Genomic DNA, 72,089 nt, shown 5'->3' with positions numbered 1-72,089 from the left:
TTTGCCGTCCTTTGCCATGAGGCACTTGTGGTCGACGTTGGGGAAGAGGAGTCCCTTGGTGACGGCGATGTTGGCGGCGTCCTCGTCGTCGGAGGAGTCGGTGGAGCTCTCGTCGGAGTCCCATTCGCGGCATACGTGAGCATCGCCGCCCCTCTTTTTGTGGTACCTCTTCTTTTCTCTTCTCTTGCCCTTCTTGTCGTTATCCCTGTCACTGTCACTTGGTAATGGACATTTAGCAATAAAGTGACCGAGCTTACCACACTTGTAGCAAACCTTCTTGGAACGGGATTTGTAATCCTTCCCCTTCCGTTGCTTGAGGATTTGGCGAAAGCTTTTGATGATAAAAGCCATCTCCTCGTTGTCGAGCTTTGAAGCGTCGATTGGTTGTCTACTTGGTGTAGACTCCTCCTTCTTCTCCTCCGTCGCCTTAAAAGCCACCGGTTGTGCTTCGGACGTGGAGGGATCATCAAGCTCGTTGATCTTCTTTGAGCCCTTGATCATACATTCAAAGCTCACAAAATTCCCGATAACTTCCTCGGGGGTCATTAGTGTATATCTAGGATTACCACGAATTAATTGAACTTGAGTGGGGTTAAGGAAGATGAGTGATCTAAGAATAACCTTAACCACCTCGTGGTCATCCCATTTCTTGCTCCCGAGGTTGCGCACTTGGTTCACCAAGGTTTTGAGCCGGTTGTACATATCTTGTGGCTCCTCTCCTTGGCGAAGATGAAAGCGACCGAGCTCCCCCTCGATCGTTTCCCGCTTGGTGATCTTGGTGAGTTCATCACCCTCGTGCGCGGTCTTGAGTAGATCCCAAATCTCCTTCGCATTCTTCAACCCTTGCACCTTGTTATATTCCTCTCTACTTAGAGAGGCGAGGAGTATGGTTGTGGCTTAGGAGTTGAAGTGCTCGATTTGGGCTACTTCATCCTCATCATAGTTTTCATCCCCTACGGATGGTACCTGTGCACCAAACTCAACAACATCCCATATACTTTTGTGGAGTGAGGTTAGATGAAATCGCATTAAATCACTCCACCTAGCATAATCTTCACCATCAAATGTTGGTGGTTTGCCTAATGGGACGGAAAGTAAAGGTGTATGTTTAGAAATGCGAGGGTAGCGTAGGGGAATCTTACTATACTTCTTGCGCTCTTGGCGCTTAGAAGTGACGGACGCCGCGTCGGAGCCGGAGGTGGATGTTGATGACGAATCGGTCTCGTAGTAGACCACTTTCCTCATCCTCTTTTTCTTGTCCCTACTCCGATGCGGCTTGTGAGAAGAGGATTTCTCCTTCTTCTCTTTGTGGTGTGAAGAAGATTTCTTCTCCTTCCCTTTGGAGGAGTCCTTCTTCTTCTCTTTCCTCTTGGTGCGGGACTCTTCCGGTGAAGTGCTCCCGTGGCTTGTAGTGGGCTTTTCGCCGGTCTCCATCTCCTTCTTGGCGTGATCTCCCGACATCACATCGAGCGGTTAGGCTCTAATGAAGCACCGGGCTCTGATACCAATTGATTGTCGCCTAGAGGGGGGGTGAATAGGGCGAAACTGAAATTTACAAATATAAACACAACTACAAGCCGGGTTAGCGTTAGAAATAAAAACGAGTCCGAGAGGGAGGGTGCAAAACAAATCTCAAGCAAATAAGGAGTGTGACACAAGGATTTGTTTTACCGAGGTTCGGTTCTCGCAAACCTACTCCCCGTTGAGGTGGTCACAAAGACCGGGTCTCTTTCAACCCTTTCCCTCTCTCAAACGGTCCCTCGGACCGAGTGAGCTTCTCTTCTCAAATCACATGGGAATCAAACTTCCCGCGAGGACCACCACACAATTGGTGTCTCTTGCCTCAATTACAAGTGAGTGTTTGATCACAAGAAAGAATGCCAAAGAAAAGAAGCGATCCAAGCGCAAGAGCTCAAATGAACACTACAAATCACTCTCTCTAGTAACTAAAGCTTTGTGTGGAATTGGAGAGGATTTGATCTCTTTGGTGTGTCTAGAATTGAATGCCTAGCTCTTGTAGGTGGTTGAGAAGTGGAAAACTTGGATTCAATGAATGGTGGGGTGGTTGGGGTATTTATAGCCCCACCCACCAAACATGACCGTTGGTGGAGGTTGTCTGTCGTATGGTGCACCGAACAGTCCGGTGTACACCGGACATGTTGAAAGGGAATTAGGCTTACACCTAGTCCCTAATTAATTTTGGTGGTTGAATTGCCCAACACAAATTTATTGGACTAACTAGTTTGCCCAAGTGTATAGATTATACAGGTATAAAAGGTTCACTCTCAGCCAATAAAAAGACCAAGTTTTGGATTCAACAAAGGAGCAAAGTGGCAACCGAAGGCCCTCTGGTCTGGGAGCACCGGACTGTCCGGTGTACACCGGACAGTGTCCGGTGCACCAGAGGACTCCAACGCAAACTTGCCACCTTCGGGAATTTCCAGAGGCGACTCCGCTATAATTCACCGGACTGTCCGGTGTACACCGGACAGTGTCCGGTGCGCCAAGGAAGGACAGCCTCAGGAACTCGCCATCTTCGGGAAAACTCCAACGGCTAGTCCGCTAAAATTCACCGGACTGTCCGGTGCGACTCCGGAGCAACGGCTATCTCCGCTCCAACGGCTCTCTGCCTCGCATTTAATGCGCGCTCTGCGCGCGCAGAGGTCAGGCGCGCCCATACTGGTGCACCGGACAAGGAACAGTGCATGTCCGGTGTGCACCGGACACCTAGGCGGGCCCACAAGTCAGAAGCTCCAACGGTCAGAATCCAACGGCAGTGATGACGTGGCAGGGGCACCGGACTGTCCGGTGTGCACCGGACTGTCCGGTGCGCCATCGAACAGACAGCCTCCCAACGGCCACTTTTGGTGGTTGGGGCTATAAATACCTCAACCACCCCACCATTCATTGTATCCAAGTTTTCCACTTCCCAACTACTACAAGAGCTCTAGCATTCAATTCTAGACACACCAAATAGATCAAATCCTCTCCAAATTCCGCTCAACGCCATAGTGACTAGAGAGAGTGATTTGCTTGTGTTCTTTCGAGCTCTTGCGCTTGGATTGCTTCTTTTCTTTCTCACTTGTTCTTGTGATCAAAGTTCCATTGTAATCAAGGCAAGAGGCACCAATTGTGTGGTGGCCCTTGCGGGGAAGTTTTGTTCCCGGCTTTGATTTGAGAAGAGAAGCTCACTCGGTCCGAGGGACCGTTTGAGAGAGGGAAGGGTTGAAAGAGACCCGGCCTTTGTGGCCTCCTCAACGGGGAGTAGGTTTGCAAGAACCGAACCTCGGTAAAACAAATCCGCGTGTCACACTCTTCATTTGCTTGCGATTTGTTTTGCACCCTCTCTCGCGGACTCATTTATATTTCTAACGCTAACCCGGCTTGTAGTTGTGTTTATATTTGTAAATTTCAGTTTCGCCCTATTCACCCCCCCTCTAGGCGACTATCAATTGGTATCAGAGCCCGGTGCTTCATTAGAGCCTAACCGCTCGAAGTGATGTCGGGAGATCACGCCAAGAAGGAGATGGAGACCGGCGAAAAGCCCACTACAAGCAACGGGAGCACTTCATCGGAAGAGTCCCGCACCAAGCGGAGGGAGAAGAAGAAGAGCTCCTCCAACAAAGGGAAGGAGAAGAAATCTTCTTCTCACCACAAAGAGAAGAAGGAAAAATCTTCTTCCCACAAGCCGCATCGAAGCGGAGACAAGCAAAAAAGGATGAGGAAAGTGGTCTACTACGAGACCGACACCTCATCAACATCGACCTCCGGCTCCGATGCGCCCTCCGTAACTTCTAAACGCCAAGAGCGTAAGAAGTTTAGTAAGATCCCCCTACACTACCCTCGCATTTCTAAACATGCACCTTTACTTTCCGTCCCATTAGGCAAACCACCAACTTTTGATGGTGAAGATTATGCTAGGTGGAGTGATTTAATGCGATTTCATCTAACCTCACTCCACAAAAGTATATGGGATGTTGTTGAGTTTGGTGCACAGGTACCATCGGTAGGGGATAAGGACTATGATGAGGATGAGGTGGCCCAAATCGAGCACTTCAACTCTCAAGCGACAACAATACTCCTCGCCTCTTTAAGTAGAGAGGAGTATAACAAAGTGCAAGGGTTGAAGAGCGCCAAGGAGGTTTGGGGTGTGCTCAAAACCGCGCACGAGGGAGATGAGCTTACCAAGATCACCAAGCGGGAAACGATCGAGGGGGAGCTCGGTCGGTTCCGGCTCCGCAAAGGGGAGGAGCCACAACACATGTACAACCGGCTCAAGACCTTGGTGAACCAAGTGCACAACCTCGGGAGCATAAAGTGGGACGACCATGAGGTGGTTAAGGTTATTCTAAGATCACTTATTTTCCTTAACCCTACTCAAGTTCAATTAATTCGTGGTAATCCTAGATATACTAAAATGACCCCCGAGGAAGTTATCGGGCATTTTGTAAGTTTTGAGTGCATGATCGAAGGCTCAAGAAAGATCAACGAGCTTGACGAACCCACCACATCCGAAGCTCAACCCGTCGCATTCAAGGCGACGGAAGAAAAGAAGGAGGAGGCTACACCAAGTCGACAACCAATAGACGCCTCCAAGCTCGACAATGAGGAAATGGCGCTCGTCATCAAGAGCTTCCGCCAAATCCTCAAGCAAAGGAGGGGGAAAGATTACAAGTCCCGCTCCAAGAAGGTTTGCTACAAATGTGGTAAGCCCGGTCATTTTATTGCTAAATGTCCCATATCTAGTGACAGTGACCGAGGCGACGACAAGAAGGAGAGAAGGAAGGAGAAGAAGAAGTACTACAAGAAGAAGGGCGGCGATGCCCATGTTTGTCGAGAGTGGGACTCCGACGAAAGCTCAAGCGACTCCTCCGACGACGAGGACGCCGCCAACATCGCCGTCACCAAAGGGCTTCTCTTCCCCAACGTCGGCCACAAGTGCCTCATGGCAAAGGACGGCAAACGGAAGAAGGTTAAATCTAACTCCTCCACTAAATATGAGTCTTCTAGTGATGATAATGCTAGTGATGAGGAGGATAATTTACGTACGCTTTTTGCCAACCTCAACATGCAACAAAAGGAAAAACTTAATGAATTAATTAGTGCCATCCATGAAAAGGATGATCTCTTGGACACCCAAGAGGACTTCCTTATTAAAGAAAATAAGAAGCATGTTAAGGTTAAAAATGCTTACGCTCTAGAAGTAGAAAAATGTCAAAAACTATCTAGTGAGCTAAGCACTTGCCATGAGATGATTGACAACCTTAAACATGAAAATGCTAGTTTAAATGCTAAGGTTGATTCACATGTTTGTAGTGTTTCAATTCCCAATCCTAGAGATAATAATGATGATTTGCTTGCTAGGATTGAAGAATTGAACATTTCTCTTGCTAGCCTTAGAGTAGAAAATGAAAACTTAATTGCTAAGGCTAAAGAACTAGATGTTTGCAATGCTACCATTTCCGATCTTAGAGATAAAAATGATATTCTTCATGCTAAGATTGTTGAACTTAATTCTTGCAAACCATCTACATCTACCATTGAGCATGTCACTATTTGTACTAGATGTAGAGATATTGATGTTAGTGCTATTCATGATCATATGGCTTTAATTAAACAACAAAATGATCATATAGCAAAACTAGATGCTAAAATTGTCGAGCACAACTTAGAAAATGAGAAATTTAAATTTGCTCGTAGCATGCTTTATAATGGGAGACGCCCGGGCATCAAGGATGGCATTGGCTTCCAAAGGGAAGACAATGTCAAAATTAGTGCCCCTCCTAAAAGATTGTCCAACTTTGTTAAGGGCAAGGCTCCCATGCCTCAGGATAACGAGGGTTACATTTTATACCCTGTCGGTTATCCCGAGAGCAAAATTAGGAGAATTCATTCTAGGAAGTCTCACTCTGGCCCTAATCATGCTTTTATGTATAAGGGTGAGACATCTAGCTCTAGGCAACCAACCCATGCTAAGTTGCCTAGAAAGAAAACTCCTAATGCATCAAATGATCATAACATTTCATTCAAAACTTTTGATGCATCTTATGTTTTGACTAACAAATCCGGCAAGGTAGTTGCCAAATATGTTGGGGGCAAGCACAAGGGGTCAAAAGCTTGTGTTTGGGTACCCAAAGTTCTTGTGTCTAATGCCAAAGGACCCAAAACCATTTGGGTACCTAAAATCAAGAACTAAACTTGTTTTGTAGGTTTATGCATCCGGGGGCTCAAGTTGGATACTCGACAGCGGGTGCACAAACCACATGACAGGGGAGAAGAAGATGTTCTCCTCATATGAGAAAAACCAAGATCCCCAAAGAGCGATCACATTCGGGGATGGAAATCAAGGTTTGGTCAAAGGTTTGGGTAAAATAGCTATATCTCCTGACCATTCTATTTCCAATGTTTTTCTTGTTGATTCCTTAGATTACAATTTGCTTTCCGTATCTCAATTATGTCAAATGGGCTACAACTGTCTATTCACTGATGTAGGTGTCACTGTCTTTAGAAGAAGTGATGATTCAATAGCATTTAAGGGAGTGTTAGAGGGTCAGCTATACTTGGTAGATTTTGATAGAACTGAACTCGACACTTGCTTAATTGCTAAGACTAACATGGGTTGGCTCTGGCACCGCCGACTAGCCCATGTTGGGATGAAGAATCTTCACAAGCTTCTAAAGGGAGAACACATTTTAGGATTAACAAATGTTCATTTTGAGAAAGACAGGACTTGTAGCGCATGCCAAGCTGGGAAGCAAGTTGGCACTCATCATCCGCATAAGAACATAATGACGACCGACAGGCCACTGGAGCTCCTACACATGGATCTATTCGGCCCGATCGCTTACATAAGCATCGGCAGGAGTAAGTACTGTCTAGTTATTGTGGATGATCATTCTCGCTTCACTTGGGTATTCTTTTTGCAGGAAAAATCTCAAACCCAAGAAACCTTGAAGGGATTCTTAAAGACGAGCTCAAAATGAGTTCGGATTAAGGATCAAGAAAATTAGAAGCGACAACGGGACAGAGTTCAAGAATTCTCAAATTGAAGGCTTCCTTGAGGAGGAGGGCATCAAGCATGAGTTCTCTTCTCCCTACACGCCTCAACAAAATGGTGTAGTGGAAATGAAGAATCGAACTCTTTTGGACATGGCAAGGACCATGCTTGATGAGTACAAGACTTCGGATCGGTTTTGGGCGGAGGCGGTCAACACCGCTTGCTACGCCATCAACCGGTTATATCTACACCGAATCCTCAAGAAAACATCATATGAACTCCTAACTGGTAAAAAGCCCAACATTTCATATTTTAGAGTCTTTGGTAGCAAATGTTTTATTCTTGTTAAAAGAGGTAGAAAATCTAAATTTGCTCCTAAGACTGTAGAAGGCTTTTTACTTGGTTATGACTCAAACACAAGGGCATATAGGGTCTTTAACAAGTCCACTGGACTAGTTGAAGTCTCATGTGACGTTGTGTTTGATGAAACTAACGGCTCTCAAGTAGAGCAAGTTGATCTTGATGAGGTAGGTGATGAAGAGGCTCCATGCATCGCGCTAAGGAACATGTCCATTGGGGATGTGTGTCCTAAGGAATCCGAAGAGCCTCCAAATGCACAAGATCAACCATCCTCCTCCATGCAAGCATCCCCACCAACTCAAAATGAAGATGAGGCTCAAGTTGATGAAGTAGAAGATCAAGCAAATGAGCCACCTCAAGATAATGGCATTGATCAAGGGGGAGATGCAAATGAGAAAGACAATGAGGATGAAGAGCAAAGACCGCCACACCCAAGAGTCCACCAAGCAATTCAACGAGATCACCCCGTCGACACCATCCTCGGCGACATTCATAAGGGGGTAACCACTAGATCTCGTATTGCACATTTTTGTGAACATTACTCGTTTGTTTCCTCTATTGAGCCACATAGGGTAGAGGAAGCACTTCAAGATTCGGATTGGGTGGTGGCGATGCAAGAGGAGCTCAACAACTTCACTAGGAATGAGGTATGGCATTTAGTTCCACGTCCTAACCAAAATGTTGTAGGAACCAAATGGGTCTTCCGCAACAAGCAAGACGAGCATGGTGTGGTGACAAGGAACAAAGCTCGACTTGTGGCCAAGGGATACTCCCAAGTCGAAGGTTTGGATTTCGGTGAAACCTATGCACCCGTAGCTAGGCTTGAGTCAATTCGCATATTATTAGCCTATGCTACTTACCATGGCTTTAAGCTTTATCAAATGGACGTGAAAAGTGCCTTCCTCAATGAACCAATCAAGGAAGAGGTCTATGTTGAGCAACCTCCCGGCTTTGAAGACAGTGAGTACCCTAACCATGTCTATAAGCTCTCTAAGGCGCTTTATGGGCTCAAGCAAGCACCTAGAGCATGGTATGAATGCCTTAGAGATTTCCTTATTGCTAATGGCTTCAAAGTCGGAAAGGCCGATCCTACACTCTTTACTAAAACTCTTGAAAATGACTTGTTTGTATGCCAAATTTGTGTTGATGATATTATATTTGGGTCTACTAACGAGTCTACATGTGAAGAGTTTAGTAGGATTATGACACAAAAATTCGAGATGTCTATGATGGGGGAGTTGAAGTATTTTCTAGGATTTCAAGTAAAACAACTCCAAGAAGGCACCTTCCTAAGCCAAGCGAAGTACACTCAAGATATTCTAAGCAAGTTTGGAATGAAGGATGCCAAACCCATCAAGACACCCATGGGAACCAATGGGCATCTCGACCTCGACACGGGAGGTAAGTCCGTGGATCAAAAGGTATACCGGTCGATAATAGGTTCTTTACTCTATTTATGTGCATCTCGACCGGACATTATGCTTTCCGTATGCATCTGTGCAAGATTCCAATCCGACCCTAAGGAATCCCACCTTACGGCCGTAAAACGAATCTTGAGATATTTGGCTTATACTCCTAAGTTTGGGCTTTGGTATCCTAGGGGATCCACATTTGATTTGATTGGTTATTCGGATGCCGATTGGGCGGGGTGCAAAATCAATAGAAAGAGCACATCGGGGACTTGCCAGTTCTTGGGAAGATCCTTGGTGTCTTGGGCTTCTAAGAAGCAAAATTCGGTCGCTCTTTCTACCGCCGAAGCCGAGTACATTGCCGCAGGCCATTGTTGCGCACAATTACTTTGGATGAGGCAAACCCTGCGGGACTACGGTTACAAATTAACCAAAGTCCCTTTGCTATGTGATAATGAGAGTGCAATCAAAATGGCTGACAATCCCGTCGAGCATAGCCGCACTAAGCACATAGCCATTTGGTATCATTTTCTTAGGGATCACCAACAAAAGGGGGATATCGAGATTGCATACATTAATACTAAAGATCAATTAGCCGATATCTTCACCAAGCCTCTTGACGAACAAACTTTTACCAAACTTAGGCATGAGCTCAATATTCTTGATTCGCGCAATTTCTTTTGCTAGATTGCACACATAGCTCATTTATATACCTTTGATCATATCTCTTTTATATGCTATGACTAATGTGTTTTCAAGTCTATCTCAAACCAAGTCATAGGTATATGTCTTTGGGAGAAATGAGCTCATTGAAAGGGAATTGGAGTCTTCGGCAAAGACAAAGGCTTCCACTCCGTAACTCATGCTTTGCCAACGCTCCAAGCCACTCTCTATTCTTTGGGGAGCAATGAGCATCAAAGAAAAGGACTTCGTCTTTGGGAGAGAGTAGGAGCCCAAAGCTAAAAGACCGGACTTCGTCTTTGGTATAATCTTAACTCATTTATTTATGACCAAAGGTGAAGATAGCACTTCGAGGGCTCTAATGATTCCGTTTTTGGCGATTCATGCCAAAAAGGGGGAGAAATGAGCCCAAAGCAAAAGGACCGCACCACCACCTATTTCAATTTTCAAAAACTCGGTGTTGAATATTTTTTAAATGAGCCCAAAGCAAAAGGACCGCACCACCACCTATTTCAATTTTCAAAAACTCGGTGTTGAATATTTTTCAATTGGTATCCTATCGTATTCAAAAGGGGGAGAAAGTAGTATTTCAAAATGATACATCAAAACCCTCTTGAGCACTAAGAGGTGGATCTCTTTTAGGGGGAGTTTTGTTTAGTCAAAGGAGAAGCATTTGAAACAGGGGGAGAAAATTTCAAATCTTGAAAATGCTTTGCAAAATCTTATTCATTCACCTTTGACTATTTGCAAAAGAACCTTGAAAAGGATTTACAAAAGAGTTTGCAAAAACAAAACTCGTGGTGCAAGCGTGGTCCAAAATGTTATATAAGAAAGAAACAATTCATGCATATCTTGTAAGTATTTATATTGGCTCAATTCCAAGCAACCTTTACACTTACATTATGCAAACTAGTTCAATTATGCACTTCTATATTTGCTTTGGTTTGTGTTGGCATCAATCACCAAAAAGGGGGAGATTGAAAGGGAATTAGGCTTACACCTAGTCCCTAATTAATTTTGGTGGTTGAATTGCCCAACACAAATTTATTGGACTAACTAGTTTGCCCAAGTGTATAGATTATACAGGTATAAAAGGTTCACTCTCAGCCAATAAAAAGACCAAGTTTTGGATTCAACAAAGGAGCAAAGTGGCAACCGAAGGCCCTCTGGTCTGGGAGCACCGGACTCTCCGGTGTACACCGGACAGTGTCCGGTGCACCACCGGACAGTGTCCGGTGCACCAGAGGACTCCAACACAAACTTGCCACCTTCGGGAATTTCCAGAGGCGACTCCGCTATAATTCACCGGACTGTCCGGTGTACACCGGACAGTGTCCGATGCGCCAAGGAAGGACAGCCTCAGGAACTCGCCAGCTTCGGGAAAACTCCAACGGCTAGTCCGCTAAAATTCACCGGACTGTCCGGTGTGCACCGGACTGTCCGGTGCGACTCCGGAGCAACGGCTATCTCCGCTCCAACGGCTCTCTGCCTCGCATTTAATGCGCGCTCTGCGTGCGCAGAGGTCAGACGCGCCCATACTGGTGCACCGGACAAGGAACAGTGCATGTCCGGTGTGCACCGGACACCTAGGCGGGCCCACAAGTCAGAAGCTCCAACGGTCAGAATCCAACGGCAGTGATGACGTGGCAGGGGCACCGGACTGTCCGGTGCGCCATCGAACAGACAGCCTCCCAACGGCCACTTTTGGTGGTTGGGGCTATAAATACCCCAACCACCCCACCATTCATTGTATCCAAGTTTTCCACTTCCCAACTACTACAAGAGCTCTAGCATTCAATTCTAGACACACCAAATAGATCAAATCCTCTCCAAATTCCACTCAACGCCATAGTGACTAGAGAGAGTGATTTGCTTGTGTTCTTTCGAGCTCTTGCGCTTGGATTGCTTCTTTTCTTTCTCACTTGTTCTTGTGATCAAAGTTCCATTGTAATCAAGGCAAGAGGCACCAATTGTGTGGTGGCCCTTGCGGGGAAGTTTTGTTCCCGGCTTTGATTTGAGAAGAGAAGCTCACTCGGTCCGAGGGACCGTTTGAGAGAGGGAAGGGTTGAAAGAGACCCGGCCTTTGTGGCCTCCTCAACGGGGAGTAGGTTTGCAAGAACCGAACCTTGGTAAAACAAATCCGCGTGTCACACTCTTCATTTGCTTGCGATTTGTTTTGCACCCTCTCTCGCGGACTCATTTATATTTCTAACGCTAACCCGGCTTGTAGTTGTGTTTATATTTGTAAATTTCAGTTTCGCCCTATTCACCCCCCCTCTAGGCGACTATCACATGTCCGGTGCGCCAGCCACATCACCAAAGCCGTTGGATTCCGACCGTTGGAGTTCTGACTTCTGGGCCCGCCTGGATGTCCGGTGGTGCACCGGACATGTATTGTAGAGTGTCCGGTGCGCCAGCATGGGCGTGCCTGACGCCTGCGCGCTCTGGCGCGCATTAATTGCTGTTGCAGGCGACCGTTGGCGCGATGTAGCCGTTGCCCCGCAGTTACACCGGACAGTCCGGTGTACATCGGACATGTCCGGTGAATTATAGCGGAGCAGCCGCTACGGATTCCCGAGGCTGCCAAGTTCCAGAGTCGCGTCCTCTTGGAGCACCGGACACTGTCCGGTGTACACCGAACAGTCCGGTGAATTATAGCGCGCCGGCTTCTGAAAATTCCCGAGGCTGAGAAGTTGTGCGCCAGACCAGGGAGCCTTTCGGGATGCCTTTAGCTTTCTAGTTTGAACCCAACATTGGTCTCTTTAATTGGCTTGTTGTGAACCTTTGACACCTGTATAACTTATACACTAGAGCAAACTAGTTAGTCCAATTATTTGTGTTGGGCAATTCAACCACTAAAACTAATTAGGGACTAGGTGTAAGCCTAATTCCCTTTCACTCTCCGACATTTGGCGTGCCAGGTAGGGGGCTAGGCATTAAGTTTTTGCTTGTTTACTTGCCCAAGCATGATGGTGCAGATCATTGAGCACCGCACCGAGACTTCGGCAGATTTTGCGGTGGAGGGAGAAGCTGCTTCCTCCACACTGTAGGTTCCCAATCGCCCAGTGCCAGACACTGCTGCCGTACACGCCGCACGGCAGCACATGGCTGCGCAAGCATCCCAGACTCCATTGAGGGCATCTCTAGGGGCGTTGTCGGCAGCCAGGGAGTTGTTGCGACACCCTCCAAGCTCCACGGCCTCACCAGGGGCCATGAAGCAATGGCGGGACGACGTCGACCGACTGCTCGGTATGACACATTCTACCTCGACCAGGTCGAGGACGCGGTCATCCCGACGCCAACACGAGGCGTCAGCGTCTGTGCGCTCGCCTTCAGTAAGGGGTGCACAGACCAACGACCTCCGGGCAGAACTCAATCGCAGGCGTGCGGGAGAGGATGCCCGGGTCTCATTGGAAAGGGCGCGTGAGCGCCGCCAAAACATCGATGGTCGCAGCGGTTGCACCGCAGACACCAATGGGCACCTGGTCCCAAACGAAAGTCCCCTTGGCCGGTGTGGGCTGCGCCGCTCTTGCGGATCATCTCCTCGTGGCGTCATGGCCACCCAAGTTCCAGCCGCACCTGTCGGAAAAGTACGACGGAACATCGAACCCGTCGGAGTTCCTGCAGGTGTACGTCACCGCCATCACGGCAGCAGGTGGAAACACCGCTGTGATGGCGACATATTTCCATGTAGCCTTGTCTGGACCTACCCGGACCTGGCTCATGAACCTCACCCCGGGGTCAGTCTACTCCTGGGAGGAGCTCTGCGCGCGGTTCGTTGCGAACTTCGCCAGTGCTTACCAGCAGCACGGTGTGGAGGCTCACCTCCATGCGGTGAGGCAGGAGCCCGGGGAGACTCTCCGGAAGTTCATCTCCCGCTTCACCAAGGTGCGAGGTACTATACCTCGTATTTCTAACGCTTCCATCATCACGGTCTTCCAACAGGGAGTACGTGATGAAAAAATGTTGGATAAGTTGGCCACACATGACGTGGAAACTGTCCCCACACTCTTCGCTCTGGCCGATAAATGCGCCAAAGCTGCTGAGGGCTGTGCATGGCACTCGGTCCCGCAAACCGGAGCTGCCCAGTCGGGTGGCTCGGGTGCTGTCCCCTGGGACAGAAAGAAGAAAAAGAAGAAGGACCGCGACTACCAGAAGCCACGGTCCACCGCTCTGGTGGTCGCAGCCACGACCGGAGGCCAGGGCGACCGCAACAAACGCCCACGGCCGCAGAGGGGTAACAGCGGCTCATGCCCTGTGCACCCCAACGTTCGCCACAGCGCTGCGGAGTGTCGCGAGATCATTGACCTTGCGAAACGTGTCAGTGAGAGGCACGAGCAGTCTTCCAAAGATGGCTCTCCACCTCGCCGCCGACCTTGCAAAGAAAAGGTGGACGATGGTGAGGTGGCCGCGGCTGAGCGAGATCTCGGGTATCAGTCGCCTGAGGGGGACCTGAAGGATGTCTTCGCCGGAGGCTCCTACTCCGGTGAAGACAACTAGACGAACCCCAAGGGGACCCCGTGCTCCCCAGCCTACGGAGCTGAAGCATGCCTTCCTCCGGAAACCCTTCTGGATTCCCCCACGGATCCAGGCAGCCAACAGGTACACGCGAAAGTGACCACAACCAAAGACAAGGGCTCCCGTGTCAAATGCAGATGGAGACCCGGGGGCGGGACCTAGCCCTACGGCAAGTACCAAACCAAGAAGGGCTTCGCAACTCTCCCCCTGCTGGGAAGGACCCTTCAAGGTAACGGGAATACACCGACCTAGGGCAACCATCTAGCTATGACTAGAGGAGTACCTTACCCCGATGCCGAAACATCTCTGTAAGTTCTATTCATAGAGCAAGTCTGAGGGGTCAAATCTGTTTCCTTTTTGTAACTAGGTAACGCAACGTGTACAACAACCCAGCGGGGTCTGTCCCCATAAACCCGGCCTATTAGTCTGCACACATGCATGACGAGTTATAAAGAAAAACTACACCCTCATTGTGCCCCTATGATAGATCCACCTCGCTGCTCCATGGTCTTACCTTGCAGTCTTTCAGATAGTACTTTTTATCTAACCCACCCGTATGGTTCCCATCTGTCTGACATAACGACATCTGAATTGAGCAGCCAGGCTTGCAGTTTAGGACCCCTGATATGAAAGTTGGGAGGTCCGACAACCTGGGGGCTGGCTCTAGAGAATGGGACCCCATTCCATGGGGTGGTTCGGAGCCCGTGAAGCCGCTCAGCCTGGTCCTGTACCGTGGGCCTGCATGCTCCACCACTCCATGATGGGTACTTAGTATCTGGGGCTATAAGTCCTGTGGGTCCGACAACCTCAGGACCGGAGCTAGAGAATGGACATTAGTCTCCTAGGGCGGTCCGGAGCCCGTGCAGCCGCTCAGCCTGGTCCCGTACCGTGGGCCTGTACGCTCCATCGTCATGCGACAAGTGTCCTAGTACCTAGAACCACGACCCAAGGGGGTCCAGACATGCAACTTGGCCACCCGGACTGAAACCTGCGAGTCCCGAGCATGTATCAACGGATGGCAAATGTCAGACAAGGAACCCTATGGGTGTACTACTAACGCTCCTTAGCTGAAGTTGTGTACAGATCCAGTTCCCGGCGAGATTGCCTCCCGAGAGTTGTTGACAACCTTTTCAGATACGCTGGTATCCAGCCTCCACACAACAAGCCTGCATCCCAGGCGGGGGGCAGGTACCAGGGAGGAGTCAACAAAATCGCACACAACAGAAGCAAGTTGAAAATAGATAAGTGCTAATACTTCTTAATAAATAGCACTCTTGAGTACCTTACAAAAAGCGAAAGTATTACATCTGTTTTCAAGTGGAGCCCTAGTTCCATCTCTACTCTGCAGGTATGAACTACCTCCACACCAGTAAGGGCCGCTGGATAGCCAGCTCCGAGTGGCTCGCCAGCGGAGGCGACCACACCAGCACCGACGGCGACGACTGCCTCTGCACCGACAACTCACCAGCAGTGGCGACCACCTCAGCACGAACGCCACTGCGAAAAGGTCCTCGCCCCCATCTCCCTACGGGGGGCGACAACGAGGCCATTAAAGCCAAAGAGCCAGGGGTCCGGCGGTAGGTGGCACTATCGGTCTCGCTAGAGGAGGCAACCACCTCTGCAGTGGGCAGCCTCACCAGCGGCGGCGACCACATCAGCCCATGCGGAGGGCAGGACCCCAGCTCGGCTCGCCCTCCTCCCCAGCGCGGATGATCGACCCCTTGAAGTTGAGGGCAGGGGGGAGGCCGCAGCCCGGCTCACCCTCCTTGAAGCTGAGGGCAGGGGGAGGCCGCAGCCCGGCTCGCTTCTCTCCACCACAAGGCTGGTAGTCATCCTTGTGGATGACCACCGGCCGGAGGTTGCGACCGGGCTGCGTGATAAAAATCCTTGAAGCCGAATGATGGTGGAAGAACGCCAACCCCCACGGGGTTGCGCTCCTCCAACAGCAGCAAGAAGAAGACAAGATCGACGACACCACCACGAGCGCGAGCTCTCCAGCGGTGAGGTCGCCGGAAGGGACGACCTTGACGCAGATCCCTCCAGAGAACACCGGCGTACCCCATCTGGAGGCCCGGAAGGCAGAAGGGCGCGATGGTCGCAAGAGGAGCGAGGCATGTCTACTGCCCGGGAGATCGACCCATTTTTAAAAGCAGATCTCCCCACTCGCGCCCCCGAAGCGTCACGGGCGAAGTCTCCCCCGACGTGCACCAAGGTTCCCACCTTATGACACGGGGGCCAGGCCCCACACGTCATACAGACTGACCCGAAGAAGGAGCGTGCAACTACCCCGCGGTTATGCGCCCCTCCATTCTCGGGGTAACCAGCGGTCAGGAAGGCGAACCGCCGCACAAGGGCATGCAACCGCCCCACGGTTAAGCGCCCCTTCATCTTCGTCGTAACCAGCGGTCAAAAAGGCGAACCGCCACGCAAGAAGCGTACAACCGCCCCGCGCTTATGCGCCCCCTTAGCTTCGCTGCAATCGACGGTCCAACACGGGGGCCCAGGCCCACATGTCATGCAACCGGCGCGCCGGTTACCGGGTGCGGAAAAATCGCACTGCCGCTTGTGCCAATGCCACGTCTTCTCGGGGCCGTCACAGAAGTCTGAAAAGATAAGTTTTTCAGAACCAGTGCAGCGACTCGAGGCACCCCGCGTATGGCCCAACAGTGACATTAAGTACGAAGGTCACGGGCCAGTCAACCGTGGGAATAGGCGTAGCAGTCGGCATGATCATAGGCGGGCCAACAATAATTACATCAACAGGCGCGCAGGAGCAGCAGGCCAACCACCAATCAGACTCTGGCCCCACCTGCAGACTCGCATCCTCCTCTGAGGCGGGCCCGGGGGCCACTATCGGTACCCTGAATCAGGGGTATCCTCTTCTATAGTATGAAGGCACTGCACCCGTACGACACCTCCAGGCCACACGGAGAGCAGCACCCGACCCCACCACATGGGCAGGTCTAGGGCCACCACGTGGCAAGGAAAGATAATACTTCCCAGGGTGCATCGATGGGTCCGGACCTCCACAGAGGGACACCGGACCCCTGTACGTACGAGTCCAGAGCTCCCAAGAGGGCTTGTCGGGTCCCTCGGGTAAGCCCTAGGTCCCTCCGAGTAAGGTCCGGGCCTTAGCAAGGTCCCGGGACGAGGAGGACTCCGGCATGAGTAGGGGTCCGGTGCCGGCACGTGTCCAGGCCTTGCCCTACGCTTCCCGCTCAGGAGGAGACCCGTTGCTGCTGCGTAGCTTGTGGCTCGTGACATAAGCCAACGGGACGAGCCTGACGTAAGGCCCATACAACCATGCAGTCTCTACATTTATTGCGGAGAGGACGCGTCGCCTACCACCACGCTAGCAGGCGACGTGCCCTCTCAGCATTTAATGCCCCCTGTCCAATCCACTGGCAGACGACGTTAGGGTCGTCCAGCAGACGACGCGCTTAACCAGTCTGTTGGCGAACAGCACGCCCGTGCTGAGCGGCGCACTGTACTCATCATCCCTTCTGCAAGAAGCTTCCCCTACACGCCGAGGATACGCAGATCTTGGGTGTCAGTGCACAAGAAGATTGCCCCAACAGCAACATTTGCAGCTCCAAGAGCTATATTCTTTATGTCCCTGGGCCCACATGTCGGGGCCCACTACCTTTGTGCATGCCTGTAACGCCCCGAATTTTGCAGTTGAATTTTTTCTTTTCTTTACTCGCCAAATTCGGGCGTTACCTTTTCCTTTTCTTTTTGCCCTCGCTAGACCTTGATTTTTTTCCAAAGTTCTAGCGGGATTCGGTTTGGATTTCCCGTGTAAGAAAAACCCTAAATACTTTATGTTGTTTGATGCACCATGCCGAACCTTGCATTTCTTTTGATTGCTTTGAAAGTGCAAATGCATTCATGTAGAAAGATCGGATTTCGAAAATGAGGAGAAGATCTTTTCTTTCTTTTTCTCTCTCTTTCTCTCTCCTCTTTTTCTCTCTCTCCCGCGCCGTGGGCCGACCCCGGCCGGCCCAGCCGCCCCTGGCGCCCCCTCTTGGGCCTGAATCGGCCCAGCCGCCCCCCTCTGTTTTTTTATTTATTTTTGTTTATTTTTATTTTATTTTATTTACTTTCTGTGATCCTAGTTACTTTATTTTAGGTAGGTTAATCATTGTTCATGTTATTGAAATAGGAAGTTTAATTTAAAATTCCGTTATGCTAGTTGATTCATGTAGTTAATTGTTTATCTCGTGCAATGTTGATCAACTTAAAATGAGTAGGTTTCCATTAGTGTATATGTAACAGAATTCTTTTGTTAAGAACCAATTGTAATTGATCGTTAGTGCATAAGATTTAACCCCCTGCGAGACCCTTTTCCCGTTTCTTTCTAACCATAACAAATGCAATATCAAATGTCATACTTGATGCATATTCGCTTTATTTGTTCCCTTGTATGGTGTACTGTTCTTTTGTATTAAATATGTGGATGGATGTATGTATGTTTGCGCTCGCATAGAGAACGATCCGGTCGAAGAGCCCGAGGAATTCGCAGGAGAAGCCCCTGAGCAGCAATCGGTTGGTGGAGGCAAGTGTCCTTTGACCTATCTCTGTCCTAATCATTCTTTAATTCACCTCCCGCATCACACATTTATACCTAAGGATTGACTAGCTTTTTGTTATCCATGTCCTTGTTTACCTATTTGGGTCGGATTATTACTGCTTAGTTTGATGCTATTGCTCAACTTTAATCAATGAACATGATGTGGTTATCTATGATACGCTGTTTTCCCGTTCTTATTTATGATTATACTTGTGGCATTTAAGGGGACTCGAGCGGTTTCTCGAGTGCCTCTCCGTAAGGACCTGTTCAATGGATGACCGCCCGGGAAAACAGTGCAACCATGAGGGTGGAATGGGGTGCCCTTAGCTGAATAATTAGAGGATCCGGGGTGTAGTTCGCTTCGCCGTCGTGCCGTCAATGGGGCTCGGTGTATGCGGCTCGCTCTGCCAAGGTTGATTTGTCCCTTGGGGAGGAGTGCGGTACATTTAGGAAACCTAACGGGTGGCTACAGCCCCGGGGAATCTTTGTAAAGGCTTCGTAGTGAATCCTTGGCCATTCACCTCGGGAGTGAATAAGGGTCTTGCAAGCCCGGGCCAGAGAGGGAATCACGGCTTGTGGGTAAAGTGCACAACCTCTGCAGAGTGTTATGAAACTGATATATCAGCCGTGCTCGCGGTTATGAGCGGCCAAGGGAGCTCCAGAGATTAGTGATACTTGATCAGAGATACTTTGGTACAGGTGACAATGAGATTGATGGTTCTGATTACGATTATGGTATTGGTAAGTGGTATTCTTTCCGTTTGGAAAGGATACATTGGGCTAATAACTTGGGTTAATGTTAAAACCTGGCTTTCTACTAGTAAGTAATAACCTGACCAACTAAAAGCAACTGCTTGACTTATCCTCACATAAAGCTAGTCCACTACAGCCAAACAGGATACTTGCTGAGTATGTTGATGTGTACTCACCCTTGCCCTACACACCAAACCCCCCCCCCAGGTTGTCAGCATTGCAACCACTGCTCAGGCGAAGATGAAGCTGTGGAAGGAGACTTCCAGGAGTTCCAAGACTACGACGAGTTCTAGGTGTGGGTTAGCGGCAACCCCCCCAGTCGGCTGCCTGTGAAGGTCGCGTTATCTACGTTTCTTTTCCGCACTTTGATTTATTGTAAGAACTATATGGACGTCTCAGACGTATGATGTAATCGACTATTTCCCTTATTAATACTATTTTGAGCACTGTGTGATGATGTCCATATTATGTAACTGCTGTGTACGTGAATAACTGATCCTAGCACGTACATGGTTCGGATTCGGTTTGCCTTCTAAAACCGGGTGTGACAATGCCCCCCTTCAACTATAAAAGGGGAGGCATGCGACGTTACACACAAGCTCGATCTTTAGACCCAATCTTAGGCTGACAAACTCATACAAGCTCACGAGCAATACATCACACAGTGGAGTAGGGTGTTACGCTCCGGCGGCTCGAACCACTCTAAATCCTTGTGTATTCTTGTGTTTTTCCGGTTTTCCCAACTAATAAGCAAAACGCCTAGGCCCCTCCTCATCTTAGGATTTAGGGCGGGTGCACTCCGCCACCCGGCCGGAGATTTGCTCTCCGACACCAGTGGACTTGTTAAAGACTCTATATGCCCTTGTGTTTGAATCATAACCAAATAAAAAGCCTTCTACAACCTTAGGAGAAAATTTAGATTTTCTACCTCTTTTAACAAGAATAAAGCATTTGCTACCAAAGACTCTAAAATATGAAACATTGGGCTTTTTACCGGTGAGGAGTTCATATGATGTCTTCTTGAGGATTCGATGAAGGTAGAGACGGTTGATGGCGTAGCAAGCGGTGTTGATTGCTTCCGCCCAAAGCCGGTTCGATGTCTTGTACTCATCAAGCATGGTCCTCGCCATGTCAAGTAGAGTTCTATTCCTCTCCAGTACACCATTTTGTTGTGGCGTGTAGGGAGAAGAGAACTCATGCTTGATGCCCTCATCCTCAAGAAAGCCTTCTATTTGTGAGTTCTTGAACTTTTTCTCGTTGTCGCTTCTAATCTTTTTTATCCTTAAGCCGAACTCATTTTGAGCCCGTCTCAAGAATTCCTTTAAGGTCTCTTGGGTTTGAGATTTATCCTGCAAAAAGAATACCCAAGTGAAGCGAGAATAATCATCCACAATAACTAGACAATACTTACTCCCGCCGATGCTTATGTAAGCAATCAGGCTGAATAGATCCATGTGAAGTAGCTCAAGTGGCCTGTCAGTCGTCATGATGTTCTTATGTGGATGATGAACACCAACTTGCTTCCCTGCTTGACATGCGCTACAAATCCTGTCTTTCTCAAAATGAACATTTGTTAGTCCCAAAAAGTGCTCTCCCTTTAGAAGCTTATGAAGATTCTTCATCCTAATGTGGGCTAGTCGGCGATGCCAGAGCCAACCCATGTTAGTCTTAGCAATTAAGCAAGTGTTGAGTTCAGCTCTATTAAAATCAACTAAGTATAGCTGACCCTCTAACACTCCCTTAAATGCTACTGAATCATCACTTCTTCTAAAGACAGTAACACATATATTCGTAAAAAGACAATTGTAGCCCATTTTGCATAATTGAGAAACTAAAAGCAAGTTGTAATCTAAAGAATTTACAAGAAAAACATTGGAAATAGAGTGGTCAGGTGATATAGCAATTTTACCAAGTCCTTTGACCAAACCTTGATTTCCATCCCCGAATGTGATAGCTCTTTGGGGATCATGGTTTTTCTCGTAGGAGGAGAACATCTTTTTCTCCCCAGTCATGTGGTTTGTGCACCCGCTATCAATTATCCAACTTGAGCCCCCAAATGCATAAACCTACAAAACAGATTTAGGCCTTGTTCTTAGGTACCCAAACGGTCTTGGGTCCTTTGACATTAGAAACAAGCACCTTGGGTACCCAAACACAAGTCTTTAACCCCTTGTGTTTGCCTCCAACATATTTGGCAACTACTTTGCCTGATTTGTTAGTTAAAACATATGATGCATCAAAAGTCTTAAATGAAACATTAGGTTCATTTGATGCAATAGGAGATTTCTTTTTAGGCAATTTGACATGAGTGGATTGCCTAGAACTAGATGCCTCACTCTTATACATAAAAGCATGATGAGAGACAGAGTGAGACTTCCTAGAATAAATTCTCCTAATTTTGTGTTCGGGATAACCAACAGGATATAAAATATAGCCCTCGTTATCCTGAACCATGGGAGCTTTGCCCTTAACAAAGTTAGACAATTTCTTAGGGACATTAAGCTTGACATTGTCTCCCTGTTGGAAGCCAATGCCATCCTTAATGCCTGGGCGTCTCCCACTATAGAGCATGCTTCTAGCAAATTTAAAATTTTCATTTTCTAAGCCATGCTCATTAATTTTAGCACTAAGTTGAGCTATGTGATCATTTTGTTGTTTAATTAAATCAAGGTGATCATGAATAGCATCAACATTAATGTCTCTACATCTAGTACAAATAGTAACATGCTCAATGGTAGATGTAGAGGGTTTGCAAACATTTAATTCATCAATCTTATCATGTAACATGATATTTTCATTTCTAAGATTGGAAACAATATCATTGCAAACATTTAAATTTTTAGCCCTAGTAATCAATTTATCATTTTCTATCTTAAGGCTAGCAATTGATTCATTCAACTTGTCAATCTTGGTAATCAAATTAGCATTATCATTTTTAAGTTTGACAAGAGACATCACAAACATTTAAATTCTCAACCTTAGCAATTAATTTAGCATTCTCATTTCTAAGGTTGGAGATAGTATCATAGCAAGTGCTTAGCTCACTAGTTAATTTTTCGCATTTTTCTACTTCCTGAGCATAAACATTTTTAACCTTAACATGCTTCTTGTTTTCTTTAATAAGGAAGTCCTCTTGGCTATCCAAAAGTTCATCCTTCTCATGAATAGCACCTATCAGTTCAGTTAATTTTTCCTTTTGTTGCATGTTTAGGTTGGCAAAAAGGGCAAGCAAATTGTCTTCATCATCACTAGAGTTTTTCTCATCACTAGATGTTGCATATTTAGTGGAGGCTCTAGATTTTACCTTCTTTTTATTGTCCTTTGCCATGAGGCACTTGTGGCCGACGTTGGGGAAGAGAAGACCCTTGTTAACGGCGATGTTGGCGGCGTCCTCGTCGGAGGAGGAGTCGGTGGAGCTCTCGTCGGAGTCCCACTCCCGACAAACATGGGCATCGCCGCCCTTCTTCTTGTAGTATCTCTTCTTTTCTCTTCTCTTTCCCTTCTTGTCGTCGCCCCTGTCACTATCACTAGATAATGAATATTTAGCAATAAAATGACCGGCCTTACCACACTTGTAGCAAACTTTCTTGGAGCGGGGCTTGTAGTCCTTCCCCCTCCTTTGCTTGAGGATTTGGCAGAAACCCTTGATGATGAGCACCATCTCCTCATTGTCGAGCTTGGAGGCGTCGATGGGGAGCCTACTTGGCGTAGACTCATCTTTCTTCTCCTCCATCGATTTGAATGCGACGGGTTGCACCTCGGGTGTGGAGGTGGCACCTCGCTCGATAATTTGTTTGGAGCCTTTGATCATCAACTCAAAGCTCACAAACTTCCCTATAACCTCATCGGGAGACATTAACTTGTATCTAGGATCACCACGAATTAATTAAACTTGTGTAGGGTTAAGAAAAACGAGTGATCTAAGAATAACCTTGACCATTTCATGGTCATCCCATTTTGTGCTCCCGAGGTTGCGCACTTGGTTGACCAAGATGTTGAGCCGGTTGTACATTGCTTGTGGCTCCTCTCCTTGATTGAGCATGAACCGACCGAGCTCCCCCTCGATCGTTTCCCTCTTGGTGATTTTGGTCACCTCGTCTCCTTCGTGCGCGGTCTTTAGTACGTCCCAAATTTCTTTGGCACTCTTCAACCCTTGCACCTTATTATACTCCTCTCGACTTAGAGAGGTGAGGAGTATAGTAGTTGCTTGGGAATTGAAATGCCGGATTTGGGCGACTTCGTCCTCATCATAATCTTCATCCCCTACGGATGGTACGATTGGTACCTGTGCTCCAAATTCAACAACGTCCCATATGATTGTGTGGAGTGAGGTTAGGTGACACCTCATCATATCACTCCACCTACTATAATCTTCACCATCAAAAACTGGTGGTTTGCCTAATGGAACGGAAAGTAAAGGAGTGTGTTTAGGAATGCGAGGGTAGCGTAGGGGGATCTTACTAAACTTCTTGTGCTCATGGGGCTTAGAAGTGATGGACGGCGCGTCGGAGCCGGAGGTGGATAGCCACGAAGAGTCGGTCTCGTAGTAGACCACTTTCTTCATCTTCTTTTTCTTCTCGCCGCTCCGATGCGTCTTGTTGTGTGAAGGGGATCCCTCCATCTTGTTGTCGGACTCTCCCGATGGAGCCTTCCTGTGGCTTGTGGCGGGCTTCTCGCCGGTCACCATCTCCTTCTTGGCGTGATCTCCATACATCACTTTGAGCGGTTAGGCTCTAATGAAGTATCGGGCTCTGATACCAATTGAAAGTCGCCTAGAGGGGGGGTGAATAGGCAAATCTGAAATTTATAAACTTTAAGCACAACTACAAGTCGGGGTTAGCGTTAGAGATAAAGTCGAGTCCAAAAGAGAGGGCGAAAACAAATCACAAGCAAATGAAGAGTGTGACACGGTGATTTGTTTTACTGAGGTTCGGTTCTTGCAAACCTACTCCCCGTTGAGGTGGTTACAAAGACCGGGTCTCTTTCAACCCTTTCCCTCTCTCAAACGGTCACTTAGACCGAGTGAGCTTTTCTCCTCAATCAATTGGGACACTTAGTCCCCACAAGGACCACCACACAATTGGTGTCTCTTGCTTTGATTACAAAGATGTTGAGAACAAGAAATGGGGAAGAAGAAAAGCGATCCAAGCGCAAGAGCTCAAAGAACACGGGCAAAACTCTCTTTTCTAGTCACTAATTACTTTGAGTGGAATTGGGACTTAGAGAGGTTTTGATTCAATCTAATTGTGTCTTGTATTGAATGCACTATCTCTTGTGTTGAATGTGTTGACTGAAAACTTGGATGCCTTGAAGTGTGGTGGTTGGGAGGTATTTATAGCCCCAACCACCAAAGTGGCCGTTGGGAGGGGCTGTTGTCGATGGGCGCACCGGACAGTCCGGTGCGCCACCGGACACTGTCCGATGCGCCAGCCACGTCACCCAACCGTTAGGGTTCGACCGTTGGAGCTCTGACATGTGGGGCCACCGGACAGTCCAGTGGTGCACCGGAAAGTCATTGTTCACTATTCAGTGCGCCTTCTGGCGCTGCTCTGACTCTGCGCGCTCTATCCGCGCACTGTAGCGTTGTCAGCCGACCGTTGAACTCGACCGTTGCGCTGGTGACCGTTTCTCCGCTTGGCACACCGAATAGTCCGGTGAATTATAGCGGAGTGGCTCCCCAAAAACCCGAAGCTGAGCAGTTCGGAGTGGATCTCCCTGGTGCACCGGACACTGTCCGGTGGTGCACCGGACAGTCCGGTGTGCCAGACTAGGGCAGCCTTCGGTTGGTTTTGCTCCTTTCTATTTGAACCCTTTCTTGGACTTTTTATTGGTTTGTGTTGAACCTTTGGCACCTGTAGAACTTATAATCTAGAGCAAACTAGTTAGTCCAATTATTTGTGTTGGGCAATTGTAACGCCTCGAATTTTGCAGTTGAATTTTTTCTTTTCTTTACTCGCTAAAATTCGGGCGTTACCTTTTCTTTTTCTTTTTCCCCTCGCTAAACCTTGACCTTTTCCAAAGTTCTAGCGGGAATCGGTTGGGATTTCCCGTGTAAGAGAAAAACCCTAAATACTTTATGTTGTTTGATGCACCATGCCGAACCTTGCATTTCTTTTGATTGCTTTGAAAGTGCAAATGCATTCATGTAGAAAGATCGGATTTCGAAAATAAGGAGAAGATCTTTTCTTTCTTTTTTTTTCTCTCTCTTTCTCTCTCCTCTTTTTCTCTCTCTCCCGCGCCGTGGGCCGACCCCGGCCGGCCCAAGCCGCCCCTGGCGCCCCCCCTTGGGCCCAATAAGCCCAACTGCCCCCCACCTCCCCTTTTTCCCCCAATTCTTTCTCCCTCCCTCTCATTTTCTCTCATTTTCTCTCATTTTCTCTCCCTCACCCTAAGCCGCCGCCGCCCCTACCCCCTGCCCTAGCGCCGCCCCTCCCCGTCGCCGATCGGCCGCCCCGCTCGGCCGCCCCGCCCCATCCCCGTCGCCGGTGAGCCCCCTCCCCCTCCCCCTCTCCTCCCTCCCCCATCCCCCCTCCCCTTTCCCCTCGCTGCTCGGCGCCATGGCCGCCGCCATGGCCGGCTCGGCCAGCCCCCGGCCGTGCCCCCCAGCCGGCGCGCCCCCTGGCCGCCCGGCCGTCCGCTCGCCCGGCCCCTTGGCCGCCTGGCCGCCCTGGCCCCCGGCCGGCCTTGGCCGCGCCCCCGGCCGTGCCCCCCAGCCGGCGTAACCTCGGCTCGGCCGCCTGGCCAGCCCGACCCCCCCCCCCCCGCGCGCTCGCCTGGCCGCCGGTTCAACCGGGCCGGCTCAGCCACCCCGCCGCCCAGCTCGCCGCCCAACCGGCCGGTTCAACCGCCCCTAGGGCCGGTTCAACCGCCCCCCCTTCTGTTTTTTTATTTTTTTTTATTTTTATTTTATTTACTTTCTGTGCTCATAGCTATTTTATTTTAAGTAGGCTAATCATTGTTCATGCCATTGAAATAGGAAGTTTAATTTAAAATTCCGTTATGCTAGTGGATTCATGTAGTTAATTGTTTACCTCGTGCAATGTTGATCAACTTAAAATGGTTAGGTTTCCATTAGTGTATATGTAACAGAATTCTTTTGTTAAGAACCAATTGTAATTGATCGTTAGTGCATAAGATTTAACCCCCTGCGAGACCCTTTCCCGTTTCTTTCTAACCATAACAAATGCAATGTCAAATGTCATACTTGATGCATATTCGCTTTATTTGTTCCCTTGTATGGTGTACTGTTCTTTTGTATTAAATGTGGATGGATGTATGTATGTTTGCAATCGCATAGAGAACGATCCGGTTGAAGAGCCCGAGGAACCCGCAGGAGAAGCCCCTGAGCAGCAGTCGTTTGGTGGAGGCAAGTGTCCTTTGACCTATCTCTGTCCTATTCATTATTTAATTCACCTCCCGCTTTACACATTCATGCCTAAGGATTGACTAGTTTTGTTATCCATGTCCTTGTTTACCTATCTGGGTTGGATTATTACTGTTTAGCTTTATGCTATTGCTCAACTTTAATCAATGAACATGATGTGGTTATCTATGATACGCTGTTTTCCCTTCTCTTATTATGATGTGGTACTTGTGGTCTTCAAGGGGGCTCGAGCGGTTTCTCTAGTGCCTCTCCGTAAGGACCTGTTCTATGGATGACCGCCCGGGAAAACAGTGCAACCATAAGGGTGGAATGGGGTGCCCTTAGCTGAATAATTAGAGGATCCGGGGTGTAGTTCACTTAGCCGTCGTGCCGTTAATGGGGCTCGGTGTATGCGGCTCGCTCTGCCAAGTTTGGGTTCGCCCCTTGGGGAGGAGTGCGGTGCATTTAGGAAACCTAACGGGTGGCTACAGCCCCGGGGAATCTTTGTAAAGGCTTCGTAGTGAATCCCTGGCCATTCACCTCGGGAGTGAATAAGGGTCTTGCAAGCCCGGGCCAGAGAGGGAATCACGGCTTGTGGGTAAAGTGCACAACCTCTGCAGAGTGTTATGAAACTGATATATCAGCCGTGCTCACGGTTATGAGCGGCCAAGGGAGCTCCAGTGATTAGTGGTACTTGATCAGAGATACTTTGGTACAGGTGACAATGAGATTGATGGTTCTGATTATGATTATGGTGCTGGTAAGTGGTACTCTTTCCGCTTGGAAAGGAGTACGTCTGGGTTAATAACTTGGGTTAATGCTAAAACGTGGCTTTCTACTAGTAAGTAATAATTTGACCAACTAAAAGCAACTGCTTGACTTATCCCCACATAAAGCTAGTCCACTACAGCCAAACGGGATGCTTGCTGAGTATGTTGATGTGTACTCACCCTTGCTCTACACACCAAACCCCCCCAGGTTGTCAGCATTGCAACCACTGCTCAGGCGAAGATGAAGCTGTGGAAGGAGACTTCCAGGAGTTCCAAGACTACGACGAGTTCTAGGTGTGGGTTAGCGGCAACCCCCAGTCGGCTGCCTGTGAAGGCCGCGTTATCTACGTTTCTTTTCCGCACTTTGATTTATTGTAAGACCTATATGGATGTCTCAGACGTATGATGTAATCGACTATTTCCCCTTTTAATACTATTTTGAGCACTGTGTGATGATGTCCATATTATGTAACTGCTGTGTACGTGAATAACTGATCCTGGCACGTACATGGTTCGCATTCGGTTTGCCTTCCAAAACCGGGTGTGACATAAGTGGTATCAAAGCCGTGCTGACTGTAGGACCGCTAACCTAGAGTAGAATGGTCGTTTTAAGGACTATAGACCTCTGTCTCTGCCTTGACTTTGATATCCCTTCAAAAGTTGGTCATACCGACCAAACCTATGTTCTACTATATATTATACCTTGCTGAAAATCATGTTTTATTCTAATCCTTCATTTACTTATGATTCATTATTTGCTGGTCATATTAATTCTGTTCTCACCCTTTTGCTTGCGATGTCTTTTGTAGATGGCTCGACTTAGACACACTGCACGAAAGTCAGTCATCCCTTTCTTACCCTCCCGCCTTGCTGAGCGTCCGCTTCGCCGTCCCGTGGCCGGGCAGTCCAGCCACTTGGAGAGACTACACCACCGCCTGCGTGAGGAGCAGGAACGTCGACGACAGGAGCAGCAGGGCTCTTCCTTCTCGCTCCACCAGGAGATAGAGTCTGTGAGGAGCTGCTCCCCTGTGCTTCCTCTGGAGGCGCCCCCTGCATCACCACTGGGCGTCCTAGCTTCTGGAGTAGCTGCTGGAGGAGACCCAGACGACGGAGATGGCGACGACAGCTCGAGCCACGACACCGACTTCTCTGCTAACCCTGAGCCGGAAGGATGGGTTGCTCGACCCATCACTCGCGACGCTGCTCGCGGGTGTCACTTCCACGATGCGCTCGACACCCTGCTACGTCGGGCATTTGACCGGCATACTTGGTCCGTCGAGTATCGCTGTGTGGTCTACCAGCACAGTCGCGGGGTCTACCTGGACCGCTGGGAGGCAACTTGCTTGGTGCGCTGCCCGAAGAACAGTCTCCAGGGTGCATAGGCCTGTTCAGAGCACTATTCTATCTCTGAGCGGGACTCAGCTGAGGCAGCCATGCAAGATGCTGCACGGCGTGCGCTTTCGCACTACTGCTCGGTTTTCGGTGGGGCAGCTGACGGTCTTGACCTGAAGTATTACCCCCGCCGTCCATCTGGCAGCACAGGAGGCGTGATTGTCTCACCTGTCGGTGAGGGCAATCCTAGGTTGAGCAGCACAGTCAACCTAGCCGTCGTGCTAAACACGGAGCTGGACCATGCATTAGACGAGCTGAGTAGGGCTCGTGCTGAGATCGCCCTGCTGCGGGCTGAGCGCGCGGAACGTCGTCATCTGGATGGTGGTTCCCCCGCTCCCGTCGGGACTCAGCACCCGTACCGCTCACCTCAGCGTGGACACCAGCCTTATGGCAATCCCGACTGCAAGACCAAGATAAATCTAGAACCATAGATCGCTAGAGTTGGATCTTGTAATTAATACGAAGTATATGCATAGAAGCTTCAGTCTTAGCGTTAATCTCGGTCTTAGTTAGTCTTAGTTAGACAGGGTAGTTTGCTATATCCTGTGCATTTATGTTTGTCATGATGAACTATGTTTGGTTTGGATCTTTGTAATGATTGTCATCAGAGTGTGGGTATCCCCTGCATTTTGGTTTACCTATTATGTTAATGGAGTTAGTTATATAGTTGGGAAACCTTTTATTCCACTTTCCTTTCTATCTGAGAAGCTGTGTGGTCTGTGTTGGAGATCAGTGAAGATGCTCATCTGTTCAGTGCTGTTGAAGAATTCTATTCTCTTTTCTTATGCTGCAAGATCTGCCAGATCAGTTCTGATGTGTGGTTGCATTCTGCAGATGTCAGAGAACAGGCGTAGAGGAGGAAGGCGTGCTCAGCAGGAGCGAGCCGCTCAACAGGAGGAGGTGCCCCAGCAGCAGCAGCTGCCACCCCCGCCCCCGATGTCCATCGAGCAGATGTTTCTGATGCAGACTCAGGCAGTTCAAGCCATCGGTCAGACTTTGGCCGCCATTCAGCAGCAGCAGCAGCAAGCACCACCCCAGCCTCAGATGCCTCAGATGCCCAGAGACAAGCGTGCTGAATTCATGAGAGGTCATCCACCAACGTTCGCTCACTCTTCTGACCCCATGGATGCTGAAGATTGGCTGCGCACTGTGGAGCGGGAGTTGCATACCGCTCAGTGCGATGACAGGGAGAAAGTTCTGTATGGTCCCCGTCTGTTGAGAGGAGCAGCCCAGTCATGGTGGGAGTCTTACCTCGCCACCCATGCCCATCCTGACGCCATCACCTAGGAAGAGTTCAGAGGTAGCTTTCGTCAGTACCATGTCCCTGCAGGTCTGATGACAGTGAAGAAGGAGGAGTTCCTGGCTCTCAAGCAAGGGCCATTGTCTGTCAGTGAGTACCGGGACAGGTTTCTGCAATTGTCTCGCTATGCTCCTGAAGATGTCAACACCGACGCCAAGCGACAGTACCGTTTTCTGAGAGGCTTGGTTGACCCTCTGCAGTATCAGCTGATGAATCACACCTTCCCGACATTCCAGCACCTGATTGACAGAGCAATCATGACAGAAAGGAAGCGCAAGGAGATGGAAGATCGTAAGCGCAAGATCAGTGGACCCCAGCCTGGAAGCAGCAGCCGCCCTCGTTTTTCAGGCAATCAACCTCAGCAGTTCAGGCAGAACCAGCGTCCACCTCAGCAGCATCAGCAGTTTCAAAGGCAGTATCCTCAGCATCAGTATCAGAACCGTCAGAGCAATCAGTCAGGAGGTCAGTTTCCGAGGCAGAATCAGCAGGCACCTCGTCTTCCTGCCCCAGCAAATCAACAGAACAGTCAGGCAGCACCAGCTCAGGTTGGAAATAGAGCATGTTTCCACTGTGGAGAGCAGGGCCATTGGGTGATGCAATGTCCGAAGAAGGCAGCCCAGCAGCAGTCAGGCCCCAATGCCCCAGCAAAGCAGAATGTGCCTCAGCCTGGAGCAGGCAATCGCTCTCAGCCGCGCTATAATCATGGAAGGCTGAATCACTTGGAGGCTGAAGCAGTTCAGGAGACCCCCGGCATGATAGTAGGTATGTTCCCAGTCGACTCCCATATTGCAGAAGTGTTATTTGATACTGGAGCAACGCATTCTTTCATTACTGCATCATGGGTAGAAGCACATAATCTTCCAATTACTACCATGTCAACCCCCATTCAAATTGACTCAGCCGGTGGTAGAATTCGAGCCGATAGCATTTGTTTGAATATAAGTGTGAAAATAAGGGGGATAGTATTTCCCGCCAACCTTATAGTAATGGGTACTCAGGGAATAGATGTCATCCTAGGGATGAATTGGCTAGATAAGTATCAGGCAGTTATCAGTTGTGATAAAAGGACAATCAAGTTGGTGTCCCCACTAGGAGAGGAAGTGGTGACCGAGTTAGTCCCGCCTGAGCCAAAGAAAGGAAGTTGTTATCGGATGGCTGTCGATAGCAGTGAAGCAGATCCAATTGAGAGTATCAAGGTTGTGTCCGAATTCCCAGATGTGTTTCCAAAGGACTTACCGGGTATGCCACCAGAGCGGAAAGTTGAGTTTGCCATAGAGCTTCTTCCTGGAACCGCCCCTATCTTCAAGAGAGCTTACAGAATATCTGGACCAGAGTTGGATGAACTTAAGAAGCAAATTGATGAGCTGTCAGAGAAAGGTTACATTCGGCCAAGCACCTCGCCTTGGGCCGCCCCTGTCCTATTTGTGGAGAAGAAAGATGGCACCAAGAGGATGTGCATCGATTACCGAGCTTTGAATGAGGTCACGATCAAGAACAAGTATCCTTCGCCCAGAATAGAAGATCTGTTCGACCAGTTGAGAGGAGCCAGCGTGTTCTCCAAGATAGATCTGAGGTCAGGTTATCATCAGCTCAGGATCCGACCTTCGGACATTCCGAAGACGGCATTCATTTCCAAGTATGGGTTGTATGAGTTCACAGTGATGTCTTTTGGTTTGACCAATGCGCCAGCGTTCTTCATGAACTTGATGAATAGTGTATTCATGGATTACCTTGATAAGTTTGTGGTGGTATTCATTGATGACATTCTGGTTTATTCTCAAAGCGAAGAAGAGCATGCAGATCATTTGAGGATGGTGTTGCAGAGATTGCGAGAGCACCAGTTGTACGCAAAGTTGAGCAAGTGTGAGTTCTGGATCAGTGAAGTCCTGTTTTTGGGTCACATAATCAACAAGGAAGGATTGGCTGTGGATCCGAAGAAAGTGGCAGACATTTTGAACTGGAAAGCGCCAACAGATGCTAGAGGAATCAAGAGTTTCATTGGAATGGCCGGATATTATCGGCGATTCATTGAAGGGTTTTCGAAGATTGCGAAACCAATGACAGCGTTGCTAGGCAACAAAGTTGAGTTCAAATGGACCCAGAAATGTCAAGAGGCCTTTGAAGCGCTGAAAGAGAAGTTGACTACAGCGCCTGTCCTAGTCTTGCCTGATGTGCACAAGCCCTTCTCGGTGTATTGCGATGCTTGTTACACAGGTTTGGGATGTGTGTTGATGCAAGAGGGAAGAGTTGTGGCTTACTCGTCCCGACAGCTGAAGGTTCATGAGAAGAATTATCCAATCCACGATCTAGAGTTGGCAGCAGTGGTTCACGCACTGAAGACCTGGAGGCACTATCTGTATGGACAGAAATGCGATGTTTACACAGATCACAAGAGTCTGAAGTACATATTCACTCAGTCAGAGTTGAACATGAGGCAACGAAGATGGTTAGAGTTGATCAAAGACTATGAGTTGGAGATTCATTACTATCCAGGCAAAGCAAACGTAGTGGCAGATGCTTTGAGCAGGAAGAGTCAAGTCAATCTGATGGTCGCTCGTCCGATGCCTTATGAGTTGGCCAAAGAGTTTGACAGGTTGAGTCTCGGATTTCTGAACAATTCGCGAGGAGTCACAGTTGAGTTGGAACCTACCTTGGAGTGCGAAATCAAAGAAGCGCAGAAGAATGATGAGAAAATCAGTGAGATCCGGCGATTGATTCTAGATGGCAAAGGCAAAGATTTTCGAGAAGATGCAGAAGGCGTGATATGGTTCAAAGACCGCTTGTGTGTTCCCAATGTCCAGTCTATTCGGGAGTTGATTCTTAAGGAAGCTCATGAGACAGCTTATTCGATTCACCCTGGCAGTGAGAAGATGTATCAGGATCTGAAGAAGAAATTCTGGTGGTACGGAATGAAGAGAGAAATCGCTGAGCATGTGGCTAAGTGCGATAGTTGTCGAAGAATTAAGGCCGAACACCAGAGACCAGCTGGATTGTTGCAACCGTTGCAGATCCCTTAGTGGAAATGGGATGAAATTGGTATGGATTTCATAGTCGGATTGCCTCGCACTCGAGCCGGCTACGATTCTATTTGGGTAGTGGTGGACCGTTTGACCAAGTCAGCCCACTTCATACCTGTCAAGACCAGCTACAACAGTGCAGTATTGGCAGAATTGTATATGTCTCGGATCGTTTGTCTTCATGGTGTGCCAAAGAAAATAGTGTCAGATAGAGGAACGCAGTTCACCTCTCATTTCTGGCAGCAGTTGCATGAAGCCTTGGGCACGCATCTGAATTTCAGTTCAGCTTATCACCCGCAGACGGATGGCCAGACCGAAAGAACCAATCAAATTCTTGAAGATACGTTGAGAAGCCAGTGCAAATTCTTGAGGTTGCAGACCGAGTCACTCGAAGGAAGACCATCAGAATGTGCAAAGTCAGATGGAATCACCACTCTGAGGAAGAAGCAACCTGGGAGCGTGAAGATGATCTAGTGGCCAAGTACCCAGAGCTCTTTGCTAGCCAGCCCTGAATCTCGAGGGCGAGATTCTTTTAAGGGGGATAGGTTTGTAACGCCCCGAATTTTGCAGTTGAATTTTTTCTTTTCTTTACTCGCTAAAATTCGGGCGTTACCTTTTCTTTTTCTTTTTCCCCTCGCTAAACCTTGACCTTTTCCAAAGTTCTAGCGGGAATCGGTTGGGATTTCCCGTGTAAGAGAAAAACCCTAAATACTTTATGTTGTTTGATGCACCATGCCGAACCTTGCATTTCTTTTGATTGCTTTGAAAGTGCAAATGCATTCATGTAGAAAGATCGGATTTCGAAAATAAGGAGAAGATCTTTTCTTTCTTTTTTTTTCTCTCTCTTTCTCTCTCCTCTTTTTCTCTCTCTCCCGCGCCGTGGGCCGACCCCGGCCGGCCCAAGCCGCCCCTGGCGCCCCCCCCTTGGGCCCAATAAGCCCAACCGCCCCCCCACCTCCCCTTTTTCCCCCAATTCTTTCTCCCTCCCTCTCATTTTCTCTCATTTTCTCTCATTTTCTCTCCCTCACCCTAAGCCGCCGCCGCCCCTACCCCCTGCCCTAGCGCCGCCCCTCCCCGTCGCCGATCGGCCGCCCCGCTGGGCCGCCCCGCCCCGTCCCCGTCGCCGGTGAGCCCCCTCCCCCTCCCCCTCTCCTCCCTCCCCCATCCCCCCTCCCCTTTCCCCTCGCTGCTCGGCGCCATGGCCGCCGCATGGCCGGCTCGGCCAGCCCCCGGCCGTGCCCCCCAGCCGGCGCGCCCCCTGGCCGCCCGGCCGTCCGCCCGCCCGGCCCCTTGGCCGCCTGGCCGCCCTGGCCCCCGGCCGGCCTTGGCCGCGCCCCCGGCCGTGCCCCCCAGCCGGCGTGCCCTCGGCTCGGCCGCCTGGCCAGCCCGACCCCCCCCCCCCCCCGCGCGCTCGCCTGGCCGCCGGTTCAACCGGGCCGGCTCAGCCGCCCCGCCGCCCAGCTCGCCGCCCAGCCGGCCGGTTCAACCGCCCCTAGGGCCGGTTCAACCGCCCCCCCTTCTGTTTTTTTTTATTTTTTTTATTTTTATTTTATTTACTTTCTGTGCTCATAGCTATTTTATTTTAAGTAGGCTAATCATTGTTCATGCCATTGAAATAGGAAGTTTAATTTAAAATTCCGTTATGCTAGTGGATTCATGTAGTTAATTGTTTACCTCGTGCAATGTTGATCAACTTAAAATGGTTAGGTTTCCATTAGTGTATATGTAACAGAATTCTTTTGTTAAGAACCAATTGTAATTGATCGTTAGTGCATAAGATTTAACCCCCTGCGAGACCCTTTCCCGTTTCTTTCTAACCATAACAAATGCAATGTCAAATGTCATACTTGATGCATATTCGCTTTATTTGTTCCCTTGTATGGTGTACTGTTCTTTTGTATTAAATGTGGATGGATGTGTGTATGTTTGCAATCGCATAGAGAACGATCCGGTTGAAGAGCCCGAGGAACCCGCAGGAGAAGCCCCTGAGCAGCAGTCGTTTGGTGGAGGCAAGTGTCCTTTGACCTATATCTGTCCTATTCATTATTTAATTCACCTCCCGCTTTACACATTCATGCCTAAGGATTGACTAGTTTTGTTATCCATGTCCTTGTTTACCTATCTGGGTTGGATTATTACTGTTTAGCTTTATGCTATTGCTCAACTTTAATCAATGAACATGATGTGGTTATCTATGATACGCTGTTTTCCCTTCTCTTATTATGATGTGGTACTTGTGGTCTTCAAGGGGGCTCGAGCGGTTTCTCGAGTGCCTCTCCGTAAGGACCTGTTCTATGGATGACCGCCCGGGAAAACAGTGCAACCATAAGGGTGGAATGGGGTGCCCTTGGCTGAATAATTAGAGGATCCGGGGTGTAGTTCACTTAGCCGTCGTGCCGTCAATGGGGCTCGGTGTATGCGGCTCGCTCTGCCAAGTTTGGGTTCGCCCCTTGGGGAGGAGTGCGGTGCATTTAGGAAACCTAACGGGTGGCTACAGCCCCGGGGAATCTTTGTAAAGGCTTCGTAGTGAATCCCTGGCCATTCACCTCGGGAGTGAATAAGGGTCTTGCAAGCCCGGGCCAGAGAGGGAATCACAGCTTGTGGGTAAAGTGCATAACCTCTGCAGAGTGTTATGAAACTGATATATCAGCCGTGCTCACGGTTATGAGCGGCCAAGGGAGTTCCAGTGATTAGTGGTACTTGATCAGAGATACTTTGGTACAGGTGACAATGAGATTGATGGTTCTGATTATGATTATGGTGCTGGTAAGTGGTACTCTTTCCGCTTGGAAAGGAGTACGTCTGGGTTAATAACTTGGGTTAATGCTAAAACGTGGCTTTCTACTAGTAAGTAATAATTTGACCAACTAAAAGCAACTGCTTGACTTATCCCCACATAAAGCTAGTCCACTACAGCCAAACGGGATGCTTGCTGAGTATGTTGATGTGTACTCACCCTTGCTCTACACACCAAACCCCCCCAGGTTGTCAGCATTGCAACCACTGCTCAGGCGAAGATGAAGCTGTGGAAGGAGACTTCCGGGAGTTCCAAGACTACGACGAGTTCTAGGTGTGGGTTAGCGGCAACCCCCAGTCGGCTGCCTGTGAAGGCCGCGTTATCTACGTTTCTTTTCCGCACTTTGATTTATTGTAAGACCTATATGGACGTCTCAGACGTATGATGTAATCGACTATTTCCCCTTTTAATACTATTTTGAGCACTGTGTGATGATGTCCATATTATGTAACTGCTGTGTACGTGAATAACTGATCCTGGCACGTACATGGTTCGCATTCGGTTTGCCTTCCAAAACCGGGTGTGACAGCAATTCAACCACCAGAATCATTTAGGAAAATGTTTGACCCTATATCCCTTTCAGGTTGGCTTTGGACGGACTGGCCTAGGTGCGTTACAATTGATATCGGAGTCCACTTTGAACCTCTTAGGGGGATGGGATGTGAGGGACCGGTATGCACGCCCTAGGTTAGTACCACCTCCCCTAGCCAAGGAGCCATGATGCCCTTATAAGGGCGGGCCTCTCTTCTCTCTTAGCATAGGTTTTAAGAGTGAGGTGCCCATCTGAATAGGCCATCACGAGCGCATGAACGTCCAACGCTGGCGATGGTGAGCTTTGTACAGACTAGCCGAAGGGGTGCGTTACAACGTGGTTTCTCCGACCGCCGAAACTGGAATGGTCCGCCACCGGCCCACCAATGCGGAGTTTGCGTGATTCGATGTTGCCTGCTTTGGCTTTTACTGACGCACGGGCGTGGGGACAGGCTGAAGTACAACTAGCCAATCTCCTGGCGAGGGATTTCAGAAAATGGGCTCTGGCACAGTGGCATGTGTGTGATCCCCGATCAAATTTTGCCCAATATAAGGTTGGCATTCCAGGTTCAAACCAGTCACTAGTGAAATTTTGTATCCTCGTCTCATTGTTATTAAGCGGTAAGACGATCAACCCTTTTTACATTTTAGTCGATAAAACATAAGACGAGGCGACACCTTAATAATATAGATAAATATATAAACTAAACCAAATATTATATAAATATATATATATATCACCAATTTAAAGTTAATAAGCAAGCTAGCATAATAGTAAAACATATTAGGTCTATTTCAGCGTAGTAGAAGAAAGAAACAAGAAAAAAGTCCACAACAGCCCAATCCATCCCAACACACTAAAAAATCTAAAACCTATCACAACCGCTCTCCTCACACTTAGCCGCCAGCACATAACACATCACAGACGACAACTCTCCTCTCTCTCTCTCTCTCCCACCACCACACCACTGCTCTCCTCTCCTATACAATGTCGCTCTCCCTAAAAGCTCTGCGTGGTGCCTCTCCCAGCTCTCTCCCTCTCCTCGTTGGCGCTCCTCCCCTTCTCCTGTGCCAACGTCGCCCCGCCATGCTGCTGCAGCCACCACTGCCAGCCTCCGGTAGCCTCTCCCACCCACCTTAGGTGCGAGAGTAACACGAGTAGGACGTCTTACATTCCCGGAGCGTCTTACCGCATAGGCTACACTTAAGCGTCACTTAGACGACGCCTTAACAACTATGATCATCATAACCAAGATGAGTTGAGCATCTAAAACATGTTTGGCATGTCTCTGCTCTAGGTTAGAGTAGCTTTACTTCAAAACTATGGAAGCTCTGCTATAAAGTTTAGATTGTTTTCTCATAACCACTGATAGTGGCGGATAAATAATTCACAATTCTATGTGTTAGATTGCTTTTTAAAAATTTCAGATTAGCAAAAGAGGTACTTTATTTATTTTTACTATAGCTCTCAAAACTCCACGGAGTTTACAACTCTAAAGTGAAAGTGTTTGATAGATTTTAGCCAACTTCTTCTTAGAATTTTGCTCCAAAGCTATGCCAAACACAATTAACGTCTCGCTGTGATGCATTCCTATAGTTCACTGATGAGACCACCTAGAGGACGTTGACAAGCTGTTCAAGGAGATCAACCACAATGGCAAATCAGTAAAAAGTGCTTCACGAGCACACGAAAACTTTCCAGCTTCAGAGTTCGTGCCGCGCGACGCACGCTGTTTGCGCCGCAGCAGCCAGCAGCATGGGAATAGACACTCTTTACAGACCTGCTCGCCCGTCTCGTCCACACGCAACCACAAATCAACGAGACCTGCATACATCGATAACCCTAAAACCCCAAATCGCCCATTTCCCGATTCGCATCGCCGCCGCCGCCGCGGGGCTTACCGGCTGGTGCCGCCGAGCGCTGGGCTCACCGCGGGCCGACGCCACCGCCCCACGGGCCACGGCTTCCCTCGATGTACGGTGAAAGCCTGTCCCGCCATACAAACACGGTTTACGCACGATCGGTGCTCGCAGGTTTTGTTGCGTGTATGCTTCCGTGTGGCGTTCTGTGTCGCGGTTGGATGTGTGGAGTGGGTGAATTTGTAGTTGGATGAGCGTTCGGGGGATTTTTTTTTTTTTTTTTTTGGGGGGGGGGGGGGGGGGGGGGGGGGGTCACTTCCCCTTGCGCTCCCATGTCTCGTGAAAATTCGTATTCAGCGCGTGTCTATGTTCCGTGCTAGAGTGTATGTGAGGACACCCGTTTTGCAACCTTGCGCGCGGCGCTCAAATCATGCGATGGTTTTGGGCTCGTGATGTTGAGCAGATGCTCTTTGTTGATGCTTTCGGCTAATTAAATATTTTGAGTCATATGTGGATTGGGACCGTAGATTCAGCGTCTTTGCTGTGCTGGGGATGTTCTATATGCAATTTTTTTACCGTGTTAGGCTGTAGACAGATTGATCTATGTTACCTTGCAAACTCTATTGGAGCAAACCATGCAAATCAACACAAAAATGGAGATGAAGAAGACCTTTTAAAAATACCCAGGAGAGTTGGAAGGGTTGATTTAAAATATGATTTTTTTGAAAGGTCCTCCTACCCCCATTCTTGCATTGGTTTGCACGGTTTGTACCAACGGGTTGTTTTGCACCTGATATGTTATCGGAAGAAACTAGCCTGAATCACACTTCTTTCTGCTAGCTATAGGAACATCCAGTATTCTTCCTGTATTCAGTTTAGGTTGAAAGTACTGCATGATACTTTTGTAGTACATGCTGTCATCTTAGCACATTAGCTCTCTAAGTGATGTATTAGTTTCATGGAATAGTTTTATCATTAAACAGACTGCATTGGCTGTGTGCATCTTTTAGTATTTGCAGTGCTCCACTTGAATGCCTTTTGTGGTTCACACTATATCCCACATTTTATTATAGAAGAATGCTTCTGATTTCCTAGTTAGGGGCTATTTGGTGTTTGGACAAGTTTAGTTAAAAATATCAAATAATTTGACCTATGCACTTACGGTTATGATGCAGATACTCAGTGTTTACTCTCTTTTTTCTTGAATATAATGTGCCTCCACTTATTTGTCTCATTTTCAGATGTCTGCATTTTGAAGTTTGGTAAATAGCATTGTTATATGTGCCAAGAGTTTTGGGAGTTACTGGCATAATGGAATTCTCAAAGCAAGGGCAGGCACCCATGCCAAACAACATCGGACTACAACCGCTGCCCTCTTCAAATGTCCAATCTAATCAAACAGAGTATCCATCTCTGTTTTATCCATCATCATTGCCTGGTGACTGGAGTTCACATATGGGAACCTCAGTACCAGTTAGCTCATATTATATTGTCCCCATGAATCAGCAATCAGTCCAGCTAGGTGCTTCGAGGCCAGAGGTTTCACATCCGGCACAACCTTTGCTAAGTAGGGTATCATTGAGGCCACCCCAGCAGGTGCTAAATATTCAAACATCTTTGCCAGCAATGGCTGGATCACAACCCTCACCATCTATGGCAGGCAGGAAATCACAACAGAAAGTTGCTTCTCCAAAGGTTCAAATGCTGAAATCTCCATCATTCCAGTCATCTAATAAGCGGTCTGCACAGAAGGAGCTACCGTCAAAGGTCCAGCATCATCAACTTGAATCTGTTAGGTCCAAGTTCAGGGAGTCACTTATTGCTGCGCTGAGTTTGGATTTGGATCAGCAGAATAGGAGTCAGTCTCCTGATAATGTGCAGTCTGATGGTTCTACAGATAAATTCAAACCAGCAGCAGGAGATGTGGTACAGGATTTAGCGGCAAACACATCAAAAGATGTGTGCACAACCAATTCAGGTGTAGCCACAACTGTAGCTCCCAGTAGATGTGAGGAAAATGAGAAGTTAATCAGTGGTTTAGCTTCAGAGATGACCATGAGCATCAACGATGACATGCAGCAACCATCAAATCAGGTTTCTTCAGAAGACGACTTATTGGGTCAGTGTATGGTTGCAGATGAACTTTTGCAAGGTCACGGGCTTAGTTGGGTTTCTGATCATGTTGCCGGGATTTCTAAACCTAACGCAGAACCTAATGATTTAAAAAGGCCGCAAACTTCTGATGTGGAGTCTGAGTCAAAAAGAATAAAGTCTGCTAATGAATTAGCAATGGATGAGGAGAAATTTAATCAAAGGGCTGAAAGTTTGGCGTTTAGAATTGAAGAGGAGCTGTTCAAATTGTTTCGTGGGGTAAATAAGAAGTACAAGGAAAAGGGCAGATCTCTTTTGTTTAATTTGAAAGACAAAAGCAACCCTGAGCTAAGAGAGAGGGTTTTGTCTGGAGATATTGCGCCTGAGCGCCTTTGTTCAATGACTGCAGAAGAACTTGCCTCCAAAGAACTCTCAGAGTGGCGGCTGGCTAAAGCTGAGGAGTTTGCACAGATGGTTGTCCTTCCTAATATGGAGGTTGACCCAAGGCGTTTGGTTAGAAAAACTCACAAAGGAGAGTTCCAAGTTGAAGTCGAAGAACCAGATGGTTTCTCAGTGGAGGTTGAACTTGGGAGTAATCTTACTAACATTCCATCAAAAACCGTCGAAGATCAGGCCAAGTCTAATGGAACAGATGGTAAAGAAGATGTTCAAGAAAAAGACAAAGCATCTGATGGCACTTCACAAGATGAGGGTGGCAGAACAGGCAACAATGATATGCCAGGTGATGTACAATATATCGATAATGAGAAAGCTGATCTCATGCAGGAACTTATTTTGGATGACATGAAGGACACCGTAAATCTCCCACCGATCCCTTCTTTAGATGAATTCATGCAGGGCTTAGATTCCGAGCCACCTTTTGTTGATCTCTCAGTTGGGACTCCTCAAGAAGATGTCAATGACTCTGAGGAACCTGGCACCACCATGGAGCCTGAGGACCTTCCAGAGACAGAGGATAATGCATCTACACCAGAGAAATTTGAATCTGAATCTGATAAATCATCTGCACAGGTTAACAGCGAGCCTAAGCTAGAGTCACCAGGAGATACAGCGGTTCCAAATTCGGATCTTACTGAACCACGTGATGGAGAGCTGAATAAATCCTCCCCCTCCCATGGCAAAGGTGAAGCCAAGAAAACGACGACTGATAATGCCTCTAATCCTGACTCTGTTCATCAGGATCAGGCAGCCAGTATCCCTATGATACGTGAGAGCATATGGGAAGGTGCAATTCAGCTGAACGTGTCTTCACTCTCTAATGTTGTTGCTATTTTCAAAAGGTATGTGTTCATCTGCACGTTTTGTTTTTTAATGACTGATCATATGTATGTAATGTTGATCTAACACATTATCCTTTACATCTTCATATTTTTCTGCACTTCCAAACCAATTTGATGTTCTGCTTTTCATCTTGACATTATTGTGGCCATATTAAGGCCATTATTAAGTTTAGAACTTCTGAATAACATTTCCTGTTTAGGAAAAAAACTCACACAAATGCTCAAGTCATGGTCCTTTAAAGTTATGCAAATGCACCACTTTACAAATGGAAGTTGAGCTACACTTTTGTAGTGCAACCAATAGAAATGGAGTTTTACATTTCAGCAGTTAAGAATCACTCATAATGTCAATAACTTTTTAACATGTTATGTGTTTTGATTTAATTCATTCCTTTGTTTATGGTATCCCTGGAGATTCTTCTTTGGGCTATGTTTCTATGTGCGAACTTGGTAGATATGCTGGTCTGTGCTAATTCTAGTAGGGTTACTGTTTCCACATTCTTCCAACCAATTCATACACTCAATATTGGTATACTAACACTTTTGAAGAAAAGTGAGCGCAATTGCAAATGTTTCAAATTATTATTATTGGCTTGCCGTAGCAGTAGTGTTTATATACCACGGATATGTGATCTGGTTTTAAGTTAACAATAACAACGGATGCAGGTTGTGTTGTTTTGTTGTCCTAAATATCTGTTACTCTGATTTTTGTACTATCAGTGAATATTAATTGATCGCAAACTAGTGAGTGCATGGAAATGTGTAATTGACAGAATGTATTTGTCCTATTTGGACTGCAGCTAACTGTCTTAAAATTTGTATTTTTCAGTGGTGAAAAGCCATCATTAAAAGTTTGGCGTAGCTTTGTTGAGATTAAGGGAAGAGTTAAACTTAGTGCTTTTCAAGAATTTGTCGAGCAGCTTCCCAAATCTAGAAGCCGTGCTATAATGGTAATTCTTTTTCTTGCTGTAGTCTGTTTATATATTCTATTTGTAACAGGTTTAAAATTCTGGTGAAAGTATATTATCTTTGTGTCTAATTACTGGATATTCTGAGTTGTAGTGCAAGCACTTATTTGATATTTGAGATGAACAATGGTTTTTTTTTTTTTTTCTCGAACACGCAAGAGAACTGCGCGTCATTATATTGAAAGAGAGAAAGGTCCGAAATGGACCAAAGTACAAAGCCCTAACAGGCAATAATACAAAGAAAAATAAAACAATGTAGCCTCATACACTAGGAAAAGCCCTAGCCCCCCTAGCAAAAGCAGCCAGAAGCCCAAGACTCTCGAGCTGCTTCGCACCAGCCAAACACCAGCACTCCACCTCATCCAAGAAAAGTCTCTGAATGGTGCTTAGTGACGGGTTGACACCATCAAATACCGCCCTATTGCGATGCAGCCATAAACACCAGGCCCCCAGGATAATGAGACTATGGAAACCTTTTCTGATATGTTTGGGGACCTTTCTATGCACCTTGCCCCACCAATCCACAAAAGAGCCCGCCTCCCTAGTAGGCGTAAGATGACCCATCCTCAAAGCTGAAAATATAATATGCCAAAATTGTCTAGCGAAACTGCAAGAGCACAAGAGGTGCAATATAGTTTCCTGCTCTTGATCACATAGTGGACAGACCACCGGGTGAGGTAATCCTTTCCTCTGAAGTCTATCCGCAGTCCAACATTTATTCCTTATCGCCAGCCAAACAAAAAATTTGCATTTGGGGGGTGCCCACGACTTCCACACCCATTTCCATGGCTGGAAAATAATAGCTCCCATAAACAACGCCGAATAACAAGATTTGGAAGAGAAAACACCAGAGCTCGAGTGCACCCACACATGTCTGTCCTCCTCCAGATTAAGCACCACTCCACTTAAAGCATCCCACAGCTGCAAATACTGATGTAGACCAATCAAAGATAAAGGATTCGTGATATCGCGAACCCATTGCCCATTATGCAACGCCTGAGCAACAGTTCTCGAACTAAATGGCTTGCTGCTCACCATATTAACAACTTCAGGTGCAAAATCCTGTATCCTCTGCCCATTCAGCCATCTGTCTGACCAGAAAAAAGTATTGGTCCCATTCCCAACAACAGAGATCACCGAAGCATTAAAAAATTGTCTAACTTGCTGCTGCACAGGGATACACAAACCAAGCCACGGCCGAGATGGATCAGTCTTCTCTAGCCAGAGCCACTTAGCCTGCAGTGCCCAACTCATCAATTGCAAATTAGGAACACCAAGACCCCCTAAACTTAGTGGCCTTGTCACACTCTCCCAGGGAACAGCACAACTTCCACCATTCACCTCCTTTCGCCCTTTCCAAAGAAACCCTCTGCGAATCTTGTCAATTGATTTAATAACCCATTTGGGAATTTTAATTGCAATAAGGAGATAAATTGGGATGGCTGATAAGACAAACCGCACCAATGTTGTCCTGCCGGCCAGGTTCAATAAACGAGCCTTCCAGTTAGGGAGTCTGTCTGCAATTTTATCTATCCATATCTTAAGATCATTTCGCTTCAGCTTCCTGTCTGAGATTGGCAGCCCCAAGTAAGAGCAAGGAAATGAGGCCAAACTGCACCTCAGCACATTGCAGCCCTCTTGAACCACATGCTCCTCACATCTGATAGGAATAGCATAACTCTTATTCAAATTGGTAACCAATCCAGAGGCTGACCCAAAACAATTCAGAATTAATCTAACACATTTCAGATCTTCCTCAATAGGTTTAACAAACAGGACCACATCATCAGCGTAGATAGAAAGCCTATTACGGACTCCTGCCCTTTCCAAGCTATGCAGCAATCCCCTACATTCAGCAGCCCTAAATAGACTGCTAAGCACGTCCATGATCAGCACAAACAACATAGGAGAGAGAGGGTCTCCCTGACGAAGACCTCTCCGATGCTTTATATGGATTCCAGGAGACCCATTTAATAACACTTGCGTAGAAGCTGAAGCCAGCAGATTTGAAATCAAATTGCGCCAAATAGGACCGAAACCCAGGTGAGATAAAACTTCAAGAAGGAAAGCCCACGAGACCGAGTCAAAGGCCTTAGAAATGTCAAGCTTCAGAAACAGGCTGTCAACCTTTCTCTTGTGAAGGGATTTAATCGATTGTTGGACCAACATAAAATTATCATGAATCGATCTACCTCTGATAAAAGCACTTTGATTAGCTTCAACCAATTCATGCAGACGAGGGCCCAAACGATTAGCGAGTAATTTTGTGACCAATTTAGCAACACTATGAATTAGGCTAATTGGCCTGAAATCACCAGCCGACGAAGCATCCATCTTTTTAGGAATCAAAATAATGTAGGAGGAATTCAGTTGCCCCAATCTCTGAAAATTGCCCTGGTGAATGATAGACAGAGCCGCCAGCAGATCCACCTTAATGATACTCCAACAAGATTTATAGAACCTCCCTGTAAACCCATCAGGCCCAGGAGCCTTATCAGACGGAAGGCACGCAATTGTGTCCAACACTTCTTTCTCTGAGAAGGGGCACTCAAGATCACTGAGATCCACGGCCTCTCTGTGACAACTCGATAAATTAATAGTGCTTTGCCTCTGAAAATCAGCACCCAAAAGACCGGAAAAAAATTCATCTAGCACCTCCTGCATATCCTCATGGTTAGAGACCACTCTACCTTCATCTTCTAGATATGAAATGAAATTTCTTTTCTTCCTGAAACGAGCCTGCATATGAAAGAATTTAGTATTTGCATCCCCCTCTTTTAGGTACTTAATCCTGGACCTCAATCTTGCAATTGTTCTTTCCATAGAAGCATAAACAAAACAATGTTGCTTCAGCTTTCCAATCAGCCAAAACTCATCTTCTGACAAAACTCTAAAGTCCTGTGCTGATTCCAGCCTATGCATCACCTCTCTAGCAAGACCCAACTGGTTACTCACATTTCCCACCTCTCTATGCCCCCAGGACTGCAGCTGTTTAGCAAGCCTTCTGAGCTTTAGGGACAGCCTTTCCAAAGCGCAGGTTGCCAACATTGGCTGATTCCATGAATCAGCCACCGCCTCATTGAAACCAGGGAGCTTGGGCCAGAAACCTTCAAAATGAAATCTGCGCTTCCCTCTACAATCCTCTCGAAATTTGAGAGTTAAAGGGCAATGATCAGAGCAAACAGAGGCGTTGCTATACAGCAGACAATCAGGGAAAAAATCCTCCCAACTAGATGTGCAAAAAACATGATCAAGCTTCACAAGGGTGGGATCCTGTCTCTGGTTCGACCAAGTAAATTTTCTGCCAATCAAAGGAATTTCTTTCAGCTCCATGGAGTTAATTAGATTCCTGAAATTACCCATCAAAGTCCTATTGATGTTGGAATTATTCTTATCCTCGGGCTTGAAAATCAAATTAAAATCACCACATAACAGCCATGGTCCAATACAAACATCTCTGATTTCTCTTAATTCTTGCAGGAAAGAAAGTTTGAAACTGTCCTGATGAGGCCCATACACTCCAGTAAACCACCAAGCAGCACCAGACTCATCCTGGAATTGAACTGATATCGAATAATCTTTTATAAAAGACGCAACCGAGGAGAAAGTACCATCACGCCAAGCAATCAGCACTCCCCCCCTAGAACCCTGAGCTGGTTTAAAAACATAATTACTGAAACCAGCCCCAAGGATGGAGAGTAAATCATAATCTGAAACGACACTTAATTTGGTTTCCTGCAAACAAATGATTGAAGGCCTAAGGTCAACCACCACAGATTTAACCGAATCCCTCTTTGCTCGGTCATTAAGGCCTCTCACATTCCAACACAAAAAACAGCGATCTATCATTGACATAAAGAAATCCACCTAAAGAGATAAACCAGCAACAGGCCCTAACACTGCCCCACAAGAGGCACCTGCCATCCAAAAAGCGCAGCAACTGCAGCAACATGGCTACCAGAGAGACCATTTTTGAATAACCTTGCATAACCGTTGGCATCATCAAGAGAGATGTTCTCCATCTCATCACAAAAACCCAAATGTCTACAGACCTGGGCAGCAGAACTAGAACCCAATTCTGGAGGAAACTTGGCCACCCTCCTGCTACGCCTGGGAATGAAATTAGCAGGCACAGTCCTCCTCCTTCTATTGGTGGTTCGAGGAGGAGGCAGCAAACTATTAATCGGACCAGTGACATCATTCTTGAACTCCAGCAGCTGTGAAGAAAGCACACACTCCTCATCCTGAACTGGCTCTATAACAAGCTTCTTTCTCCTGGAATAAACCTTGAGGCAGGGAGAAGCAACTGTCCAGCCATGAAGCATCTTACTGAGCAATAACGAAGACATTCTGTTCAAGGGATCAACAGTCCAAATAATTCTTTGCACAGAAATCCCAAACTTAACAATCACAGTCACACTGCCTGCAAGGACATCAATCACCTGAATATCAGAACCAGGCGGGTCAGCTGGCATAGATAGAACCGAAGACCCCAACTGAACAGCAGGCCCACAATCAACAGTGCCAACAAGAACCCCAGGAGCCACCATCCCATCCACCGAGATCAAGGGGAGAGAATGGGCGTCAACTGGATCCCAATCCACGTCCTGGGCAGTGGAGTCAGGAGATCCAGGAGCAACCACCTCATCAACCGCCAAAACCGGGAAAGAATGGGCATCAACTGGGAAGGAAATCACCGAGCCAGGGGACAGAGTGGACCCAGGCGCCATCCTCTCCACCCCGACCATCAGGGGAGAAATGGCATCGACTGGACCACCACCCGGCACCGCCGAGGAGACGCGCGGCCCAAGCCGAGAGAGCGCAGAGACCCTAGCGGAAGGAGATGGGTGATAGTGCAAATGTGGCCTCCGCCTGAGATTATCCCGATCACCATCATCCCCACCCAAATCCGGCAACGAAGGAGGGGGCTGGTCAGCACCAATCATGTCGCCAGAACGAATAACCTTCACTGCAATCTTGAACACCATGGTACGCGGAAACCAGGACCCGGCCTCCACAGCAACTCGCGGCTCAACGGCGTGAAGAAACAGAACATCCGGCAAAGCCTCAGGCGAGAAGCACCAAAAACTCACACTGAAAGCAGTCATATCTGCAGAATCCACACCCTCTGAAGAAACTGTGGAAAGACCTTGAACCAATCCGTGAGCCCCAAGCAAAAGCTCAGCTGTCTCCAAATCCCAAAGGTGCGCAGGAATCCCTTGCAATTCAATGTCGACGAGCACAGGCAAGGCACCTCCACCAGAAGCGAAAGCATGGCGAGACCATCTCCTAACATGCAGACGGAAAGGTGGCGCGAAAATCGAATGCCCATTTTGAATAATCTGTTCAGCCACTTCCACCGAAGGGAAAAAACAGAGGAATGAGTTTGGCGCAGCACGACGGAGATGGAGCGACTCTGCCTGAAGCTGAAACTTCAAAGCCAGCGCATCTCTGATCTCCAAGGCGCAGCCAAGACCCTCCTCTCCAACAACCGTGAGAATCAGCGCGCGACGAAGGCCCTCCTCAGCACGATCAATTCTGCCAGACCGTTTGAGGACGCAAACATTATGGGCAGACTCCACCGGAGGCACAACCGATCGCAGGCCAGAATCACCACCTGCATCGGCGCCGTTCTTCCGCTTTCTCTGACCCCGGCGGGTGCGCTTCCTCGCTTTCTCAACAGCAGACGAACCACCAGACAGCGGAGCAACCTCCATGGCGTGGCACGACGGCACCGGCAAAACACTGGGCCCCTTAGAAACCGGCCTCCACACTGAAACGCGCCGCGGAGGGGCAGGTGCAGTCGCACGGCGCGGGCACACGCGAAAGCGGTGCCCAGGCAGCCGGCAGTTAAAGCACCGCACGATACTCCGACAGGCCGCCGCCCGATGAGAGGAGGCGAAGCAGTTGAAGCACCTCCCACGCAAATCCACAGGGGGATGAAGGCTCCGAGGCACCGGCCGCTGAACGAACGAAGACCTCGTCTGGAGAAAGCTCTGGCCAGCGGACAGACGACGCCCCCTGCGGCCCACAACCTTCACCCAGCCGCCCCCAGCGCCATCACCAGAGGAGGAATCAGCGCCAGAGGAAGGGCGAGCAGAGACCAGAACGTCTCTGTAGGATGGCGGCTCCCCACCCTTCACCAGCGCGGCAACAGGGGAAGAAGACCCGCCCAGAAGAGACGAACGCCCACCAGAGAGAGGAAACGAAGGAGAACCCACCGACGCCGGGGAGAGAGAAGTGGTGGCCGCCGGGCTTGGAGCAAGCGCCGCCGTGTGGCTGTGGTGGGGAGCAAGGATCGAGGCGTCGGCGGGAGAGGTAACGCCAAGGGGTGGGTTCCGACGGGGCGGGAGCGGAAACGTTTCCGTCCGCATGGTTCCCTTTTGTCTCATGACTGTTATTACTTGTGAACTTACATATCCTAGATGAACAATGGTTGAAAAATGTTTTCAAGTCGGGCGACTTGCTGATCGTTATGGCTGACCGACTTGGGCGATTAATCGTGATTAATCACGATTAGTCGGACAACTTGAAAACATTAGCAAAGTGGGATAATTACGAGCTAAAAACAATACTACATCATTGCATGCCAGGTTTGTGTTAGCACCTATATGCAAATGGCACAATGTAAACTCTGTTTGAACTTTCAAATCCTGTAGAAATTGTAAACAATTGCCAGGACCTTAATACCTGGGCCCTAAATTGGCATCATGTTATATAATGCCCTTTGGCTTTGTCAGCCATAATATTCATGGAGTTCTAGAAGATGTGAATATCTGTTTCAGATTATTGTTCATACTGGAGTCAGTTAAGTGTTGTGTTTTACAACATGTGGACACTCTGCCTTTGGTTAGCTGTTGGTTATCTATTTCATGAGTTTAACTACATGGCAACTATTTTGATAGATAACTGAGCTGTGTTGGAAGGAGGGTTCATCAGAGAGCGGCCGCCAACATATCCTGCAGGTATACCTCTTGCCACTCACCACTGTTGGAGCAATCTTGTTAGAATATGGAGGATTGAATATACTAAATTTGCTTCTTGTTGTGCAGACTATTGATGCATACATTTCAGATGGGAGAGTAGGATTAGCTGAGCCTGCAGAAGGAATAGAGCTGTACCTGTGCCCTTCTCATGGGAAAACCGTGGAAATCCTCTCACGGCACTTGCCAAAGGAGCACCAGGAGAGCCTTGCTGTGGCGGGATCATCCTTCATCGGAGTCGTCGTATGGCGGAGGCCCGACATTCCTAGGGTACCCACCTCCCGCCACAGACATGATGGTTCCAAAAGGCAGTCGATCCTAGGGAAGCCACCGGTTACAAATCCAGCAGCCGCAAGGCCCTCCCTACCTCTCAACTCTTATGGTGCGCCACCAGGCTTTCCCAACCAGCGCCACCAGGAGGAGGAAGATGTAGCTGACGATGCCCCTCCGGGCTTTGGACCCGGTGTTGCTAGGGATGAGGATGATCTTCCTGAATTTAATTTTGTTAATCCGACACACCATGCTGCTAATGTAACTGCGCGTGCCTACATGGGTCGGCCACATGTACCACCACCCTCCGCTCGCCCAGCAGAGCAAATGAGGGAACTGGTTCAGAAGTATGGTAAAAGATCATCTGTTCAAGCCCCACGTACCTGGGATGACGATGACGACGACATACCAGAGTGGAACCCCAGCCAGACGATTAAACAGCCACCGCCACTGCCTCACGCCCCACAGCAACAGCCGTTGCCTCCACCTCCCGTCCAGCAGATGGACGCCTACCAGCAGCAGTACCACATCACAAGTGCAGTGCAGCCTCAGGTTCCCGTCGCATCGCTGACCCATGCCTACCTCCAGATCCAGCAGCCTGGGCAGGCATGGCAGCAGCCTAGCAATCCTTGGTGGCCGGCGCAGGGAGTTGCTGCCGCTGCCGCACAGATGACGAACATTGTACATCATCAACCACAGTATGGTGTAGTGCCTGGCAGTAGCGGCGTCCAGGGCTACGACTATAGCAGTGCGAGTGGTATGGCATGGAGGCCGAGATAGGACACTGTAAAATTCAGCTGGTTTTCTTCTGTAGCTGTGGTCTACCTGACTAGCGGGTGTTTTTTATTCCCTTTTTTTTGGTTAGCTGTTCATGTAAGTATATGAGTGGTGTTCGCCCGTACGAAGGATCTAATCTGGATGGACTAGATAGTTGCTGGCTGTATCCGTCTATCCAGCAATCCGTTTTGAACAGTAGTCTGTCTTCAGCTAGGCGCTGCCAGCAATAACAATAATGTACCGCAAAGTTTCTGAACTATATTTATACATTTCATGGCATTTGGTGGGACTGATATGCGCATCGAACTATATTCGCCGGGACATGTGGCAAGTTAGCTTTTGATGCCAGCGGTAGCCTCGAGGTGTCAATGGTGAATAAAATTCACGGGGTTTAGGCACCCCAAAGCTATCTATACCCATTCCTATAAGATTCCTATATTCTTCCTCGTTAGTCTTTGATGGATCTTCATCATTGACAAAAAAACATGATCACATTATATGACATTAACAGCTACATGACATCCAATAACAATACATCACAAATAAATGTAACATGTAACAAGCGAAAACATTGTTTAGCCATGCAAAACATCAAAAACAAAGCGACACATTCTAGAAATAAGTCAGATTCATACATGTAGCTTTTTAACTCGGAAAAAATTTTCAGCTCAAAACAAGCACCAAAAGCACTTTCTTCAGAATATGCATTATTAAACAATCTAAAGTGCTCAAAAAACATTCCTAAGGACAATTAGAACTTATTTAAACTTTAGAACCACTCATGGTTTAACTCCTTCACGATTTGCACTTTTTTGCCTCTATTTGAGCTAGATATCAAGTTGAATGTCACAATTTAACTCTTATGAACCTGCGAGTGCACACTTAGCATACTAGTTAGATCACAGGGTTGTGTTGGTCAATAATCATAAAAAACTAAGCTATAAATGACATAGAGCACATTTCCTTTTCATTATACAAGTATGGGTATATAATTAAAGCCCTCGCTGTTCTAGCTAAAGTGACGTCCTCACACCCGCAAGCTGGCGGCATATCCCTAACAATCCAACACTTCGCGCTCCCTGAGCCAACTTGCATAGGAATCAACTCCTTCCCCAACTTATCCCCAGTCACCTCTTCAGCGAAGTCAGAGTCAGGGCTGCCTTCGGCATCGCACGACGGACTCGAAGCCGGTGCGCACATACCCGCCAGTTTGACAGGCAAAGGTGGCCGACACCACCCTCACAAACAACATCATCCCTGCTCCCAAACGAAGCATCTATCAGGGCATGAAGCTAAAAGGGAAATGTGTCTTTGGACCATTTCTATAAATGTTTTGATGATTAGATGTTCAACACATATGGTTTTAATGGATATGTGCTAAAATGTTAAAGAGATGCAAATCAAGAATCAATGTATGTCTCTAGCCTTAGTGAATTGTTTTTTGTACTAACATATTCCTCTAAGTGATAGGAACCTTGTTAAATCAAATGAGATTGGATTGGAGAAGGTTGGCAGTGCCTAGCCAGACTTGCACCAGCCTGCGGGTACACCGGACTGTTCGGTGCCCAGGCTGGCGCGCTCGACGAACTCGCTGTTCTAGGGAAAAGTTGGGGTCGCTGCGGCTAAAATTCACCAAACTGTCAGGTGAGCTAGCAGCGCCCGCGCCAACGGTTGGCAGCGCAATCAGCGGACGACATGTGGCCTGCGCCAATGGTCACCAGGCCGCACCAGACTGTCCGGTGTGCCAAAGGGGGCCGTGGCTGCAACGGTCGGCTTCGCCAGGAAAGGAAGGAAATCACGACTGTTCACTGTCCGGTGGGGCATCGGACTGTCCGGTGCGCCCACGTACAGAAGGCAACTATTGCCTATCAAATGGAGCTCCAACGGCTTCTAGCTGCCTTGGAGTTATAAAAGGGACCCCTAGGCGCATGGAGCAGTACACTAAGCACCTCTTGAACATCCTAAGACGCCGAGACATCGCATTCGCGCATTTGATTCACTGTGATAGAGATTAGAGCACTTTTCTGAGTTATAACTCCGCTGTGCTGCTTTCTTGTGCTCACTCTCGTCTTGTGTGCGTGTTAGCGCTGCGACTCTCACTTTTGTGTGTGTTGCTATTCCTGCCTTACTCCCGTGCTCATTCGAGATCTTTTGTGTAAGGTGTGAGAGACTCCAAAGTGTGGAGATTCCTCACAAGGGGATAAACTTGAGATAAAGAGAACCGTGGTACTCAAGTGGATCTTTGGATCACTTGAAAGGAGTTGAGTGCAACCCTCGTCCGTTGGGACGCCACAACGTGGACTAGGCAAGTGTTCCACTTGGCCGAACCACGGGATAAAAATCGTCGTGTCACCTGTCTTTATTCGTGTGCGATTCTCTCTACTTCCACTCACTTTATAATTGCTCTAAGTTTAATACCCATCTTGTGAAGAGCAAGTGAAGAAGTTGTCTCTTCTCGTTCTCTCTCTCTAGTCATAGCACCTTGGTTTTAACTTCACTAACATTTCATAAACCAAGTTTGTGTTGTTTAGTCTTGTTTTTACAGGATCACCTATTCACCCCCCTCTAGGTGCTCTCAGAAGTTGAATGCGAGCCCTCTAGGTCTTCGGGCTACCCTTTGCTACCTTGTCCCTCTTTGCACGGACCATGTGCGAACCATAAGTCAGATCCATCAAGCTGAAAACTCGATTCAACCTAACCCTATTCTTCCACAGCTCCAATCTCCTCTCCACCTCATGCTTTAACACTGAACCAACTAGCCTTACGATTTCCTCCTCAATCTCCTTCATAAAAACGTCGCCTAGCCTACCCTCAAATCGACTTTGAAGGGGTGCTTCACACCGGCCTCATAAAGTTTGGTATATCCCTTCACTCCACCAAACCAATAGACCAATCTCGACCCAACGACCACACACCGCAAGCCAAATATTCTTCAACCAAATCTCTGCCTCCGCTAGAAATCGTGGCTTATCCGAAGGCCTTGTCATTGAGGTCCCCCCCTCAACAACATCAAACCTAGGGAAGGCATCATAACCATAAGGAGACATGGTACTTGCCGGTTCTTCGACCAGCCTCTCCACCGATTCTTCGCACATGAGACCAACTCTGAACTCTGTCACCTTCCCCCGTCGTCTTTCCAGTCTTTGGGGTAAAGGTACAACTCCCAAATTGATCCATCGCCCTTCAACGGTCTTCTTCTGCCAAGGAAGGCAATAATGCTTGGTGAAGATCTCTGCTGACAAAGTCCCTCCATATGTTGTCATTGCCCCCACAAATTTGCTTAATGTAATAATGGCGTTCAAAGTCAACTGATGGATTTGGACTCTGAATTTATCCAAAATTCTAACCACAAAATCATGACAGTGGAGATGATGAAGTCCAACGTCAAAAGAACCCTCGATGGCGTTCACTTCGCCTCACAGTTGCGACACAGACTCTAAACCCGACGCTCTACTGGACCCTGCTAGGAAGTAACCAAGCGCCTGCATCTTCCGGACCTCTGTTTCGAAGTCTTCGAGCATCCTAGGTCGTACCACTCCCTATCTGATGTGGCAGCAGTGCCACTCCTCTCCAAAATCGAACCGACCGCTGGGGTGATTCCTGTCGTCTCGGTAACCTTCGCCACCAGCGGCGGTGATGCGACATGGCTAGCCCCACTTGAAGAAGGAGACATTGCAGTAGCATACTGAGGGCGGTGGCGTGCAGAAGTCTTGAAACAGACTAGCATAAAGAAGACGCTGATGACGATCGCCGACAGCCAAGTAGCGGTGGTAGCAACAAAAAAGAGAGCTGAGCTACTAAGCTAGGAACAACAGTAGCCAAGAAAGCAACAAGATGGAAAGCACAAAAATCCCAGTAGTACCACTCGCCCTATATTTATAGGCGTGCAAAAGTAAAAAGCATGAACATTGACATCAATCTAATCAACAGTCACATTCACCATGTCACCCTATGATCGAGGGCAGTGTTTGTACTTCTCTAAAGACTTCAGGATCAGCCCATCAAGTCGAGCCTCATTCTAGGGGTTACTGTTGGGATGAAGGTCGAATCAGACCCCGATCATCTCCTTGGCTAAGCACACCTAAACCCAATCTAACCGTTTGTGATCTTCGAACGCATCTGAAGACTTCGATCGTCCCCACGGTCAGCATAGACTTGGTATTTGTAGAGTCCTTCGCCTACCCACGGAGCTGTCCAAGCGAAGGCATGACACCATGGGGGCTCGACGCCCCAAGGACGAAGAACCCTCATGAGGGCCTACCGCCCCAACCAGTTAAGGCGCCTTTCAGACAAAATGAAGCCAGTGAGTTCATGTGAAGACTCATGATCCACACACCAGTAACGACGAAGACTCTGGGCGACTTTTTAGGTGTCAAGACACTAACTCTCGGGCGAAGACCCAACAATGGTGGGAGGGAGTTAGTCATGAAGGACATAGAGGGCCATCCAACTAGGCCCACTATCCAGCCCCCACAGGGGTAGATGTCTTGGTGTAACCACACAAGAGAGGGTATTATACTGTAATTACCCCGTTCAATAGAATATTTTGAAAAAATGTAACAGTTAACTAGCGGGTACAACTATATTTAGGCTCATGTCCCCTTGGTTGTCTTATAAATACCCTCATCTGGGTTACAACATAGACACGCTTGACAAGACACCCTAACTTCCTATCTAACTGTTTTATCGTGCACTGTTGCTTCCACTGACTCCCGAGCGGTGGGGCCCGCTTGTTAGGTCCCAGTAGGACCAAAGTCTGAGAGGGTCTGTTTTCGAATGCAAAGGTATTGACACGTCGGACCGGGTCCGGTGATGTAGGATAGAGTTCCAGAGAGGCTGTTTGATGGACTAAGATAGATGGTGGACCGGTCCAGAGTCCGGTGTGTAGCAGACCAAAGTATACCCAACGGTCAGATGATGTGGCGCTGATTTGGCAAGGTCTGGTGGTGCACCGGACGGTCCGACAAGTGTTGACAAACTAACATGTTTTTAGAGTGGTCACTGAGGTGGCAGGCACAATCAAAGGTCTGGTATGCACCAGACCTACAACAATGTTGGGTTTGGTGCAACAAGGAATTGTAGAAAATTGGGCAACAACTAGTTTGGCTGTGGTATGCACCTGTTGTTGGTTGCGATTGTCCCTGCCAGAGTCTGACTGCGCCGGCCTAACCCAAGTTCTGCTGGACTGCGGAGGGTCCTTGGGCTTTCTCTGAGATTCGACCTTGCGCTGATGGAGCTCTTTGGACCTGGCATATTTTTCGAACAATTGGTAGAGCTCTTGCATATGCTTAGGCGGGTCCCTGATACAATGACTGTACAAAACGCCAGCCCCGAAGACCGCTGATGGCATAATGGATCACTATGTGATCGTCAACTAATAGCAGTTGCGATTTTTGTAGTATTCACGAAGGGTTTACTTCTCTTGCTGCTTACAGAGTGATAACTCGGCCAATGCATCTATGTCTGGCCGGTATCCTTGGAAATTCAGTAGGAACTTGTCACGAAGTCCCTTCCACGACTCGATTGAAAGTGGCGGTAGCCTGGTATACCAAGTTAAGGCTGGGCCTTTGAGTGCAATGATGAAAGACATGGCCATGGTGGTGTCGTCCCCTCTGGATGATGCAACGACAACTTGGTAGCTCATGATGTACTGAGCCAGGTCGGTGTTGCCGTTGTATTTGGGTAAGTGCTGGCCCTGAAGTTGGCTGGCCAGGGTGCCGCTTGGAGCTGCAGAGCCAGAGGACTTCGATCATCGAGGTAGTTGATTCCCTGTAAAGCGGCAGCTGGGGGGATGATGGGGCTGCGCGGCGGGTGGAATGGGTCTCCGGCCTGTGTTTTGCTAGAAAGCCACCGACGGTGCAAGGGGGCCGTGTAGCAGGTTATACGGGCCTTCGCCTTGTATGAGTGCTGTTGGGGGCCTTCGGCTTCCGAAGGTCCTCAAAAACATGATTTTACAATGTTTTCCAAGTGAAATATGTGAACAGGTATCTTCGGAATCAGGTTACGGGTATACAAGTGTCTGGTCAAGACGAAGCTTGAGTGGGACGGAAGACGATCATGATGAAGGATAAGATGATCACGAAGCTATGCGCAGAAAAGCTTCGGCATGACAGCAGAAAAGGGGAACCGACTTAAAGATGAAAAGCCAAATTAGACCTCGAAGAATTACTATAGAGTTATTGATAAATGTAAAGGGCATTAATGTAATTCTACACGGGCTGCGTCCCGTGCCTATAAATAGATGAACTGTTCACGCTGACTTGACATTCGCTTTTCACATCACGCCTGTACCTTTATTTTCCGTCAATCCGAAGGTACATTTATAATTTGTTATTACGGATATGATAATGAAAATAAAAAAATATAAGTTGATGATAATTCCTGTATTATTATTTGTATTTCATATATGCATTCTTCTTTATCATCTGTCGAGCTTACGAAGGTCTCTTCCTTCATAACCTTCTTAACCTTCGTCCGGAATTCATTATATCTGAAGGGATATAACATACTGAAGGACGAAGGATCTTAACATTTAACACTTTTTATGTTGCCTTGTTCTTAACTCTTAGCATTTGAGAACAAGTCTCCAACATTGGCGCCCACCTCCGGTGAACTCACGTCCATTTTTTGAGCTTTGAACACCTTCGGCAAGCATCACCTTCGTCATGCCGCCGAAGAAAGCTTCAGCCACAGGGACTGCCACTCTGCAGCCGCTGGATCCCAATCATGATGTCCTTTCTCTTAGGGATGCCCGAAGCCAGAAAAGGAAGGCCACCAGTCCAACGCCTCCGGAGGACGACTTGGATCAAGAAATCCAAAACTTGGAGATGCTCCATCAACAAGTTCAACGAAAGAAGGAAAAGATGGCTCGTCTAGCTGACCTACAGAGGCAGATAGATGAAGCTTCAGAAGAAGTTCGTCATCTTGCTCAAGATGACCAGAACCGAAGGCCTCCGCGCAGAGAGCTTCATCAGGAGGGCTTCTACAATGAGGACGACTGGTATGAAGATTTCCATCATGGAAATTTTGCTTTTGATGATGCTTCTCCTCTGTCAACAGAACTGCAGGCTACACCATGGCCCCAGTCTTACAAGCCACCCCAGCTCCCCATGTACGACGGTCATTCAGACCGAAGCAATTCTTGATGAGCTATGAAGCAACCATATCTTCGTATGGTGGCAATACTGCAGTCATGGCAAAGTCTTTCGTCATGGCCGTCAAGAGTGTTGCACAAACCTGGTACTCCTCTCTTCGGGCAGGAACAATCACCTCATGGCAAAAGCTGAAGGACATGTTGATAACCAGCTTCCAAGGGTTTCAGACGAAGCCGGTCACTGCTCAAGCTTAATTCCGGTGCACCCAGGACCACGAAGAATACCTTCAGGCGTATGTCCGAAGGTTCCTGCGTCTAAGGGCACAAGCACCAACCGTGCCCAATGAAATTGTCATTGAGGCCATGATTAAGGGGCTTCGGCCGGGACCTTCAGCTCAATATTTTGCCAGGAAGCCTCCTCAAACTTTGGAGAAGCTGCTCCAGAAGATGGACGAGTATATTCGAGCCGACAATGACTTTCGCCAAAGAAGGGAGGAAGCATTCAGGTTCTCTGAAATGACCAGGGGCTTCGGAGGAAGATTCCATCCGAGGCACGTCAGGTCAATTCACAACTCTACTCAAAGTGATGATAGAGGGAGTCAACAGCAAAGGCCACAATATTCCTCGCAAGCTTCGGGGCAGCAACAAAGCTCTTTCCGGCCGCCAGCGCCAAGGGGCAGAGGCGCCAGGGGCTTCGGGGGAAGATTTGGGGATCAGCCGAGAAAAATTTACTGCCTATTCTGTGGTGAAGACAAGGGCCATACCATTAGGATGTGTCATGTTACCATCCAGAAGCAAAAGGAGATAGCAGAAGCTGCAGCACAATAGAATCAGCCGAAGCAGGTCATGCATATTGCCTCGTACCATTCGCCTTACATTCCAGAATATGTAGGCAATCACCCTGCAGCTTCTGTTGCTTCGGCAAGCCAACCCCAAGCATCTTGGCAACAGCCTCCACCGCCACCACCAACACAACGAGGTCAGCAGCCAGAAGGGAGTCAGCACACTCACCTCCAGCGGGACTTCAGAGAAGAGTCCGAAGCTCGCACAGTCAATAGCACTGTGCCAGAGTCGAAGCACATTTACTGACAAATATCCTACCTCGATAGCAGCTTTTCGCATTTTCGCATTCAGTATTACTTTCTTTTTAATAAGGAACAATTATGGGAAGTTTAAGTGTTTTTTATCGTTTTTCAATCTCTTGTAACAGTTTCGCTTTTTACCATAATGAAAATATATCTTTTCCATAGGCTTGAGTTACCGAAGCATAATAATTTATGGTGGCACGAAGGACCTTTGAATTATCAAAAATTTGTTCTAAGGAACACAGTGCAATTTCTTCGAAGCAGCAAAAAGTCGTTCCTAAGGGAGCGCAGTGTAAGTTTTTTGCTCAAAAGTCGTTCCGAAGGGAATGCAGAGCTTACAGCAAAAAATAAACGCTGATTCCGCTGAAAGTAAAAGGCGAAGAAGCTCCTAAGGGAGGCTTACAGCGAAAAATAAGCGCTGATTCCGCTGAAAGTAAAAGGTGAAGAAGCTCCTAAGGGAGGCTTACAGCGAAAAATAAACGCTGATTCCGCTGAAGTAAAAGGCGAAGAAGCTCCTAAGGGAGGCTTACAGTGAAAAATAAATGTCAACCTTCGGCAAATATCATTTTGCACAACATCACATCATTACATCATTTGCATAGCATAACATCATACATCATAGTGCATCAACAACGCAAGAAGGGGGGTCTCGATATTGATATTCGAAGATTGTTTTGAAGAAATAGTGACAAGGCACAAAAAATAGCCATTGAAAAGTTATGCCTTCGTCAAACTCTGAAATGGAAGGATCTATTGATTATTGATTTTAGGAGGATTGATTACTGATTTTATGAGAACACGGATATTATTTATGAAGCATGAAAAGAAGGGAAGGTGTTTTTTCGCTGAAGGCTCAAAAACGGTATGTATATGATGTTTCATGCATCGTAAAGAATAGAACTATAAACAGCTAATATATTACATCCAAAGTTGCACAATATTACACATGATTCTCAACAAACATTACATTCTAAATGTTTTACAACAGCATCTAATCTTCCCTTAGGACTACTTTTGCAGCTTCGTTTAGTAGCTGATCAACAACTTTATCCATTATGGCTTCAGCCATTTGTCTAATTTCGTCATCCCCCTTCATGTGGGGGCCCGGAGATAGCTCAGCAGGTTCTGAGGGAAGAGAAGATACATATATATTACTATTACAAACCGTGAACAAGTTCGAAATCAAAAAATTACAATGAAGAGTCAAAAACCACTAATTAATACCTATTTGCCCTTCGGGCTCTGCGCTTTTCTCAGCGGCCTCTGCTACTTTTCTAGCATCATGGATGCCTTTTTTGCTTTTTTGAATAATTTCTTGGGCCATTTCTCGGCCACCATTGTCCCAGATGTCGCTGAAAAATTTTCCACCGACCAAGCTTGCTTCGGCCGAGGGATTTTTTATATCTTCGGAGGATAAGGCAGCTTCGGTTTATGCCAAAAATTTTACATGCTCACAGCCTTTCCTCTCCAAAATAGTAGCAATCCCTCTGGCACCCGAAAAGGCACATATGTCTCCGCGGCTATTCAAAATTTCTTCAAAGGCCTCAGCTTCGTGACTGATCCATTCAATCGGGCCTTCGGGGTTACCCCTTGTGAAGTTTTCCTCGCTCGAGAATGCGCCAACGCTGGCGAAGCTGGATTTTATTTTCTTAGCACATTCCATAGATTTGTGATAGCACCTTTTCTTGGATGCACGAAGCTCTTCAACGTTTCTTTCTAAATGATTTGCCCACTGATCACTAAGTTCTCGTTTCGTCTCTTCAAGTATGCGTTCTTCTTTAGCTCTGGCTAGCTGTTTCCGAAGATCCTCAATTTCGCGCTTTTGAGCCTCAGCTTGAGCTTTAGAAGTAGCTTCGTCTTCCTTTATTTTATCCACCAATGTAAGCAGAATTTTATCTTTTTCCAAAGCTTCGTTCCTCAGCTTAATGACCTCTGTTCGTAGGTTGTTGAAAGCAATATTATAGCTCTCGTCTTCGGCATTCTTTTGCGCTCTCAAAGCGTTGCTAAGTATTAAACCCTATATGAAAAGAATTAGTATAAGAATTAAAGAATAATTCAAAACTTATAAACTTCCAAATATACAATTTTCATACCTTCAGACTATTGTATGCGAGGCTATCTGCAAGATCGTCCTTCGTCATAACGCAGAGGCCAGCTTCAAGCTTCGGAAACCCCATACTTCTAGACATCTCCCGGCAGACAGATAATTCTTTGTTGTCTGGGGGGCAGTATAAGAAGTCATCTTCGTCTGTACCATTGAATACTAAGGCCCCCTTTGGATACTTCAATTCTCGGGCATAGTGATTAGCTTCAAAAATCTCTTCTTTAGATAATCTTTTTCCCGAAGCATGTCGTACAATATAATCAAGTACTTCGGAAGATGCTTTGGGGGCAGCAGTGCCAGTTTCTTCAGCCAAAATTTGTTCTGCTATTTCTGCTTCTTCGGCTTCCAAGAATTTCACCTTGGCGGGCTCTGAAGGCCCAGCTTCAGTTTCAGATTGTTGCTTTGAAGCTTCGGCGACAAAGGCTTCAGTGTGTACTTCGGAAGTTTCAACAATTTTCTTTGGTGTCGTGCTTGAAGATTTAATCGTCTCCAAAACATCTAGCACATTAACCATCCTTTTTCTTTTAGGGGTCACTGCTGGACCCTTTTGGCTTTTTGTTGCCTCAATTTTTGCTGAAGGACTTAAAATTTCTGATGTCTTTGTTTCTTCAGCCCTCGGTTCTTCTACTTTTTCCATCGCTGGCACTTCGGCCAGCACTTCAATATTTGGCAGGGGGTTGGCTCTTTAGCTTCGGTGGCCGAAGAGGTCTCACCGACAAACTCAGGCACTGTGGCCGGTTCAATATAACGAGGCCGGTGTGTGAGAACTTTTACCCTTTTCCTCTTCGGCGTCGGCTCGCTAGGAGCGGCTGAAGCAGTTTCCTTTGCAGAGGATGTGTTCTTTCTTTTTTGACCCCGCGTCGGATAGCGGTAGTCGGGGTAGACAAATCCAATTGCATCAAATACTCGGTTGAGTCTCTTCTTCTTTCAGCCTCCGAAGGCCGCTGATAATGCAGTATCTTCGGCCTTTGAGTATACTCCAAGCAATTCATTACTTACGGTCTCAATACTTTTTAGCCAGTCATCATCTGGCTCGACGAATTTATCTCCGTATTGGAATGTGTATTTTAGTCTAACCAACCCACCTTCATCAGTTTCTTTAACGGTCTCCTTCGGCATTCCCCACTGTTCTACAAGTGGCCATATTCTGAAGGCAATGTGTTCTTGAACCAAATCCCTCGTCCCAATAAAAGAGCAAACCACGCCGAAGGCTCTCTGGCATTCTTCGGTTGCTTCATCCATTTCCACCTTCGGCCTCCGGAGGCCGAAGCGTTGCCAGATAGGGCGCATAATGATATCTTTAATATCTTCCCGTGTTTTCAAGTCATTCTTCACATAAAACCATTCCGTCATCCAGTCGCCGGGCCACCTCTTTCGAAAGGTCGGTACGGGGCAGCTTGACCCAGACCGGGCGCCGAAGCTGTAGCAGCCAAAGTTGTTGTGATACTGCTCTTTACCCCAGGGTTTTGTCTCATACAATAGCTCATGTATGTTGTAGAAACTTTTGGCATTAGGTTCTAAACCTTGGCTCCTCACGGCCCACACAAAGATGCCCATCCTTATGATTGCTTCAGGGGTAAGTTGGTGAAGGTAGATTTCAAATATCTTCAGTATTTCCACGACGAAACTGCTCAAGGGAAATTGCAGTCCAGCTTTTAAGAAGCTTCAGAATATCACAACTTCATTTTCTTCGGGAGTCGAACAAGTCTTCTCTCCTTCGTCAGCCCTCACAATAGACAAGTCCCGAAAATATCTGTCCCTCATATTGACAAGATGGCTTTCTTTAATACTCGATTTACCAAAAACCACATGGCTTGGTCGCCAAGGTCGATCTTCGGAGTCTTCACCACCACTATCCGCATCATAACTATCACTGTCACCAGTATCTTCAGATAAACCCTCCAAAATCTCCCTAGTAATCTTCTCTGTATTGGTCTTTGACATTGATTGAAGAAAGCCCAGATGAATCTCCTCAGAAAGGCTAAGCTTCAAATCACCAACAGCTTTCTTATCCTCAGACATCTTCGAAAACGCTGAGAAAGTGCTCCCCAAACCGAAGCTCAAAAATTTAAAAAGTCAAACAAATGTTGTCGCGCACAGGCTAAAAGTTGAGTGAGCAAGAGCAGATGGCAAGAAAGCGTGCGAAATAAACTCGTGGTGAGCTCTTATTTATATGCCTAGTGCGTTGAAAACTGGAGGGTCCCGCTTGTCAATGACTGTTGCTATTCTAGCAAAGGGAAGGTGTTTTTTCGGACCTTCGGCTTAAAGCCTTCGTCCATATCGCAATATGAATTTATTATTCCAGCAAATTAATATTGTGAGGGGCAACTGTTGGGGGCCTTCGGCTTCCGAAGGTCCTCAAAAACATGATTTGACAATGTTTTCCAAGTGAAATATGTGAACAGGTATCTTCGGAATCAGGTTACGGGTATACAAGTGTCTGGTCAAGACGAAGCTTGAGTGGGACGGAAGACGATCATGACGAAGGATAAGATGATCACGAAGCTATGCGCAGAAAAGCTTCGGCATGACAGCAGAAAAGGGGAACCGACTTAAAGATGAAAAGCCAAATTAGACCTCGAAGAATTACTATAGAGTTATTGATAAATGTAAAGGGCATTAATGTAATTCTACACGGGCTGCATCCCGTGCCTATAAATAGATGAACAGTACTCTCGTACTGTTCACGCTGACTTGGCATTCGCTTTTCACATCACGCCTGTACCTTTATTTTCCGTCAATCCGAAGGTACATTTATAATTTGTTATTACGGATATGATAATGAAAATAAAAAAATATAAGTTGATGATAATTCCTGTATTATTATTTATATTTCATATATGCATTCTTCTTTATCATCTGTCGAGCTTACGAAGGTCTCTTCCTTCATAACCTTCTTAACCTTCATCCGGAATTCATTATATCTGAAGGGATATAACGTACTGAAGGACGAAGGATCTTAACATTTAACATTTTTATGTTGCCTTGTTCTTAACTCTTAGCATTTGAGAACAAGTCTCCAACAAGTGCGATTTCTTGTTCTAGCTCCCGAGCCTTTTGCTCTTCATCTAATATCGTCTGTCGCACTTTGGCTTGCATGGTGACTCGTTGACACTTGGCTTCAAGTATCTCTTTTTGCTTTTGCAGGTGGTTGTTCTTGATGCGCATGGCTCGCAGTTTTAGCTGGTCTTCTGCTGAGATGCCTATGACCTCGCCATCCTCTATGGTATCTTCGCCTTTTGGGGGAGCGAAGCCTAGTGATGGTGCCCGCGGTGCGCCCTCGGAACTGCAAGTGCGCACAGTGCCGTCGGGGGTGGGGTTGTCCTGGCGTTGTCTCTTGCTGTTGACAGCATCATCTTCAAAGGCCTCCTGAAGGGTGTTGTCCGTGAGGGCTTTGCCTTTCTTCTCCGCCAGGAGCGCTGCCTACGAGCTTGCTCTCTTGGGGGCCATCGCAGGGTGCTGTTTCGTCGCACGAACGGTGGGCGCCAAATGTTGGAACCTGCCTCCTAGGACAACTAGATCCAATGGGGAAATAGTGAAAGAAGATTAATGGCTCTAACACAGGGTGTCAAAGCAATCACGTTCTCCCCACGCTTCGGCACAGTACGGGGGTATTTATAGGTAACCGAGGGACCGCCCGACCTTGTCAAGGACATTTAGGCCCTCAGTTACCTAGTTTATCCCCGGGATATTCCCTCGTAGAGGGGGTTACAGTGAGTCATTACAGCATACTTTATTACAGACACGGCCCAACCCGCTCTGCCCACACGACATCCGAGGGCGGGGCCCCACAACATGGGTCGAATTGTACATGGACCCCTCCTCGCACTGAGGGGGACAAAGCCTTATGGTCTTCCTAACCTCGGCCATCCAATCCTTGAAGTCGTTGGGGGTCTTCGTCTCAACTTGTCGGAGCGAAGAGGGGCGCTTGGGCCTTCGCATGGATGACATCTGCGGCCTGACCGACGGGGCCTGATGGCGCGGCCTTCGGCCTGCGGAATGTTGAGGTAGAGGTCGTTGAGCGAGGGGTGGCATGTTCGCCTTCGCCCCAACAATTGGCTATATATATCTCCCCTTCATGCCTCCAAACAACCAAGCAAGACTTCATAAGTGTATATATACATTCCTATCTAATTGAGAGCCCTCTCTAACCTCTCTCTTTGTGAGAACAAGTGATTAGTGTGTGATCAAGTGGTAGAGAGTGGCATAAGAGCAAGAGTGCTTGTGCTTAGTGAAACAGAGGATGTGCAAAGAGCTAAGAGAGCTAGAGCAAGTGCATAAGAGCTTAGAAAGAGCAAAGCAACCTTGAGCAAGTTTGTTGAGCTTGGGTCATTCGATTTAGGCATTCGTTGTAGAGCTTCCAAGGTGTGTAAGTCCCGATTTATCACAAGAGGTGATAAATTTGAGCAAGGAGGAGCGAGTTGAAAAAAGGCTCCAAGTTGGTTGCCTATCTCCAACATGGAGTAGGCAAGCATTTGAGGCTTAACCGAACCACGAGATAAATCGTGTGTCTTGTCCCTTTGCTTATTTACATTATGAAGGGGAAATGCATTAAACCATTTTATATATTGATTTTGGTGCTTTATGACCATTGCAACCATATGGACTAACTAGTTTGCCAAGTCTTTGATTCACATATTTATAAGATCAGCAAATTAGGTTCTAAGTCAGAAATAGCTCAAATCCAACCTAAATGGGGTAAAACTTGGAATAGATGAACTAGCAATAGTTCTATACTTTGCATATGTTCCAAATACCCCTAGTAACCTAAAGATCAGATTCAACAAAACACTCCTTTGGAGCTTGTTTGAGCTAAAACAAGGAATATGAGTTAGAGAAGTTAAAATGGCCTAGATCTAGGACTTAGAATAGTTGGATTGCCACTAGATATATTTGTCTAAGTCATAGGAACATCCCCTAAGATCAGTCAAATTCACTTGAAGAAGAATTAAAAAGTTTGCAAAATCTAGGCTACTCCGGACTGTGTTCACATAGAAGGTCGAGACTTGATCTCTACTAGTTGGTGCACTGGACCAGACTGGTTATTAGAGGGGATGTAAATGGTTGTTTGGAGGCTGGTGCGTCGGAATAGTCCGGTGGCACACCGTACTGTCTGACAGGTTCAACGATCATCTCTAACTCCAACAGCTAGATGGACGTGGTGATGGTCCGGTGGCACATTAGACTGTTATAGTGCCCCTAACAAGACCTTTCTCGTCAGAACGACTCTCTGCTACAGTAGTTTAAAAGGGGTTCGATACACACCGAATCGTCATTGTGCAAGGTCTGGTGCAACACAGAACAATTCAATTTTCTCCACTTCACTCCAACGGCTATGTGGGGGTGATTGGGGCTATAAAAACACCCCAACCAGCACATTAAAGACACAAGAGCTACACCAAACATCCATACATTAATTGCAACACCTTCCAAACATTTAAAGCCACATAAGCCCCTGCATTCGATCAATTTGAGTTAGAGAGACTTAGTACCTGAGAGCACCTAGAGGGGGGAGTGAATAGGTGATCCTGCGAAATTCAACACTAAATAGCCAACACTTGGTTATGAAATGTTAGTGCAATTAAAACCAAGTTGCTAAAGTGTGAACTTTAGAAGAAAACCAATCACAAAGAGGATGGACACAAGACACATGATTTATCCCGTGGTTCGGCCAATGCCTACTCCACGTTGTGGTGACCCCCTTTGGTCAAGGATTGCACTCAATCCCTCTAAAGTGATCCAATGATCAACTTTGAGTACCACAGTTATCTTCTTCAGTAATCTTTTCCCGTTTGCGAGGAATCTCCACAAGTTGGAGCCTCTTGCCCTTACAAAGTTTGATCACAAGAGAAGCACAAGAGTAAGGGAGGGAAAGCAACACACGCAAGATTCAATCTGTAGCACACACACTCACATATACCAAGACTTGAGCTCAAAACACGACGCAAAGAGTTCACAACTCAAACGGAGCTCAAATCACTAACACAACAACCAAATGCGTGGAGGCGGAGTCTAGATGTCTTAAGATGCTTAGAGAATGCTTGGTGTACTGTTCCATGCGCCTAGGGGTCCCTTTTATAGCCCTAAGGCAGCTGGGAGCCGTTGGAGATCAACTTGGAAGGCAAATCTTGCCTTCTGTCAAGTGGTGCACCAGACAGTCCGGTGCACCACCGGACATGAACAGTAAGCGTCCGGTGCTCGATCTCCTTCCTAATCGGGCGCAGTCGACCGTTGAGCCTCGGGTCCAGTTGGTGCACCGGACACAGTCCGGTGCACACCGGACAGTCCGGTGTGCCCAACCGACCGTTGGCGTGGGCCACGCGTCGCCCGCTGATTGCGCAGCCGACCATTGGTCGCGAGTGCCGTTGGCTCACCGGACAGTCCAATGCACCACCAGATAGTCCAGTGATTTTTAGCCACAACGCCTTTTCTTTTCCCGAGAGCGGCCAGTTCGCCGCCGGGCTAGCCTGTGCACCGGACACCGGACAGTCCGGTGTGCCACAGGCTGGTGCTGGTTTGGTTGAACCGAGCCATTCTTTCTCCATCTCTTTTCCTCTTTTCTGGGCTATGTCTCTAGCACTTAGATAAACATGTTAGCACCTTAAAACAATTTACTAAGTCTAGAAACATGCCTTGTTCTTTGATGTGCACTTTTTGCCTACTTAGCACATGAGAGTTTAAAACAATGTGTTGAGTATTCAATCACCAAAACAATTGTAGAAATGGCCCAAAGGCACATTTCCCTTTCAATCTCCCCCCTTTTGGTGATTTATGCCAACACATTAAAAAGCAACTAAAGATCGCAAATTGAAGACCAAATTCTCTCTACTTCGGATTTGGCATATTTGGATCACTTTTTTTTAAGTCAAACACACTTGTTTGGGCAAATAGAGAGATATTCCAAGAGTAAAATTGATCAAGTGCCAAAAACTCCCCCTTTTCCCATAATCAAAATTCTCCCCCATAAGAGACCAAATTTTGCTATAAGAGGATTTTGATAAAATACAAATTCTAACTTTACTATTTTTCAAAAATCACAAGTGGTTGGCTGATCTATTTGCTTTGGCCTTAATTTCTCCCCCTTTGGCATTAAGCACCAAACCGGGAAATATTTTGGCCCTTTAACCCCATTGCCTCACCAAAATGTCAAATAAGAGTGCAGTGGAAGTCTTTTCGTCGTCCAAGTTCATTTTCCCTTTCAATGGTCCTTCGAGACTACTTCAAGTGTACTCAAACAAACAAGTTAGTCTCAAAGGAGTCAAGTTGTAGCTCATCTCCCCCTAAACTTGTGCATCATTTGCATACGGACTTGTGAGGTCCGGGGATGACTTGTACAATTTGAGCACCACAAATAAACGATAAATGATGTAAATGCTCAAAGTAACATGATCAAAGGCATGAAACACATGTATGCTATAGATCAATCCAAGTTACGTGAATCTAAGACATTTAGCTCACTACGCAACCTGCAAAACCTTGTCTCATCTAAAGGCTTGGTGAAGATATCGGCTAGCTGGTTCTCGGTGCTAATGTGGTAAACATCGATATCTCCCTTTTGCTGGTGGTCTCTCAGGAAGTGATGCTGGATATCTATGTGCTTAGTGCGGCTGTGTTCAACAGGATTATCCGCCAAGCGGATTGCACTCTAATTGTCACATAGGAGTGGGACTTTGCTCAGATTGTAGCTAAAGTCCTGGAGGTTTTGCCTCATCCAAAGTAGTTGCACACAACACTGTCCTGCGGCAACGTACTCGGCCTCAGCGGTGGATAGGGCAACAAATGTTTGTTTCTTGGAGCTCCAGGACACAAGGGACCTTCCTAGAAACTGGCACGTCCCTGATGTGCTCTTCCTATCTACCTTGCACTCGGCATAGTCGGAATCTGAGTATCCAATTAAGTCAAAGGTAGACCCCTGTGGATACTAGACCCCGAAGCAAGGCGTAGAAACTAAATACCTAAGAATTCGCTTAACAGTCACAAGGTGACACTCCTTGGGGTCAGATTGAAATCTAGCACACATACATACACTAAGCATAATGTCCGGTCTACTAGCACAAAGATAAAGTAATGAACCTATCATTGACCAGTGTTGGGGACTTGTTCTCAGATGCTATGAATTAAGAACAAGGCAACACAAAAGTAGGTTAATGGTCAATGCCCTTCGTCCTTCGAAGCATTATTTCCCTAAGGATATAACGATCTTCAGAGGAAGGTTATGAAGGACGTACCTTCATCATCACAACATATAGCAATGAAAGATAAAGCATATGAAACATGAGAAATAACATGGATAATCATATGACATTATAATATATTTCTTATTATATAATCATGAGCGAATAAAAATAACACAAAGTTACATTTGTACCTTCGGCTTGACAGAAGGTATGAGAACAAGCGTGACGCACAAGCGAGTACCAATCAGCGTGAACAGTACAGGGGTACTATTCATCTATTTATAGGCACAAGGCACAACCTGTGTGAAGTTACATTTATACCCTTTACAATTAATTACAATCATGACACAAACTATCATGGGTCAATCTGTCTTTTCATCTTTAAGTCGGTGCAACCCTTCGTCTCAAGGCATGTCGTTATGCCGAAGTTCCCTGGAAGGTAGCTTCGGCGTTATTTCTGTGCTGATCTTCCGAAGGTGTTTCTTCTTACAGGACCTTCGGCCACGAAGCAGACCCCAACAGTAGCCCCTTCGCGGTGCTAGATCGTTTTTCGTAACGAGCTTGATCCGTGAAAAATTGTCCTAGGCTTCGGAATACCGAAGGTCCAAAAAACACCTTTCCTAAGCTCGTTGCCGAGAAACGATTAAAATAATCCGAGCGCGAGGTGGCCCCACCATGCGGCGGGTACGCACGATCTAGCGATTCATCTCCCACACACTGTGGTCCACCATTTAGTGGGTGCGGTTGACTTGACGGTTCACCTTCACACCTGCAGCACTATATAAACATACGGGTAGGTGTGAAGTTACCACAACATTCATTGCCATTGCACTGTTGTGCTGTTGAAAAATTTAACCATAGCCGAAGCTTTCTCATCGCATTCTCAAACAAAGCATCATTTTGATCTAGCTTCGTCATAAGAGGGAGCGTCGTCAAGACTATAAAAATCATCAACATTCGTAAGAACTGTAAGGAATTCAACACCTGATGGCCAAAGTACGTTCAACTGCTAGGGTGACCCATGACGGAGAGGAGGCCGAAGCCACAGAGACTGCCCCAATTTCTGAAGTGATGAAACAATCGGGACTGGTTGTGACAGAGGGAGCTGCTAACGAAGGTGCATCTGCTGCCGAAGCTGAATATGCTGACATTGAAGAAGATGTTGTTGATGAAGAAGAGGAAGATTATAATACTCTCATTCTAGCCAAACCCAACCACTTGGACTTTGGAAAATCTACTGTTTCTGAGGCTGATATGCCCATGATGATAAAGCTAGGCTACTTCGAAGAAGCTAAGAAGAAGCTAATTCGCTTCGCCGGGGAAGAAACCACTCCGACACTGGAAAATGATGAGGTGGTAGTTTTCAGGAGTTTCTTCAGAGTGGGATTGAGGTTTCCTTTGAACGAAATGATTGGGGAAGTTTTGGAAAATTACGAAATCTATCTTCATCAGCTGACTCCTAACGCTATAGTTAGGTTCAGCGTCTACATCTGGGCACTCCAAAGCCAAGGAATAGACCCGAATGTCGAAGCTTTTTGCCGAGTGCATGAGCTTCATTATCAGACGAAGGCCAGAGAAGATGGACTTCATGAGAATTTTGGTTGTTACAACTTCGCTTACCACAAAGATATGAAGTCTCCAGTGGTTAGCTATCGCACCAAGTGGCCAACCGGTTGGAAAAATGAGTGGTTTTATGTTAAGGCCGATGAGAAGAAGAGGGAGAAGCTCAAGATGCTAGTACTGAGCCCGCTGAGCTTAAGCTTCGGGTTGACTAGGCCCCTGTGCCGCATGTCGACGGGTCACCGTGCCAAGAAGCTATGGCAGAATTCCAGGTGATAGCCGAGCAGATCATCACCAGAGATCTAGTCCAAGAATATCTGGCCTATAAGGTGTTCCCGACGCTGAGTGAATGGAACATGCCAAAGCTAAAGGGGACGAAGAAGAAGAATGAACTTGTGCGACTGCCTTATCGATTCAAATTTGAGAAACAGTTTAAAGGGCCATGCTAAGAATGGTTAGAAATGATAGAAACCATGTGCAACGAAATTTTGGGTAATTACACTAAAAAGAAGATCAGCTGATGACTGCGGTCTTCGGCACCCGACCGAAGCGAAGGTTGAATCGGGTGATGGATGCATTGAATTTTGAATATCCTAACTATGAGCGATTGAACAAGGGTGCCGAAGGCCAAAAGAGAAAGAGAATTGTTAGTGTTCTAAATAGGCAAGCTTCTAGGATGGTGAAAGAAGATGAAGAAATTATAAAAAGGAGAAAATCCAGCCCTGAGCTGAAGGTGGCTGCTCCGAAGAAGAGAAAGGTTGCGGCTCCGAAGCCAAAAACAACTGAGATAGAGGAAGAGACTCCTTCAACACCTGCTACTGCTGACATAGAAGAAATTCTAAAGTTAATGACCGAATCCTTACCTACCAAGCTAAGTCCACTAGGGCCGCATCTGATGAAGCTTTTACAGAAGAAGGAGCCTTCGGCAGCCAAGAAGTCTACTGGGCCAAAAAGGCGAGGGATTATTACTGTAATTGAAGCTATTGAAGAAACACCACCGCCGGCCTCAGCGTCAAAAATAACACCTGCTGCTGAAGTTGCTACAGCTACCGAAGCTGCTCCCACTGAAGCTACAACTACCGAAGCTGCAACGGCCGAAGATACAAATCTGGAGAGCACATTTTCTGATATTGATAAAATGTTGTTGAATATGGCCGCGGAAGAAGCTGTTGTAGCTGCCGAAGAAACCCTGGCGACAGTGCCTAGAAAAGGGAAGAAGATCGCCGAAGATATTTCAGATGAAAAGGACTTCAATTTTCAAAATATAATTGGTCAAAAGTTATCTAAGGCTGAGAAAGAGGAGCTGAGAGATTATGCTATATCTTGTGGCTACCAGCCAGGAGCGTTGCTCTTCGGCGGCAT

At 47.4% G+C, this 72,089-nt stretch overlaps 1 protein-coding gene across 1 annotated transcript; it reads left to right on the top strand.

Annotated features, from left to right (window-relative positions):
* Positions 1–38,003: 38,003 nt before the first annotated feature.
* LOC100501569 (putative SPOC domain / Transcription elongation factor S-II protein) lies at positions 38,004–51,001 on the top strand. Its single transcript, XM_008681638.4, has 5 exons — positions 38,004–38,433; positions 39,560–41,710; positions 42,540–42,660; positions 49,584–49,643; positions 49,731–51,001. Exons 2-5 carry the CDS (start codon positions 39,630–39,632, stop codon positions 50,709–50,711), a joined length of 3,243 nt encoding a protein of 1,080 aa, XP_008679860.1. The 5' UTR covers positions 38,004–38,433; positions 39,560–39,629; the 3' UTR covers positions 50,712–51,001.
* Positions 51,002–72,089: the final 21,088 nt, after the last annotated feature.

The sequence above is a fragment of the Zea mays genome, chromosome 4, assembly GCF_902167145.1.
Source record: "Zea mays cultivar B73 chromosome 4, Zm-B73-REFERENCE-NAM-5.0, whole genome shotgun sequence".
Classification (NCBI taxonomy): Eukaryota; Viridiplantae; Streptophyta; class Magnoliopsida; order Poales; family Poaceae; genus Zea; species Zea mays.
Note: the sequence above shows the minus strand (reverse complement) of the source record. Positions and strands in the feature narration are given on the sequence as shown.

What these genes read in the sequence shown, in the direction of transcription:
- LOC100501569 (XM_008681638.4), top strand. Translation starts at nt 39,630, where the DNA reads ATGGAATTCTCAAAGCAAGGGCAGGCACCCATGCCAAACAACATCGGA. An exon ending in GTTGTTGCTATTTTCAAAAG is followed by an intron (nt 41,711 to 42,539) that starts GTATGTGTTCAT and finishes TGTATTTTTCAG; the next exon opens with TGGTGAAAAGCCATCATTAA. An exon ending in CTAGAAGCCGTGCTATAATG is followed by an intron (nt 42,661 to 49,583) that starts GTAATTCTTTTT and finishes CTATTTTGATAG; the next exon opens with ATAACTGAGCTGTGTTGGAA.